At 42.3% G+C, this 72089-nt stretch overlaps 1 long non-coding RNA gene and 1 pseudogene across 3 annotated transcripts; one reads left to right on the forward strand and one right to left on the reverse strand.

Moving 5' to 3' along the window:
• Positions 1-29976: 29976 nt before the first annotated feature.
• LOC135179003 (uncharacterized) lies at positions 29977-40923 on the reverse strand. 3 transcript variants are annotated; one of them, XR_010303845.1, is made up of 2 exons: positions 40764-40923; positions 29977-31328 (listed from the first exon to the last, which is right to left on the reverse strand). It is a non-coding gene; the product is annotated as an uncharacterized LOC135179003 (long non-coding RNA). The 3 variants fall into 3 exon arrangements; XR_010303843.1 differs by having other exon boundaries at positions 40758-40923; XR_010303844.1 differs by having other exon boundaries at positions 40704-40923.
• A 6203-nt stretch (positions 40924-47126) lies between these two features.
• On the forward strand, positions 47127-50426 carry LOC135179079 (fragile X messenger ribonucleoprotein 1-like; annotated as a pseudogene).
• Positions 50427-72089: the final 21663 nt, after the last annotated feature.

The following is a 72089-nucleotide window of genomic DNA, read 5'->3' on the forward strand; positions in this document are numbered from 1 at the left end:
TGTTTGTTAATAGAACCAAACATGGTTTATCTCTGTTTCTATTGAAGTTCTTAACAGAATAGTATTGAATGTTAAATTTTGACAGATGACAAATTTGCTGAATATGATTAACCACTTCCATCATTTGAGCAATGCACTAGAGCTATGTAGAGGGATCCCTAAGAAATTTTGTGACATAGTATTTTATTAATATTTCAGGATTCTTCTGCAGCCCTGATGAAGTGAGCTCCATGCCCAGCCATCTCCTGAGCCTGCAGACAGGAATGGTTTCCCCTCCTGCAATGGGAATGTCCAGCTGAGCACTGCTCAAAGAGATGTATGTTTTCTGAGCATCGTCTGAACCATTTTCTCATTGACCATTAAGTGACCCAACCATTCTCATTTTGAAAACAACAGAGAAACACGTCTAAGCTGCTTGCTTTCATTTATAACTGTGTTGTTTTTTTTCTGGTGACATGCAGACAGAGCTGACACTTTTCTTGTGACCTAGAGGTCTGGACTGATTGACAGCATAACAAGCATCCTCCCGTCTTAATACCAGTACTGTATCTTCTTGTGGTGAGATGCCATTGACAGGTCTCGAGAGCATAAAAATGCTGATCCAGGCAGTCACTGAACAGCCATTGAAAGCTACTGCTGGTGCATGGCTTGGGCAAAGGCCAGAAGGCAGCTAGACTGAAGACAATAACAACCGTTGTGGAGGGGACTGAGACTGGCTCTGGATCCGTGAAACCATGGGAAGATGTGATCACAGATTCAGAAACATCCAAGTTGGAAAAGACCCTCAGGATCACCAAGTCCAACCTATAACCCTACTCTACAAGATTCACCTTAAACCATATCCCTAAGCACCACATCCAAATGACCCTTGAACACATCCAGGGTGAGTGACTCCACCACCTCCCTGGGCAGCTCATTCCAGAACCTGGCCACTCTCTCTGTGACAAACTTTATTCGTAATGTCCCATCTAAACTTTGCCAGCCTCATCTTGAGTCCATTCCCCCTTGCTCTGTCTCAAATTACCTGTGAGAAGAGACAAGCTCCAGCCTCTCCACAGCAGCCCTTCAGGTAACTGTAGACAGCAATGAGGTCCTATCCCTTCCTAGAGTTACATTCCCTTGCTCCTGATGCCAAGAGGATATCAAAACAAGGCAGAAAGGATCTCCAGAGCAGCTCATAGCCTTTGTCTCTCACAGGTTACATTCCTGTATATGCTTGGGTGAATCCAGAGGAGGGCCATGAAAATGACAAAGGGAGTGGAGCATCTCCTTTATGGATACAGACTGAGAGAGTTAGGATTGTTCAATCTGGAGAAGAGAAGGCTTGAGTAGACCTTCGTGTGGCCTTTCAGTATTTCACAGGGGCCTAGAAGAAAGATAGAGTTGGAGCCTTTATCAGAGAGGGCAGTGACAGAAGAGGTAACTTTCAAACTGAAAGAGGGTAGATTTAGATGGTATATTAGAAACAAATCCTTCAACTGCAAGGGTGATAAAGCACTGGAACAGGCTGCCTAGAAAAGTTATGGATGTCCCATTCCCAGAAACTGCTCAAAGCTGTGTTGAATGGGGCTTTGAACAGCCTGATCTAGTGGAAGACAGTCTTCCCCATGGCAGAGAAGTTGGAACTAGATGATCTTTAAGGTCCTTTCCAATCCAAACCATTATATGATCCAGGGAAACCACCAATGGGAAATAAAGTGGAAGAGAACTTGAACAATTCATAATCAAGCAAAGTACTTGAAGGCAAAAAATGAGAGAAGAAAGACAGGAAAAACTCTGTAAAAGCACCTGCCATGTGTCTACAACTACCTGAAGGGAGGTTATAGCCAGGTGGGGGTTGGTCTCTTCTCCCAGACAACCAGCAATAGAACAAGGGGACACAGTCTCAAGTTGCACTGGGGGAAGTATAGGCTGGAGAGAGTGATTTGCCATTGGAATGGGCTGCCCAGGGAGGTGGTGGAGTCACCATCCCTGGGGGTGTTCAAGAAAAGACTGGATGAGGCACTTTGTGCCATGATCTAGTTGACTGTCTAGGGCTGGGTGCTAGGTTGGACTGGCTGATCTTGGAGGTCTTCCAACCTGGTTCATTCTATGATTCTATGATATGATTCTATGCATTTGTGTGGGTAGGAAACAGATATACCCCAATGCCAACCCAAAGGATTTGTGGGAGATAATCCAAATGAAACAAAGAATTGATAGGGAAGTGCATATTAAAGACAAAAAGAAAACACTCCAGAAGTTTTAGCAAGGGTAACCCACTTCTCTGGGGAATGGTATGACAAATTCAAGAACAGATCACAGTACAATAATATCATCTGCAGGCTGGATAGGAACACACACTGAGGTGGCCTTAAAATGAAGGAATTCTCCATAGAATAGGTGTGCTCCCACACTGAACAGTTCTTGGAAAACAATAACAATATCCAAAGATTAAATTCAAAACCACACACATCAGAGAAAGAGAACAACATCTCTCTGCAGAGCCCTGCCGTGAGGAATATTCCTCCTGTGATTGTTTTCCATGTCCTGAGCTCTAGAGAACACTGTGAAAATCTACTCTTTCCCTGAGAAAATGAATGTCCATGTTACAAAACACAGATGATGTTTTCTTCACTACATCCCCAGACCTAACAAGTTCATCCCACAGGGAGATGCCAGGATGGGCAGGAGGCTCTTTACTCGGTCTCCTGATAACAACCATGTCCCCAGGAGTACAGAAAGCTGCTGCTCTGCAGAATGTTTCTGAAAGACATTCCTTCATGGAATGCTGACGGAACCATGCTGAATTCCTCCCTCTACTGATGTCAAGGGCAAAGCAGTACACCTGCACAGGCTACCTTGCTTCTTCCTCCCCAGGTTATGTTCCCTTCTTCTAGAAAGTTCCAGTATTTCCTCACAGTAGTGACACCAAACTATTGCTAAAGGAAATCGCTGAAATGCAAAGGTGATCTCTGATATCAATTCATTGTCTAGACTGAGATAATACTTGGGTCACTTGTATCTGGTATTGGCCACAGTGTATTTTCAACTCATTTACTCAGCTTGAATTTTGGCCTGACAGCTCACTCAGCCATCTCTTGCTCACATCTGACAACTCTTATGAGAACAGGTTAATAATTCAAAGGAAAAGTTGGGTCAGTCTTTCCTTTGAATAAGTGTAAGTAATGTTTAACAAGTCTTTGGCAGCTGTGGGAAATGCTTAGCTTTCCTAACAATTTTAAAGACTGAATATTATTTTTTTTTCAGGCATTCCTTTAGAGGAAGTCCATCCAAGACTGTTCTCCCTTGGCATTTTTGCCTGAAAGTGAGGTGATATTTTCAAAGCTATCAAAAGAAGTTTGAAAGGAAAAGCTTTTTATGACTCCTTTGATAACTGCGTGTTTCATGATGATAGGAATGCAGCACTTTATCCAAGGACAAAAGGAGTAAATGCTCTCAAGAGGCTACCAAAAATGTGGAACGCCTTACTTTCCTCCCAACAAGTTTGGCAATTCGAATGCTGCAGTTACTGCCATGATTTCCATGTGTATAAACATGTAGCTTTATGGGGAAATCAGAGAAGAGCTACGTATCCCCTTCTTTCTTCTCTCCTTAGCTCTGCAACGTAAAGGAACCAGCACTGTGGCTCATTTGGTACAATGTTCTTGAACTATATTGTCACCAGGGTCATGGCTTTTATACAACACAACCACAATTACTACCCACAAATGTATTAATTTACAAGAGAGTACCATATTTTTGTACAGTATTAATACAAGCAGAGCTGTATTGGCCCTCCCTCCTGTAATTTTGTGCTGAATTCATGGGTTGGCTGCACAAGTAAAGCAAAAAATAAAATGGTGATCAAACCTGCTCAGCACAAAACCTGACCATAACAAAAAAGAAAACTGTAGCAATATACAGGGTACATCCTAGAGGGAAAAAAAGAAACTAACATGAAAAATCACCTGGTACACTTCGGCACCATGCAGTAGTCACCAAGGCTCTACCCTACACTCCTACCGGGCATATAGGGATAATGCTGTGGTGCTGATAGACATGAATGGGAAAAGGCCCTTGGTAAGTGCATTACCTTTTTGCAGGTCAGAGGATCCCAGGGTGTTAGAGGTTGGAAGGGACTTCCATAGATCACTGAGTCCAACCTCCCTGCCAGAGAAGGACCATAGACTCTAGCTCAGATTGTATGGGCATGCATCCAGATGGATCTTGAAAGTCTCCAGAGAAGGAGACTCCACAACCTCTCTGGGCAGCCTGTTCCAGTGCTCTGTGACCCTTATAGTAAGTTAGTTCTTCCTCATGTTGAAGTGGAACATTCTGTGCTCTTTCTGCATTTACTCAAAGCTTTGGTCATAATGAAATTGCACCAATAAAGAGAACAAGTGAAATGCTCCATGATGTATATTCATGAACTACTTTTACTACCTATGTCTAACCTTTGTGAGAAGTAGTCCCACCTAAAGGTAGGAGCTTTAAGCAGAGAGAGAATTAGGCAATTCAGTTTTTACAAATACATCTAAAAGATGTTTCGCTCTCCTTCCACAAGCAGTTTTAAAGATCATCATTGTCAAACTGCAGTCTGAAAGGATTCCTTACCCTTCAGGCAATTCTCAAGCCATGTCGGTGGTTAGCATTACAACCTGTTGAAAACACGCAGGAGTAGTGTCCGAGTTTTTCTTTTCACTAATCTCCTCCAAAAAAAAAGTTCCTCTTCAAGTGAATAATTAGACACTTAGATTTTAAAGCTCTGAGGAGCTCTGCATCCTATTTTTCTGCTTCTTGAAAATGAAAACTACAATCAAAGCACTTAAGTAACTTGAGAGCCAGAGTCTTCCTTGGATATAAAGTCTAAAACCTACTGCAGCTGAAGCCTGTTAATCTGCTTGCAAGTTCACATTAGCTTCTTACTGTTACTTTCAATAAGTGAAAGTCACAGTACAGGCTCCATAAAAATCAGATTTATGCAAGTTTAATAAGCCTCATTGCAAGTTATTTTTCAGATTTTCATGGTCTGGTTATCTCAGAAAGGATGTAGGAAGGGAAACAAAAAACTCTCAAACCCTGCATTCGTGCAGCAGCACAGAAAACAAAGGCCAAACAACAATTTCCTCTAGCGTGCTGTAGAGAGAAGTCAAGGTTCTGCCCAGTGAGGTGCTGTGAAAGCTTCCATGATGGGAAACACTTCCTTGGCATTGGTAAGAGATAAGCTTTTAATTAAATTGGACTTCCTGAGAAGCTGCTAAAGACTATCTCACTGCTCTCCTGCTGACGGGGCCATCAATTGTGGCACTGACAGCAAGGGGCCTGTGGCTCAGAGCCACGAGGCTCTTTCTGTTTCCCCAGTGTTCATTTCACAACCAAACTATGAACTCACTCACGTTGTACTTCAACCTGCCACACCATTCCTGAATGAGACCGCAGCATTCACCTCACAAGTCAGCAGTGCTGTTCAACTCAAGTCAGCACTCAGAGAGTGTGCAAGTCAGAGGAGCAGAGTCAGACAATGCACTTTTGCATCATCAGCTTTTGACCACATTCATTACTTAATGGAAAATGGGAATATGCAACTTCAGACCAAAGGAATTATAGTAGCTCTGCCTAGTGATTGCTGCTGCAGAAGGATTGTGAGTCCTGGTGGATAACAAGTTGTCCATGGGACAACAATGTGCCCTTGTGGCCAAAAGGGCCAAGGGGATCCTGGGGGGCATTAAGAAGGGTGTGGGCAGCAGATCAAGGGAGGTTCTCCTCCCCCTCTACTCAGGCCCTGGTGAGGCCCCATCTTGAGTATTGCATTCATTTTTGGGATCCCCAGTTTAAGAGGCACACGGATCGGCTGGAGAGAGTTCAAGGGAGGACTATGATGATGATTAGGGAACTGGAACACTGCCAGATGAGGAGAGGCTGAGAGACCTGGGGCTTTTTAGTCTGGAGAAGAGAGGGGATTTGATAAATGTTTACAAAAATCCAAGGGCTGGGGGTGAAGAGGGGGAGGGACAGGCTCTGCTCACTTGCTCTCTGCGTTAGAACAAGGAGCAATGGATGTAAGCTGCAGCACAGGAGGTTCCACCTCAACACAAGCGGCAACTTCTTAATTGTAAGGGTCCCAGAGCACTGGAACAGGCTGCCTAGAAAGGTTGTGGAGTCTCCTTCTCTGGAGACTTTCAAGGCCTGTCTTGGATGCATTCCTGTGTGACCTGAGCTAGATTGTATGTCCTGCTGTGTCAGGGATGTTGGACTTAATCTCACAGGATCACTGGCTATTAGGGGTTGAAGGGACCCAAGGAGCCTGGACCGGCTGTGCCTGGTTGTGTGGTCTTCCCAGCAAATATCAGGGTGATTAAAGTCACCCATGAGTACCAAGGAGTTAGCTCTAGAGGCAACCTCCAGTTGTGTGTAGAAGGCTTCATCAACACCTTGCTCCTGGTTTGGTGGTCTATAGTAGACGCCCATAACAATTTCATCTCCTTTCCCACATCCCTTAATTTTTATGCACAAGTTTTCAACCTGTTCTGTCTCCCCCCTTGGATAGAAATCAGCACATTTCAGTTGTTCTTGCACATACAGAGCAACTCCCCTACCTCGTCTTGCTGGTCTATCCTTCCTGAATAGTACATAGCCATCCATGACAACATTCCAGTTGTGGGAGCTGTCCCACTATGTCTCAGTGATGGCAATTATATAATAGTTATTCATCCTGATGCAGATCTCCATCTCCTGCTTATTCCCCATGCTCCATGCATTGGTATGTAAGCATCTCAGGGAGGGATTTAATCCATTAATCTATTAATCTCTTTGGGTCCCTTCCAAACCCTAACATCCTGTGACCAAGGTTAGAGGGTAGAAAAGCTTCATTTGCAGCAGCTCATCTTCCCAAGCAACATCCTGAGAAGCCTTGAGACTGGAAATCAATGACCAGTGTGGCACAAAACTAAGCCTGCAAGGAAAAAGATACCAGCTACCCAAACGAAAAACAGCTCTATTGAACTGTTCAGATTGGACTGTGTAGTTCCCTTTGTGTTTCTATCTGTTCTTTTGTTCTCTGTGAGTAAACATCCTGCAGCAGCTGAACATCTCAAGTTTATATGTATTACTTAAAATATTTTGTCAATATGCCTCCTTTATTGATATAAAACTATAGAAAATTACATTAACTGCAGCTAAGAAACATAATAATGCTCATCTAACGTGCAGTATAGGCTGTTTTTCTTCTCAAAGCCTACACACTTCCTTTGTTTCCCTTTGTTTGTTGGTTGCTGCTATTTGCTGCTTCTGGTTTTATTTTGGATTGAAATTTCTAGAGAGAACAGACATCGCTGTCTATGTTTGGTTTTACTCTAACAGAACCAGCACTACAAATATATATATATGTATATATGTAAATGTAAAGTGAGAGGATTTTTGTGCTTATTTTTTTCTTTCTTCTAAGAGAAATCCTTGGTGTTTTAAATACCAAGCTCTAGTATTTGGTAGATTCAGAAACATATTCCAAGGTGCAAAAAGCCCCCACTCCCCAAAGGAGCCTATAGCTCCCCACTGTGCCACCTGAAAGTGGCTGCTTCCAGCATAGATTCCCAGCTGCTCTAGTGGAAGCTGCACAGGGAGAAATGTGCCTTATTCTCAGTCTGCTTTTTTAGTGAGAAAAGCCTCAGGACATGATGTCAATAATTTTCTTTGGTGCACAGAAGCCATTGATGGTTAAATGCCCTGGTAAGATCAAAGTACGCACAACCCATTATTGGTATTTCTGGATTAATCGCATATTCTTTGCTCCACTTATGCCACCTTTTCCCATGACTAGTGTAGAAATGTATTGCCTCTGGTTTCAACCACAATAACCTAACATTATGCTGGCCTCATGCAACTTTCTCCTTAGATAACCTTTGGAAGACACAACTGTTGTTCCCTGTGTTAGAAAAATTGATTCTGTGTGCAGTTCAGGAGCTTCCAACACAAGGAGGACATGGAACTGTTGGAGCAAGTCCAGAGGAGACCACGAAGACCCTTAGAGGGTTGGAGCAGCTATGAGAGTTGGGGCTCTTCAGCCTGAAGAAGAGAAGGCTTTGAGGAGACCTTGGAGTGGCCTTCCAATATTTGAAGGGGGCCTACAGGAGGGTTGGGGAGGGAATATTTACAAGGTCTTGTAATGTCAGGACAACGAGCAATGGGTTTAAACTGGCAGAGGGGAGATTTAAACTGGATGTTAAGAAGTTCTTTCAAGTGAGAATGGTGACATAGTGGCAGAGATTGCCCAGGGAGGTTGTGGCTGCTCCCTCCCTGGAGGTATTCGAGGCCAGGCTGGGTGAGGCTTGAGCGACCTGTTCCAGTGGGAGGTGTCTCTGCCTATGGCAGGGAGTTGGAACTGGAGGATCTTTGAGATCCCTTCCAACTTAAACCATTCTATGATTCTACCATACATTTTACTGGCTGACTCACTGAGCAATGACCACACATGTTGGCAGACGTCCTTCAATCTCTTCTCACTCCTTCGACCTTAGAGGTTGTGGTTCTACCTAGAAAACAACCAGAAAAAAAAGCCAGATAAAATAAATGTTTCTAATGTTCTACAGGAAGGGGTAGAATTACACAGGGTAGGGCTGAGTTTTCCAAAGTCCAGGTTAATGACTCAATCTCCTTGTTCCTTGTTACTAGAAGGTGGCTTAGAAAAGAAATATGACAAAAGACACTTGAAATAGAAGTAGTTGGATTTAGAGCTACTAAATATAACTTTGTCATTGATCTTCTAGCAAATAAAAACATTAAATTTAGGACTGTAAAGAGGTTGTTGTGGTCAGTTGTACTGCTTGTCCACCAGGGGACTCGAGAGGCTCCTTTCTGCTACTAAAGCAGAAGGCACAATAGAATCCAGTTACAGAATTTCTTACAAAGAGACTGTGAATATTTACTCACAAAATAGGATCAGACATTACTCAAACACTTGAAGGGAGTTCTGTCAGAGTCTTGAAAGTTATTGCAGGCCAAGCAGACCGTACTGTGGCAGGGCAGAGCAGGCAAAACAAAAGTGAAAGCCAGAGCAAGCGTGTGGCAAAAGCCCATTTATTGTTTGCCCAAATGCAGCGGTCCCCTTGGCCACAGAGATTCACCAATCAGAATGGCACCTTGCCAAACCTGCCCATATTAGGTGAAGTCAGGAGTTTGCTTTCCCTTATTTGGGAGGAACAACTGTGGGCAAGTCCCAGACCCTCAAAGTGGATGCCTCCAGGCCTTTTGTTTTCTCCCTGTGCTCTGCTTACCCCCCCACCAGAGCAAAGGGAACCATGGGATCACGCCTGAGCAAGCCAGGTCATGTATCTGGTGTAAAGGGGTTTTGTTTGTGTTTGGGGTAACATAAGAGGCTGAATTTAAAAGGGTTTTAAATAATTTAATAATATGTACATAGAGAATTCCCCCCCCCCAACTTATATACAGTTACCCCACACAAGTTCTTTGTATGCGGCTGTGAAATTATTTTACAGAATGCCTGTTTACAGTAGGATTAAGGAATTTGGCAGAGGTTTGGAAAGGTTTGGATAGAGTCTTGTGGCATGAAAGTGCCACGGGTAAAGTCGCTGAAAGTCTTTGCCGCTCAAATCGAGGTTGCTCAGTTACTCGCTAGTTGGAGCCACAGTCTCTGTGTTCCCAAATATGTGTAGCGAAAGCCACGCTGTTGATCCATGTGGACCTGAATAGTTCAGTTCGGATATTGGGGTGCGCTGTCTGCGGAGGCTCCACGGGCACGATCGGGCTGGGAACGGCGAGCTGAAGAGGCGGCTGGGCGGGAGCGCCTCGGGGATCGCTCCTCTGGGCCGGTGCGAAGTGCCGTGGGCTGGAAACAGGCAGCAGCAGTGGCCCCAGGCAACAAAGAGGCTGGGAGCGGTGGGTGGAGGAGGGTGGCAGGAGCACTGAATTGCCCTACTTATGGGATGTGGGCTGAGATTGATGGTCCTTTGGCCACAATACTGTCCAATAAGCGTCTGGCAGCAGGCCAAAACACGCCAAATAAGGTAGAGTCCACAGGTCCTGTGCCCCCAAATATGGAGGGGGCTCAGGTAGGCCCACACGCTAAGCACATGAGCTTATGCAACCTGTTTACATCAACCTTGCACGCAGGGCAGGCCAGACTTGTTGGCGCCAGGCTTGTTGTGCTCCTTTGTCCGCTTAATTTGTTTTCCCCTGGTTTGGAGAGAAAAACACCTTTTGGAGGGAAAACATGTCCGGGCAAGCACAGACTTGCAAACAAGGCTATTTGGGCCTATGTGGCCCTCCACCACAGTATCTTCCATGACAATGTGATACGGTGTTCTTACCTGAAGGCTTCACAGGTTGCAAGTGTTACATACACGGGACAGCAAACACCGCTTGAGCACATGCATCTCTGAGCAATTTCTGCACCAATCAGACAGCATTTTCCTCACTTAAAAACCCTACTGAATTCAAAACTGAGCAGGCAATTTAGAATACAGCATAAGAACAATATAAGCTATAGGAAATACAATGATGTCACTTCACAGTTCCCAGGCAACTGCCACACATTATATGTTTGTAAGTTTTCTTAACAGCTTCATCATCTCTCAATGAGTGTACTATAATTACTGCCATCACTGCCTTGTACAACTACACTGAAAGGAAAGTCAAATGTAATTTTTATGGGAGCTGTTTCTCTGGAGATGGAAAGAATTTAATAGATCTAGGCTCTCGTTTCTTAAGATCATATTCTATCAGTGGAATAGGAGAGAACTGTTTTTGAAAAATGAAGTTTGAAATAGTCTGAAGTGCTTGGATTTGGGTATGAAATCAAGGGATTAGTAGTACACAAGTGTTCTTTTGGAAATATGGACTCCATCTTCAAAACCAAATAATATCACTGTGAATTTCTGAAAAGTACCAAGGAATACTTCAGCCTTCCACAAAGATATTTGATTTTCAAACGAAATTCAAAAGAGATTTTCAAAAGAGAGAGACATTCAATTTGCAGCACAGATGCACTCGGAATTCAGAGAGTCGGAAAGAGGAACTGATTTTAAGCACCTGGTTTGGGATCCTGCTAGCCCAGCTAGGCAATCTCCGTACAATGACAAGGAATCTATATAGGCTCTGCAGATAATGACAAAATTGCCTACAATTTATTAGAACACACAGCATATTCAATCACAGAATCACAGAAACATCCAGGTTGGAAAAGACCCTCAGGATCACCAAGTCCAACCTACAACCCTACTTAACAAGATTCACCTTAAACCATATCCCTAAGCACCACATCCAAATGACCCTTGAACACATCCAGGGTGGGTGACTCCATCTCCCTGGGCAGCGCATCTCAGTTCCTGACCACTCTCTCAGTGAAAAACTTTCCTAATGTCCAATCTAAACCTACCCAGTCTCAGCTTCAACACAGCTATCATTTTGTTTAAACATATAATGCTAAAAAGAAAAGCACCTTTTCTATTGTACTCTCATTAAGCAAACACCAGTTCTCTTGCAGATGACACCAAGCTAGGAGCAGGTGTTGATCTGTTGGAAGGTAGGAGAGCCCTGCAAAGGGACCTGGACAGGCTGGATGGGTGGGCAGAGGCCAATGGGATGAGATTTAACAAGGCCAAGTGCAGGGTTCTGCACTTTGGCCACAACAACCCCAAGCAGCGCTATAGGCTGGGGACTGAGTGGCTGGAGAGCAGCCAGGAGGAAAGGGACCTGGGGGTACTGATAGAGAGTAAGCTGAAGATGAGCCAGCAGTGTGCCCAGGTGGCCAAGAGAGCCAATGGCATCCTGGCCTGCATCGGGAACAGTATGGCCAGTAGGACAAGGGAGGTTATTCTTCCCCTGTACTCAGCATTGGTCAGGCCACACCTTGAGTCCTGTGTCCAGTTCTGGGCTACTCAATTCAAGAAAGATGTTGAGGTGCTGGAACATGTCCAGAGAAGGGCAACAAAGCTGGTGGGGGGCCTGGAGCACAAATCCTATAAGGAGACGTTGAGGGAGCTGGGCCTGTTTAGCCTGGAGAAGAGGAGGCTCAGGGGTGATCTTATTACTGTCTACAACTACCTGAAGGGGCATTGTAGCCAGGTGGGGGGTGGCCTCTTCTCCCAGGCAACCAGCAATAGAACAAGGGGACACAGTCTCAAGTTGTGCCAGGGTAGGTATAGGCTGGATATTAGGAAGAAGTTCTTCACAGAGAGAGTGATTTCCCATTGGAATGGGCTGCCCAGGGAGGTGGTGGAGGCACCGTCCCTGGAGGTCTTCAAGAAAAGCCTGGATGAGGCACTTAGTGCCATGGTCTAGTTGATTGGTTAGGGCTGGGTGCTAGGTTGGACTGGATGATCTTGGAGGTCTCTTCCAACCTGGTTGATTCTATGATTCTTCTATGATTCTATGATTCTTCTTATCAGGCAATAATTTGGCATTGTTACCTTTCTACAAGTTTCAAACAAGGAAGGTTTAAGAAACACCTTTATTTCTTTTATCTGGAAGAGAAACTATTTGTTTACTTCTGACTAATGCTTGTGAATTATTCAGAAGCACAAAAAAATGTGTATTCATTTCAGATTATTTTTTTTTTTTTAGTGGGACTTCATGAACGCTCTCATACTGAAACTCTACCCCTTACATACATTTCTCAGTGCATCCCTTAACTAGAGTTTAACAAATGCACACCTCCATGGTCATCTTAAAATTTATAATACAGAAATTAATGAGATGAAAATGCAAAGCTGAGCCAGCCAGTGGGGATTTTCATCCCTTCTTTCCAGGACAGCAAGAACAACATGAGTATTTGCCTTTGAATAAAGTGATTTGATTTCATCTTACTCATGTCTACGGCACATTGCTATAATTTTTCATAGCCTCTATATCACAGCCATTTTTCTATTACAACAATATAAAGTGGTTTCTACATGTATTTAAGACTTCAACTTCTATTGTATTCTTCTTGGTTTCCAAACATAGTTTTATTTCACAGTACATTACTTTCTATTACACACTTTTGTACTTTATCATTAATACCCTTTCATTATTTCAATAAACAAAACTAAGTGTAGTGTTGGCTGTTTGGCTCCATGCTTCGGTAATCTCACTGTGCATCAGACAGCTGTAGGACAATCAAATAAATGACTGCAACACACCATTGTTTTAATTATATTTATTGATTCAAGGGCATTTCAATCCTTGGTTTTTTTTTTTTTTCTTGAACAGTAATATATTTATGCCTATAATTTGATTAATGGATTGCCATCTTTATTGTGCAATGCCCAAATTCTGCAGCTGATTAAAGTAATGTGTTTCTTGTACAAATTAGCTAAATTATACATGCCAAACACATCACATTTTCCATTTAAAAGAAGAAGTTGCTTGCCAGGAAATCTTTTTATCATTTGCTCTTCTCAAGTGTAATATAGCTGTTAATGAAAGCACAGGGCACTTCAAAGAAGCAACACTGCAAAATGCGTCTGAGCATCCTCCACGAGCATTGTGTGGTCATATACTATGCCCTTCAAATGTTGTGTGGTGTACATTACATTACACTACACCAGTTAGGGGAGTTTATCTCTCCTTTAATTTTTACTAAGTCATCTCTCAACACAATTTGAAATAAGGGAATTTTGCTTTACAGTGTATTAAAAATACATGCATGCTCAATGCCTGCTCCTAGTTAATTCCTTCTCTTGGTCTGAGTAATTTCAGCTCCTATGAGTAACTTCTCACCAACATGAGCAGAAGATGAGAGAAAAACGATCTTGCCACTAAGGCATCTCATTTGAAGAGCTTGAGAACACTTGCTCTGCCCTCAAGAAAACCAAAGCCACCATGTTGCCAAGCACATACATGATCCTTTTCTGCTTTGCAAGAGAATTCTGCACTTTTGTGGTCTCAGATCTGACTCACTGCCTTCTACAGATGGTTACCTGTCAGCCATTACCACATTTCACCCACCCCTTGTAGAGGCAAGAAGCAAATGATTTTTTTTGCCTTGACCATGAGAAAATCAACCATCATTACAGAGGTCACGTAGAATGGGTGATGAGATCCCTAGGGTAATCATCTTATTCAAGGCTTCACCTAACATCCAAATTTCCAGGCTGTTAATGACACATTGTAGTTTTCAAAGCAACCTTTTGGCAGTCTTGAGTAATCTCTGGTGGGATATTGATGGAAATTTCAAGACGTGCATCTCTTAAACCACTTACTGCTGCACATAAATCAGCGGATTCCCAGTTTTGTTGTGCAATGATGCATCCACAACTGGTTACTGAACATGCTTCTTGTGCCCATCAGCCAAACTGCCCATGCCTGAGATGTTTGCTGATCAACATTACAAAGCATGGCTGTTATGGAGGGGTAATTAACTAATGCAACATATTTTCCCCAAATTAATATTGTTTATAAATTCTCAATATCCACAAGTCTCACATCCCCTGACCACTAATTTTAATAATAATTGGTTCTTCTGCAACAGTCATGGAAACCCTACAGGATGGCCAGGAGATCAGGCCCAGCCAGCATGGACAGGTTCTCCCTGACCAACCTGATCTCCTTTTATGATCAAGTTGCCTGCCTGGTGAATGTGGGGAAGGCTGTGGATGAAGTCTACCTGGACTTCAGCAAAGCCTTTGACACTGTCTGCCATGACAAGCTCCTGGCAAAGCTGGCAGCTCATGGCTTGGACAGATTCACTCTGAAATGGGTCAAGAACTGGCTGGAGGAATGGGGCCAGAGAGTGGTGGTGAATGGTGCCACGTCCAGTTGGCAGCCAGTCACTAATGGTGTCCCCCAGGGATCAGTGCTGGGCCTGGTCCTCTTCAATATCTTTATTGATGATCTGGACAAGGGAATTGAGTCCAGCATCAGTAAGTTTGCAGATGACACCAAGCTAGGAGCAGGTGTGGACCTGTTGAAGGGTAGGAGAGTTCTGTAGAGGAACCCTGCTAGGCTGGATGGGTGGGCAGAAGCCAATGGGATGAGATTGAACATGGCCAAGTGCAGGGCTCTACACTTTGGCCACAACAACCCAAAGCAGTTCTGCAGGTTGGGGACAGAGTGGCTGGAAAGCAGCCAGGCAGAAAGGGACCTGGGGGTACCGGTAGATAGTAGCTGACCATGAGCTAGCAGTGTGCCCAGGTGGGCAGAAGAGTAGTCAATGGCACCCTAGCCTGGATCAGGAATAGTGTGGCAGTATGGCCAGTAGGACAAGGGAGGTTACTCTTCCCCTGTACTCAACACTGGTCAGGCCACACCTTGAGTACTGTGTCCAGTTATGGGCTCTTCAGTTCAAGAGAGATGTTGAGGTGCTGGAACATGTCCAGCAAAGGGCAAGGAAGCTGGTGAGAGACCTGGAACATAAGCTCTATGATGAGAGGCTGAGAGAGCTGGAGGTGTTTAGTCTGGAGAAGAGGAGGCTCAGGGATGATCTCATTGCTGTCTACGACTACCTGAAGGGAGGCTGTAGCCAGGTGGGGGGTTGGTCTCTTCTCCCAGGCAATCATGAATAGAACAAGGGGGGACAGTCTCAAATTATGCCAGGGGAGGTCTAGGCTGGATGTTAGAAGAAAGTTGTTGGCAGAGAGAGTGATTGGCATTGGAATGGGCTGCCCAGGGAGGTGGAGTCACCATCCCTGGAGGTGTTCAAGAAAAGCCTGGCTGAGGCACTTAGTGCTGTGATCTAGTTGATTAGACAGGGCTGGATGCTAGGTTGGACTGGATGATCTTGGAGGTTTCCTCCAATGTGGTTGATTCTATGAAACATTATGCAAAGAAATAACTAGATCTAGAAAAAAAAACTAGCAGAAATATATAACATTAATTGAACTGGAAGAAAAGGTTCCTGCAGTCAATATACCGCTTGTGGTTAATTATACCACTTGTCCACTACATGGACTCAAGAAGCCCCTTATTGCTTATGGCAGAAGGCAATTAGCAAATTATAAGAAGATTACATTATTTACTCACAAAAATTATCTCATGAGGCCAGCTACATCTTCAGACAATACCCAAATATTTTCAGGGAATTCTGTTACTGTCTTGACAGCTGCTGAGGCTTCTGAGTCTTTCCAAGATTCACAGGGTGCTGGGGAAAGAAGGAAGACAATCTCTGACCTGGTCCTGGATGCTCTGGTTGATCTGTGTATCTCCAGGGCATCCCACCTTGGCAGGAGACTTTCAGGTGTAGGCAGGGTGTCTTGTGATGTGTAGTCTCAACACGATGTCACACTGGCTATGCAGGCTGATCACATGGAGGCATTCAGAACCTGTTCCTGGTAAACTCAAGGCAGGCAGTTTCCAGGCAGTTCAGTATGCAATAAGTCAGTGATGCAGTATACCAACAGGAGCAGAGAGCAAGAGCAGTGAGCAATGGCAGGCAAGCAAGCACAAATACAATAGCAGAGCACAACGTGTTACTTGCTCATCTTTTATCAATGCAGCCCAAGACTAACGGACCTTTGGACACAAATTTAGCCAATCAGAATGGCAGTTAACTGAGCTTGACCATAGTAGGCGAAGCCACAGGCTTGCTTCACCCAAATTTGGGAAAACCATAGGCCTTGCACAAGGCAGGCACAAGCCAAATGTATGCACCTTGTTCTCCACAGGATGTACACAGGAGCAAAACAAGTCTGGACAAGCCACAGTCCTTAGACTCAGTGGCTCCAGGTCCTTTGTGGTTTTTTCCTATGGTTGCCTCTTCCCATGGCAGAGGGAGGGAAAGCAGAAGAACATGTCTGGGCAAGCCAGGACATGTATGAGCCTGTTTTGGCCTACCACGACAATAGCTTACACCAAAGTGTAATATGCATATATATGCCATATACATATATTTCACATATATAACATATATGATATATATATGACGTGTGTGTGTGTGTATACATACACACATGAGGATGATCAGAGGGCTGGAGCACCTTTCCTATGAAGACAGACTGTTAAGGCTCTTCAATCTGGAGAGGCTCTGAGGAGACCTTATTGTAGCCTTCCAGTATCTGAAGGGGACTATAAGAAAACCGGTGAGGGACTTTTTAGGATGTCAGATAGTTATATGACTGGGGGGGATGGAGCAAAACCAGAAGTGGGTAGATTCAGATTGGATGTTACGAAGAAGCTCTCCACCATGAGGGTGGTGAGGCACTGGAACAGGTTGTCCAGGCAGGTGGTGGAAGCCTCATCCCTGGAGGTTATTAAGGCCAGGCTCTAATTAACCTGTTCTAGTGTGAGGCGTCCCTGCCCATGGCAGGGAGGTTGATATTAGATGATTCTTGGGCTTCCTTCCAGCCCTGACTACTCTATGATGTCTCCTCATGCCACCAGAGGTGTATACAAAGTCATGCCTCTGTAGTTAACTCAAAATGGGTATCTTATACACTTCTTACTGGGGAGGTTATGGACAAATTCAGAAATGCACCGCCCCACAACTATAGTTTGCTTATATTTGACTGCAAAGCTGCAAGAGCAGCAGTATGGGTCAGCATTGATACAGAGGGAATACTTGGAAGCATTTTCTCTCAAGATTGTCTAAGAATATTTTACTCTTATTTAGAATCTTCTCCACATGTTTCTCAGCTGTTGCCATTGTGCCTCACAGAAGTGGCTGTGGCTGGAGGGCACTCGGCTGATTCTACTGGTATAACTCAAAAAGAACTCAAAGAGCATGCTAGATTTCATAACACATTTTTTTCACTAGGCATTGCTCAGAGACATAGAAATATCTGAAGTGGAGGTTTTTGCTTGTTTGGGTTTTTTTTTCTTTCTTTCCTTTTTTTTTTTTTTTTTAAATTATAAAATATTTCTGATAATTCCTCTATAAATCTGGCCTGAAATTAGACAATAAAATCTTTGCATCTACTACTCACAAAATAAAGAGGACACTAGATATTTTTAGCAGACAAACATGAAAGACATTTTCGCTGGCTGATACTGTGGTGCAGAAGGAACAAACAAAAAAGGACAATAGGGTTGCAGAGAGCAGATTGCTCACATCCCAGCGAAAAAGCACCCATTATGTGATGCACTTAAAGAAACAGCTCAAAGGTGGCTTTGAACATGTAGCTCAATCTAAAAAAACAGGGTTAGATATTGTACATTAATCAGAAAAAAAAACAGAAGTTGCTCTACCTTGTCAGTTCATAATGTATTCATTTGTTGCTGAAGAGAGACCTGTAGCAGTCAGGTACTTCTGCAGAGTGCAAAGAATGAAACAGTGACATCTTAAATCTAATACAGAACACACAGTAACTCTTTTTAACCAGTTTTTCACTCTGTAAGTCATGGTGCCCATATCTCATACACCTCATATTCGATAACACAAAAAGCAGGATTTAGAGAAACTGAAGATGTTAGAATTGTATCATTAAGAGTTAGCAGCTACACTTCACATATCCGTACTTTCAGCTATATTATTAACCAGTTCTTCTGCTAATATGACAGTAGCAATGGCAATGTTTAGAAATTATGGGTTGTTTCAGATGTAGTAGAATTATTTTCAACCACAGCAAATGAAGCAAACATCAGAAGCATGTACTTTCATAAGATGTGAGTGAAAAGGGAAATTGAGGCTTAACACTATGGCTATAAAAAGAGCACTAGAGTCTCATCACTGAAAATCAAGATCTGTTTACAAGCAGGATTAACAGTTATAAGATGCAGGGAGAAAATACAATCTGAAGAAAGCATTATCTCAGAACAGCAATTTTCTATAAGGCTGTAGCTTTTCTATAGGTGGGGCTGCATTTTTTAATGAAGAAATGATGTATGAGGAACTCTGCTGAGCAAGGCAGAGGTTAAAATGAACTCTGCCATCAGTACATGCTTCTGCCTTAGCCTTTACTATCAGACACATGAGTACTAGAGCAGGTAAGAACTGACAGTTGTTGTAGGGTGCTGTGCTTGTGTAACAGGAGTGTCTCTCAAATAACACTTTCATTGGCATATAAAAAGAAAATACAACGCAGTTCTTAGCCACTGTGTGGTTCTGACTGTCACAAGGAGTGAACCTGGCACTTACAACTACATAGTTTCCAAAAGCATTGCAGTCCATTCTTACAGGCTGTAAGGTTTGATAGGTTTAGAAAGCTGCAGTGAATCTGAACCGTAGAAAGTGAACAGGCTTGGCTAGTTGAGTCAGATCAAATCACAGCATGGTAACTGCAGCATTTTCCTCACTCACAAAGTGTAATTCTTTAAGCAGCTCCCTCTCGTGATGACACAATAAAAGGTCAGGGATGGGACAATTACAATACAAAGTCTGGTGAGAGCTTTCAGGAAAAGTATAGATGTTACTTTGAAAAATAATTGCTTCAAAATCTGTTTTGTAACACTTGAATGATGAGTCTGTATCTGAGCCATCATTGCTTCAAGTCCTGCCAGCCTGAAACAACAACTGCTGAACTCCATGGGTATTAGTGACAATAGCTTGGACTCAATGATCTCAGAGGTCTTCTCCAAGCTGGTTAATTCTGTGATTCTGTGAACTTCAAGGGGGAAGCTCTGTTTCCCAAAGTTGATTCAAGACAAAGCTTAATAGATATGATTTCCAGATTTGACTCTCAGAAGACCTCTTTGAAAAATATTCCCTACCTGCTCTTTGAGCCAAATGATACTGATCTAGGTGCACAAAGCAGGAGTTGAGCAATTAGTGAATGTAGTTACTCCAGTGATGGGCAAGATTCAGTGAATTATATGAGAGGAGATAGAGAATTCTTTTGTGCTTTATGTCTAAGGTCATTACATCCCCACTATCCCTTAGAAGTTTTACAGAGCCACATGAAAAGGAAATAATACCTACTAATGATACTTAATTGGCTACCCAGTACATATATCAAGTGTCTTTTCTCATTTTCTAGCTAAATTTCACTGGATATTTTCCTGGCTGACTGGTTTTGTGTTTGTGTGTGTCCCATGTACATGTCTGTGTGTTCCACTCCACCCCCTTTTATTTTAGTTATAACACTTAATAGCCAAATTCATTTTTCAAGTGAAACTGCAAACACCAAATCAAATAAACTAACCAGTGAGGTCAGCTGTTGGTTAGTTTCTTCCATTGGTTTCCTCCATTGTCTTCTTAAGGGATCATGCACTATTATGATATGTGAGAAAAGAAGAATGTAATAGCAAGACTCCAGAAAACATTCTTTATTTCACTACCAAACAGCAAGAAATAGTAAAACACACAGCTATGCATTTTCACTTCTATTCAGAGGCACATAGCTGTACCAGCAGCAAGTTTGTCATTGTGGCTTGTAAGCTTTTGAAGTTCTGTGTGTGATTCATAAACAAATAATTCTTCAAGGACAAACAACTGAGTCTTACAGCAGCATTCTTTCACATTTGTTTTAGAAGGCAATAATTCATACTTATTCAAAAGTATCCTGACTGTATCTCTAAAACTCTTCCAGGTAAGTGCCACATACATCCCTCACAGTGACATTTCCTCCTATCTTTGTAGAGCATGCTGCAGTTGTGGTGGGTTGTTGCTGGCCACCACATCACCACTGCCTTCTCCCCAGTGGGACTAAAGAGAGTACAAGAAGGGGGAAAAAAATGAGAAACCTTGGAGGTCAAGATAAGAAACAGTTTAATAAGTGAAGGAAATGGAACTGAATGATGCAAAAGCAATCAGTTACCACCTCTCACAAGCAAACTGATATCTGGCCAAGACCTGAGCACCAACAGCTCCTCCCAGTTGTACTGCTGAGCACAATGCCATCTGCTAAGGAATATCCCTTGGATCAAGTCAGGATAGCTGTCCTGGCAATGTTCCATCCCAGTTTGTTGCCCAACCTAGCTGAGACACTACAGGGGTCAGAAGGACACAATAAGAATTCCTCATGCTGTGCAAGCACTATCCAGGAGCAGCCAAGACACTTGTGTGTCACCAGCAATGTTTTACAAGAACACAAATCACAGCACTATGCAGGCTGCTGTGAAGAAAGTAAGCATCACTCCAGTCAGACCCAGCACAGCAATGCATCTGAAGAACACGGGCTATTATATTTCTTTACCCTGAGACAATTACACCTACCTTATGTTGTATTTTAAATACTGCAATGTATTCTGAAAGGCTTTCTTTTCCCCCTCTCCTCCCCACAGGCTCACTACAAAACTTTAAAAATATTAATTATATTTATACATCAACACAGCATGAAAAAAGCTCTTAAAAAGTTATGAGCCAATGCTCGATTGCTGACTGCAGGTTTCACATTGCACTCTATAGAGCAATTGCTGGATTTCTTCCATTCAGTCCAGATTAAAAAAGGGCAACAGACACCTAAACCCAACAACTTTCCTGAACATTTACTTCCAGTAGGAAGTAAATATTAGATCAAAACAAAGTTAGCAGCAGCAATAGATTGTTGCATTATGTAGTATGGCATATAGAATGTTAGAGCACTTCCCGCCTTTGAACCAGCTGAAGCTGGTACACTTTGGTTTTAATTAGACATGCTATAGAATTCTGCATCTGGTAGTGCTAAATAATCTTTATCATAACCTACTCCTGACTGTAAGCAGAATACAAATATGTTCCCTGCTAGGCACTGAAACAGCACAGAGTTTTCATAATACTTCCCCAAGGAGATACACAAGGTCCCTTTTCTAAGGATAGACAGAGAAAGACAAATAATCATAGAATGCTTTAGGTTGGAGGGGACCTCAAAGATCACCCAGTTCCAATCCCCCCAGCACAAGGAGGAACATCTCCCACTAGAACAGGTCACTAAAGGCCTCATCCAACCTGGCCTTGAATGCTTCCAGGGAGGGAGCAGCCACAACCTCCCTCAGCAACCTGTGCCAGTGTCTCACCACCCTCACTGCAAATAACTTCTTCCTAATATCCAGTTAAAATCTTCTCTCTGCCAGTTTAAACCTGTTACTCCTCATCCTGTCATTACATGACCTTGTCAATAGTCCCTCCCCAGCCTTTCTGTAGCCCCCTTCAGGTACTAGAAGGCCACTCCAAGGTCTCTTCAAAGCCTTCTCTTCTCCAAGGTGCAGAGCCCCAACTCTCATAGCCTGTCCTCATAGCAGAGCTACTGCAGCCCTCTGAGCATCTTATTGGTCTCCTCTGGACTTCGTCTAACAGTTCCATATCCTTCTTGCGTTGGGGACTCCAGAACTGCACACAGTACTCCAGGTGGGGTCTCAGGAGAGCAGAGTAAAAGGGCAGAATCCCCTCCCTTGCCCTGATGACCACTATGCTCTTGCTGCAGGCCAGCACAGGGTTGCTGTCTGGGCTGCACTCACACTGCCAGCTCATCCAGTTCATCACTGAACTTTTCATCCCTCCAGACCCCCAGGTCCTTCTCTTCAGGGCTGCTCTCATCCATTTACCACCCAGCCTAGAGTTGTGCTTGGGATTGTGCCAAACCAGGTGCAGGACCTTACACTTGATCTTGTTGAATTTCATGAGGTTGGCCTGGCCCCACCCCTCCAGCCTGTCCAGATCCTTCTGAATGGATTCCTACCCTCTAGCACATCAAGTTCCTGAAGCAGCAACATGCACCCTGAGACGGTGGTGGCTGCCTGAAAGGTCCCTTTATGCCTACCCCAGGGTATTTGAGCTCTCAGGGTTTGGTTCCTAGACTAGTATGTAGTGAATGTGCCAGTTGTTTCTGACTTGTGTAGAATGGGAACAGTCTGATTGATCCATAGATTGAGTCCTGTCAATTCTCAGAGCATCTTTGCTTTTGATAGAAGAAATACTGCCAACAATTTTCATCTACATTTCATTTGCTGGGTCATCTAGATGTCTATAGTTTGGAATACAGATGGTGTTTTCCACCTCTTGTTTTTCTTAGAAATGCATTCTATCTGTCTGTATTTGAGCAGACCGAGTTTACTTACCCAGTGTGAAGGGCAGGTGCCAGATAAAGAGGAATGTCACATCTAGTGACTGTTACATTTATATAGAAACATTTAAATTGAAGAGCTTGGCAAACATGGACAGCATCTACCTACTATACTCAACCAGTTTAAACCTACAGCAGTAGTAGCATCCAGCATTTCCATCATGTCATGTCTCTAGTATAAAGGAAGGGAAATGATAAGTGTAGGCTGATGTGTCCCAGCCTGCTCTTCCTATTTCTTCTCCTTTTTTTTTTTTTTACCTTTTGAATGAGATAGCTTTGTTCTGACTGATTCTTTTGGAGATTTTAGCATTTCTGCACCTCTTTTTATACAAGAGTGAATTCAGCTTGACAATAAAACAGACCCAGAAAAGAAAAGGTCGGATCGCAAGGCGTATAGATTTAATTTAGATTTTAATTTAGATAAGATACTGATTATTTTCTCAGACATGGGGCTTCATGATCCTCAATCTGGAGCAAAATGCAAGAACACTTATGGAAGTCCTAAACAAACAAATTTCACAGATTGCCAGAGAGGTCTGACAAACTTCTCGGTGCTGTTATTCTCTCTTTCATGGCAACGTTGTTAAAAACAGCCCTGCTGACTAGGAAATGTGCTATGAAGGAACAGAAGGATCTCTGCTCTGCCACTCAAAAGAGGCGCCCTTCAGGCACTTCTGATTACAGAGGTTATAGCAAAGAAGCCACATAATTTCTTAGTAACATGACAATGACAATATAAAATACTCATTATGAAAGAAAAATAACACCCATCATATGAAAACATGAAATTCTCATATCTTGCACCTCCTCATCAGTGTACATTCATTTTTATTTGGAGCTTGCTGCCAGTTAGTTAACCTCTCAGGAGAGTTTACAGATTGTGTCATTAATTCTCACAGTTACAGCCTATTTTGTTGTGAGAGAGAATATGACTCTACTTTTGCATCACAAAGGAATACTTTTGTTTTACAAGCTCCTGAAGCCTCTAGAAGAGCTAGTCCCCAATGTGTAGCTAATGGAGAAGGTGAGCAGATGAGGTCTTCTCCTTCCCAGCTACACCAGTGGCCTCTGAACACCTTTGTAAGGAGCTATTAATCTGCAGTCACAGAACCAGTGTGAAGTAAGGACTGCAATACAGATACAGGCATGCCGCATCCTTTCCCTCAGTAAGATAAGAAACAAAGTCATGTTAAATGCATAAAATGCTCAAGCATTGTGGTGCTAACTTTGACATCTTTTCCTGTCCTAGCTGCTCCAAGTTCTACAAAGTCATTTATGTTCTCAGAAGGTTGGTAATGATTCCCATAACCTCCAGCTGCATATCAGTTACCCAATACCTTAACAACATCTTGTTCCCTTTTGCACCCCTCCATAGCTTGATCTGGCACTGGACTGAAATCCTCCACCTGCCCTGGAGCCCAACAGTCCGTTTGAATCACTCTCCTCTTGAAAAGGTTTAAAGAAACTGATGAAAATAACTGGGAACAAATTCATGCTGCACTTAATAATACCACAAAGAAACCTCTCTGAAAAAAAACAGATGACAGAAACAATGAGACCAGAAATCACCTCTTAGGTTCCACAATGTGCCAAAGCAAGAGGTAAGCAAGAAAAGACAGGCATCAACATAGCTCTTGCCCATAGCTCTGCCTACTTGAGAAGTGCGTAACAATGTTCTAGACTGCACCAAGGCTGTGTCCTTTGTACATCCAGAGAGGCTTTGCTGCCTTTTCAGCTACTGCCTCAGATATGACAAAAAACCAAACTCCACTTTCAACAGCTAAGCAAGACAAATGCTTTTATAAATTGCTCGCAGAGATCTCAACAACATTCATTGTTTGCCTGAGAAGGATTCTTTATTTCCAGACTAACCACATACAGGCTTTTAACAATTATTATCTTTGTATATATGACTGCAAACAGGATATTTCTGCACCAATCATAGGTGAATAAATGTCACTGAATGGCTGATACAGAATATGTTGCTGATTGTTTAAGGTTGGATGTGCCTTCATTAATAACTACAGTACAGTAATTACATTTAGAAAGCTAAAACACATCACAGGGAATTAACAAGATGCACAAACTTATTCTAATAATCTCAGCCTCTGTATGCAGCATCCCTTTCTCTCAGCTACTCCATGAAGCTGTCCTGGAGTCCTGTATACCCCTAAATTCCTCTCCTGCCGTGACTTCGGGGGAGGGGGAAAGCCGCTTAGTTCCCCCCACCCTCGCCTGCCCTGCAGGCACGAAGGGGGTGAGTAAAGGGGTCCTGCCTGCACGAGGAGTGCCCCGTGCAGTGCCCGCGCTGGAATCGGGCTGGGATTGGCTGTGCCTTTCACGCCTAAGGTGTGGTAATTCTGCCCTTTGTCTAGCGAGGGTATAAATATTAGGGGGCTTCCCGCCTTTGGGGGTACCTACCTTGGAGTTAGTTACTGCCTGAACCTTCATGCTCCCCCACCTCTCTCGCCTCACCTTGGATGCAGAGAGATCTTCAAAGACTGCTTCACCTATTGACACATTTTGTAAGAGCTGAATACCTCTTAACAACTCTTCGACAGCTTCTGAAAAGGAACAGAGGGACAGACCTCACGAGCAAGTCAGCCTGATCATGAGTTATTTTGGCTCAACTTTATTTGTGAGAAAACGCTATTAATTAATAGCTAAAGCCTTTTCCAACTTCTGACTTCCAAAATAGTCAGATTATCGATGGTATCCTTATAGATAATTCTCAGGCAACTGAATCTGCCAAATAAACTACATTAATCTTTGTATATATAGTTTTGGGGGCGGGTTTTTGGGAAAATAAAATAACTCTATTTTTGTATAAAATTCCCGACTCGGCCACACTAATTCCTGCCTCCACAACAGAAGCCACTTGGAAAACAGGAGACAGCAAAAAAAGCAGAGCACACCGATTCTGAGTTCAGTACAGACACAAACATTGGTATAAGACAAAACTGACTAAAAGGAGTTTGGATTTGTGATTAGGAGTAACTGAACATCTTGCTCTATTGATACTGCTAGTGCAATCACAAGAGCAGGATTGGCACCAGCACAGTCTTAGGGAGAGGTAAAATCTTTTACCACAGTGCTGGGTAGAGGTGAAAAAGATGGAATTCTAGGATAAATGTTTCCTGTGTCTGAAGTAGAAGCCGTAAAATAAACGCAAGGCTGAGAACAAAGCTAAGTCAATTATGTGAAATGAGCAAATCAAAGTGTGCTGCTGCATCTTGACATCTCATACATTTATTTGTTATTTTTGGCAAGCAGGGTACAAGTACTGTGCCTTAGACATTTTAAATTAACATCTGAACTCATTTATATTTATTAATCTCAGATGCTTCCACTTTTAATTGTTTTTTGAATAAGTTATCATTTTTAACTTTATGGCATTTACTGTGGAATATTAATATAGCTATCATTTAGGAGTGGTAATAAAGCTATAGAAGGTTCTAAAGATGCAAGCACTCAGCCAGTTAGCTGCACAATAGTAACTACTTGATTTTTTTGAAAGTCAATACTGGAATACACAGAACAGGTTTAGTATTATTTTTCCTAACATGAAAAAAAGAAAACCACTCGGGGGGGGGGGAAGAAAAATTATTTTTTATGATTGAACTCTGTGAAATGCAAACAGATAGAAGACAGCTGAAATGACAGCTCTTTATGCAGTATCTGAGGCACTTGGTGTTTAGCTCTGGTTAGCTCCTGATAGCTGACATTTCAAGGTAAGCAGTCAATAGCTAGGATTTCCCTCCACTCTGTGGGGAAATACCCTTTCACATTTACACAAACAGGAAGCCTTCTGTACGTCAATCAAAATGCACAGCTTCACTGGTGTGAGCAGTGGCTTCTGCGTGCATGGAGTTAGACTCTGGCTCTCTTTTGTCCTTTTCCAAATACATAGAAAGTGCCATAAACAATGCTAAAAATTGATTACTTTTAAATATAGCCTTGGCAAATCATAGGATGTTAGGGGTTGGAAGGGACCCAAACAGATCATCAAGTCCAACCTCCCTGATGGAGTAGGACAATACTATCCACACAAACCACAGAGGAACACATCCAGACAGGCCTTGAAAGGCTCCAGAGAAGGAGACTCCACGACATCCCTAGTGAGCCTGTTCCAGTGCTCTGTGACCCTTAAAGTATAGAAGTTCCCCCTTGTGTTGAGGCAGAACCGCTTTTGCTGCAACTTACACCTATTGCTCCTTGTCCTATCACAGGGAGCAAGTGAGCAGAGCCTGTCCCCTCCACGTTCTGAACCACTGTATTTAAGATAGATGAATAAAGAACTGATCAAGGTTATGAGTTTGATTCTTTTTTTTTTTCTAGGAATAAGCATATACATAGTTGTACATTAAAATAAATCATAAGGAACAGCCTTGCCAATGCTTGCTTGAATTTGGGCTTATGCCACTTGCAAACTAACACAGAAAAATATATAGCAGTTATAATATTAACATTAAACATCTAGTTAAAAATATATAGCAGTTAAAATGAATGGTTTAGATTAGGATTTGAGGAGGGAGAAGAAAATACACATAAATCTCAAGCTACAAATACTTATGTATTGAAGTAAGAGTAGAAGAAAGCTTTTGCTCCCTTACATTTGTCTTTCATGGCATTGTATATCTTACTTTTGGAGGATTCTTGGATTGACAGCTATAGATGAAGGGTTCTAAGTATACTTGGCATAAATTCTTAGAAAAAAATCTTATCCTGTAAACATGAACCTAAATCTATAATGCTAGGTAAATCTCCCACTATCATTTTATCTCCTGTAATAATCAAGTCACTACATGAAGGACTGAAGCCATGTGAAGGGGACACTGTTGTAAACACCTACTATGGTGCTGTGGAGAAGATTGTTCATTGCAAGGTCAACATGGTGTTATTTTGTGAGTTTTTTTCTTTCTGTTGAGGCCAGAGGGAACTGAAGTACCTCAAGGAGCGAAAGATCAAGTACTATGAGCAAGTTCTCAGTTAACCTGAGATATGAAGTTGAGATCCTGTCTGTTTATGCACAGATATAAATTTTCTTTCAGTTTACAGCATCTGAATTTCATGCTTCACACAGCAGCTACTGCTGAGAGAGGCTGAACCATGGCATTTGAATCAGTTTAGAAATTGCTCCAACAGTGGGCACCAGTGTAGAGTTGGCATGCCAGTCTGAGGCCACCTCTTGTGTGCTAGTTTGAAGCTAGCTAGAATGTTTTGGTGAGAAGAACTAGATTACAGGCTGTGAAAGGGAAACAATAGTGATGTCTACTTCACTCCTAGGGTTGCTGAGATGTATAAGAGCAAGAATCCAAACATAGATAAGGTAGTCTGGGCTTTGAGCTGCATTTCTCTCTCTAACCTAACCTGATCAATCCACTTGCATCCTAACCCCCCTGGCTGACCCTCCATTCCTTCTTTGGGTACAAGGCAATGTCTGGGGTAAGGTAGATAGGGGAAGGAGAAGGTGGAAGGGTGGTTGGGAGCCCCTCCTGGGGACTCAGGTTTCTGGGAGGGCTGTTGTGTTTCTGTATTACCTTTTACTTTGTATATTTCTGTATGTAGCTGTATATATATTGTAAATATCTGCTTGTATACTGTGCTAAGCTGTGAATATAAGCTTCAATCAGTTTCCAGAGCCAGCTGAGTCTAGTCTGGGTGATTTCCAAAGTGTGTGTGGGGGTGAGTAACACGCAAACCACCACATCTTGCTTCAGGTGATTTGGAACCATAGAAACAGTTCCCACTGAGGGAAGTAAAATAGAGCAAGATAGAGATATGTAGAACAGAGGACCTGCAAAATTAAGTGTTGGGTGGTATAAGAATTAATCAATGGTGGGTCTCACAGAGCTGAACTGAGAAGGTAGTACCACCTCCAACATACAGCATCCTGCACTTGGCTTGCACAAGTGGCATCTAAACAAGACCAACACTGGAGGGACCGAAGCCATCTAAAAGGAGAGTGAGAGATAATCGTTAGGAATTCCACCCCCCTTTTTTTTTATAAAATTATTCAATATTATTATATACAGAAAAGAAAAGCAAAACAAACCAACCAACCTCCAAAACCACAAATCAAACAATGAAATAAACAAAACCTCCCAGTCTGTCTTTGGGAAATCCTACTCTGAGTTAACAAATCTTTGTTTTTCTTCCCAAGTTTAGGATTTAAATGGCATATATGTTCAGAAAAGGTGACTGAAAGAACAAAAGTGAAAGATCAGCAATCCTATTCACTGTTCACTTTACACTGCTCTTAGCTGAAGAAAGTTATTATCACCCTGGCAATATGTGAGATTAGTGCTAGGAAACATTTTAGGGTTGTAACCTCAATTCAGCTAGACCAAAGATGTTTGTTTTTTTGGTTGTGGTTTTTTGTTTGGTTAGTCTGGGGTTTTTTTGTTTGTTTTTAAAGCAAAGTGTGTGTTTTCAAAGAATTTGTGGGAAACACAAGTTCATCCTATAAACCAAAACTGGATCTTCCCTCTCCCATTAGAGGTAACACACATCACACTTCTACCAGGTTTTAACTTTCTTTTGTAAGTAAATATCTCCTGCCTATGGGTTTATATAAAGCAATGTTTGCTCATAAAGGGTAGGTGTTTACCTTATCCTACTTATGCAGTAAAGTAGAAAACAAAATGCCCTGAAGTTGTCTCTGAAGCTCCTCATGATGTCTAGCCTGGGGTTTTGCAATCTGTTCTTGTGTTTAATATTTCAGTAAATATCACTTTGTTTCACCTAAAGCAAGACAAATTCCAGCCTCCACTGCAATTGATGGTTGCCAGGGGGTGCGTACAAAACATCAGGTGTGAGAGAGTGCTAAATCATGAGCCTATGGAATTAATGTCAACATGTAACTTCCCAGCAGCTGGAAAATGCCACAATAAGGCTCTGTGCACAGTCTCCTCTCTTAAAGGTTCAGTCTAGTAATGGGACAATATGCTACTGAAGTACTTCCAGATCAAGTATGTAGAGCTATAACTGTGTCATCTTCACCATTAGTCCCCTCAATTTCACACCCAATGCTTCTTGATGCATTTCTGCAGCACACAACCCCCTTCTGACCATCAACACATCTCTGAGAGACAGAACAACTAGAAAAGTGCTGTCATAAATATTACCCTGATTTAACACCACCAAGAGCTGTGACAAACTCTAAGAGCTTTATTGATTTCAATGCTAATCTACACAAGCACAGGGTCTAACATATTGACTTCTGTGGTGACCAAGTATTTCTAATTTCTCCCAGGAGCACTCTAATTTCTAGGACCTGTTCTGTTGGAACTGATCTTCTTAATTCTGATCAATGTCCTGTGATATTTTTAGTTCCCAACTCGCTCCTTCAATATCTCCTACCATATGCATGTGAATGATAACTGCAGGCTGATTTCTAGGAAGAGTCACATCTATCTCTCTGATACATGCTTTCTAAAACCAGTTCCAACAAGTGCAATTTGATCAATGTGTGTTTATGAAAGCTACACTCTATAACCAAGACAACATCTTAAACACAAGACAAAATCCTTGTGTTTTTAGTCTAAGTGTGTTAAACTTTTCTGAGGCTCTCCAGCATTCAAAGCAGATCAGCTATGACATTTGCTTTAATTTTACTAAGTCTATTGCCAACCAGAGACTTCTGGTCAGGCTTGTATCAGACTTTGTCCAAATCTCAAAGACAGAACTTGGAACCTGAGTTTTCCTCCAGAGAAACTTTTAATTGACCTCTCACTCCTTAATAATTTTATAATTATCATTTATATAGAAATACAGTTAACAGGACAGACTCAGCCTATTCCCAGAGATTTCATTAATTTTCAAATTACTTTTTTTCCATAGTCCCTACACAGTCTGAGATCTTCAAATCTCGCTCTGCCCACACTAAGTTGTTCAAAGTCAGTCCAAAGCTTTTTCTCACATGGAATTAACTCCCACCAAACCAGGAAGTTCTTCCACTTTGTTCTGGGTCAGAGAGGATGTACCATAGACGTGGAGGCAAGAGCCTGCTGGTTGTCCAGTTTATGCTTTAGCAGGCTGATCAAAAGGCAGAAGCAATAATTAGTAGTTCAGTTACAATACCACAAACACCTCTCCCTAACTGGTAAAGAAAAGCCTTGTAATTGACAATGGAAATTGTTATACGAGAAACAATTCCAATAGCTACCACTTTTGTTTGATGTCAAGCTCACCTTCCCAATGTCCCAAGGTTGACACCATCAGCCTTCCTTTCTTCAGAAGAATATGGGTGGAAGGGTTAAAGCAAACCAGCACTATCCTGAGGGCTTATCCAGATGCATACAGTGTTGTGGTGGGTCCTTGCTCCTTCCTTGCAGGTTTGAGCAGGCTTAGCTGTGTGTGTTTCCTCCTTTCAGTGTCCAGGCTTGGTCTGCAACCTGTACCAGCATCTTTACAGCATCTGCACACCCACTAGGTTGCTCCTGCCTGAAGAGAAGACTGCAGGAATTGGTACTCATATGCAGCACTGCTGGAAACAACCACCTGCAGGAGAGGACATGGTTATGCACCATGTAAAACTCACCCTTGGTGTAATCCAAAGCCTGTGTCTTTTTGCTAGACAATTGCACCAGTTCTTATTTATTGAATGATGGTGTTCACTACCAGAGTCTCATTTTTTCACTTCATTTGGCCACATGTCCACTGTCTTTTTTAAACCAGTTGTGTTCTATCTGCTCTGTGTTCCTTTCACCTCTACTAGTCAGAAAAACATCTTGAATCTCATTCTCTACCTAGGTCTTCATGGGCTATTTAAAACATTTAAACCAAGTAAACAGAGAGCTGGGAAATAATAGCTTCGTTTTCCATGCCAAAGCAGGAGTGGGCGGAGGTGGGAAGACAATCTCATTCAGAGACACAATAAGAGTGAGCTGATGGGGACCTGTGTGGTCCAGACAAGGGACAGCAGAGTTATTTATTCCTCTGCCAGGTTTAACTCTCTTCTCTTCCACCATACTGCAAGTGTGCACATTGTTTACCCTGGGATGAATAAATTACCAAACTCACAGTATATTACAATTGAAAAGGGAGCACCTAATTGCTGGAAAGCAGATGGCCTTACCCTTTGGAGTATGCCTGACAAGAACAACAAAAATTACTGGCCTGCAGCCATATTCCCACAGGCTGCGATCTTGTCAGATCCCATCAGCCAGGAAGATTTAGATACATTGACTGGTCAGTAATGGAATTTTTCAAGGCCAAAAAAAACCCCCACGTCAAAACACCACCCTTTATTTTTTGTATTTGCATCCCATGAAAGGGAAGAAAAATTTGCTCCCTGCCAATCTCTCTTGTTCATCATACCAGTTTATCCAACTGTGCTGATTGTTACCGTGACTGCAACCTTCCTTCTTCCCTCTTTGTAGCAAATAATTATATTTTTATTGCCAAGCAATTTATTGGCAAAATAAGAAACTATGAGAACCTATTAGAGAGAAACTGGGCTCAAGCTAAAGTGTGGAAATATGCAAACTCTTTTAGTAGGTTTCTCAGGGCTATATTGATATATTAACTTCTTTGAAACCAACATCTCTAAACAAAATAGCTTTAGAATATGCTAGACTTTTTATAGTTGCATTAAATCTTGGCAATGACATTGTATAGTACATCAAATAGCCAAATACTACAGAGGTGAATGATGGCAAATCAAATAATTGAATTTGTAATGGGGAACATAAATGGCTCAAAGTTATAACCACAAAAAAACCTGTCGAAACAGAAAGAGCTGACACAATCTTTTTACAAGAAATTCACTTCAGAAAACAAGATGCTATCAGCATAGGAACACCTTGGATAGGAGGGAGTCAGCAAAATAGCTTTGAACCAAGCAGAGCCATTTCAAAACACTTGGTAATTTATACAACATCTGACATAAAGAAGATTTTCTAACTGCTAAGTGCCTACAGAAAGAGTATTGCAGTTGTAGTTAACATGTATGGATTGAATTCAAAATAAAGCCTATTTCATGGTATAGGTTACTACTTCACAGCATAACAAATGTTCCCATGGAATACACAGCTTACAGCTGACCCTCCTGGCTGCTCTGCATACACATCTGCACATGCTGCGGGAGAGTCTAAACTAATGGGAAAAGTTACATATGCTTCAGATGAGTTTGTGGCATAGCTGTGATCTCCAGAAGGAGAAAGCAGCACATCAAGAGGCAGCCATTATTTCTTTTTGCATCAAGTCTTAAAACTAATTAAGTCCTATGTTTAAGTGCTTCATGCTCCACATCACAAGATCCTAACATACGCAACTCCTTTCTCTTCCCTGTTCTGCATACTTCCACAAAGTCCCTACCTTTGGTGAAAACATCCCTTTCCTTCACACATTACAGGACCTGTCAGCAGAGATGAAGGCTCTGTTATCCAGCAGACCTTTTCCCCTCCTGACTGTGGCACAGATAATTCAGCAATACTATCAGTTTGGTATATCAGGTCAGCATTAGTGGTCCATGAGCTTTCTCCTAAGGCCTCGGGTATGATTAAAGGCAAGGAAGAGGGGAGAGACAGAGATCCTTGCCAGTACTCTTCAAGGGAAGGACTTGTTAATGCTTCTGACTCCTTGAAATTAATCTGACAGGAAGAACTGGAAATAGCCCAGACAGATCTATCCCTGTACAGTCTCAGGAAGCACAGGAACACACCAGAGCCTTCACTGTCAAACAGAGTTTATTTAAACAGGACCACTTGTGTGAAGCAACATTCCTTCAAACTAATAATCCTGCTCAAGTGAAATATTCCCCTTCTGGGGGAAAAAAAATATCTAGATTAATAACAGTGGCAAAATGAAGCCTAAAATGCTTCCAGAAGGTATATCATCTCCAACATAATCTCAGTGACATTTCAGCCCTAATTACGATGTCTCCAGAGAGGTGTTCAGAGTTTCTCCCAAGTCATGGAGAGGGGCATGGAGGTGGCAGCTCTTCTGGTTTCAACCCACCCTCAGCACTGAAACCTCTCCCTGGCTGTCATGAGCCCCTTCCCCAGCATCCAGCACATCCCCTGTCCTATGCCAGATTCTTTTTGTGCCCATGGTCAGCAGAAAGCTGTCCCAACACAGCAATAATGAGAAGCATTTTGTACTTGTGAAATGGGACAACCTTGTGCAGACTGATGATGTGCAAGACAAAGACAGGAAAACAAATGAAAACCAGGGAGAAAAAATAAGTTTTCTGGTTCAGCATCTGCTTCCCCATAGAACACTGTGATATTTACTCTGTATTATTTTCCTGAGGTTGAATCACATACTGCAGTCAACAGTGATGTCCCCTAGGCATCAATGCTGGTCCCGATCCTGTTCAGTATCTTTATTGATGATCTGGACCAGAGGATTGAGTCCATCAGTAAATTTGCAGATGATACCAAGCTGGTCCACTGTGTTGGAGGGTAGGTGAGCCCTGCAGAGGGAGCTTGGCAGGCTGGATGGGTGGACAGAGGCCAATGGGATGAGATTCAGCAAGGCTAAATGCAGGGTTCTACAGTTTGGCCACAGCCACCCCAAGCAGCTCTGCAGGTTGGGGACAAAGTGGCTGGAGAGCAGCCAGGCAGAAAGGGACCTGGAGGTACTGGTAGATAGTAACCGAACATGAGCCAGTAGTGTGTGCAGGAAACCCAGTGGCATCCTGGCTTGGATCAGGAGCAGTGTGGCCAGCAGGGCAATGGAGGTTATTCTTCCCTTGTATTCAGCCACACCTTGAGTATTGCATCCTGGTTTGGGCTCCACAATTCAAGAGAGATGTTGAGGTACTGGAATGTGTTCAGAGAATGGATGGTGAAATGGATGGAGCACAGCCCTGTGAGGAGAGGCTGAGGGAGCTGGGGGTGCTTAGCCTGGAGAAGAGAAGGCTCAGGGGAGACCTCATTGCTGTCTACAACTACCTGAAGGGAATGTGTAGTCAGGTGGGGTTGGTCTCTCCTGCCAGGCAACCAGCAACAGAACAAGAGGATACAGTCTCATGTTGTGCCCAGGGAGGTATAGTCTGGGTATTAGGGGGAAATTCTTCACAGAGAGAATGATTTGCCATTGGAATGGGCTGCCCAGGGAGGTGGTGGAGTCATCGTCCCTGGAGGTGTTCAAGAAAAGCCTGGCTGAGGCACTTAGTGCCATGGTCTACTTGATTGGATAGGGCTGGGTGATCTTGCAGGTCTCTTCCAACCTGGTTGATTCTATAATATAGAAGGGAGTTATGTAGCAAATCAGCAAGGTGAATTAAATGCTGCACTGTAGTAAGCATTCTATCCCTACATATTTGGCAATAAGTAAGCAAAATCTACTATTTAACACTTTCAAAGTGTCTTTGGTCCTCAGAATAATACAATTCATGTTTTAATGTGATCCTCCTTATTATATTTAATAGTTTTTTTCTCTTCCTATTTAAAACATATTAGTACATACAGAGCGTGAAGAGAGTTACACATTTCTAGAGCAATCTTTCTTTTTCTTGTTCTCTGAAGCCAGCTCACCTACATAACTCTCCTTGAATCCAGCTAAGAGGAAGTTCTCTAGTTCTAGCATTAGCTGATAGGTTTTGTAACATTAGATTCCAGCATAGCATCCTGATATGTCAGAAGAGATGACATTAATGGGCCATGATGTCCTTCAAATTCATTTCACAAATATTTTTAATAGCACTGAGGCAATTCTGCTGAACCTTGACTAATAAAATATTTCATTATTTCAGGATGTTACTGGTATTTTATTAGCTATCCAAGTAAATAACTTCAACTTTAAAAATGTTGATCAGGAGCTCTTTCACCTGGTGCTATTTTTTATTCATGTCCACCCAGCATAGTGACTGCTCTTTAAAGAGTACAGGACTAGCCAGAGCCTTTTTTTAAGCACTGGAGCTTGAATTCCAGCAAGTGCTACACACATATTTTAAAGCATCTTTCAAGGGCTCAGTCAGCAGCTCAAGCAATACAAAATTCATCTTCCTTTCTTTCATGAATGTATTTTCTTGGATCTCTTTTCACAGAATCACAGAATTAACCAGGTTGGAATAGACCTGCAAGATCATCCAGTCCAACCTATCACCTAACCCCTCTAATTAACTAAACCATGGCACTAAGTGCCTCAGCCAGCCTCCTCTTAAACACCTCCAGGGATGGTGACTCCACCACCTCCCTGGGCAGCCCATTCCAATGCCAATCACTCTCTCTGTCAAGAGCTTCCTCCTAACATCCAGACTATACCTCCCCTGGCACAACTTGAGACGGTGTCTCCTTGATCTGTTGCTGGTTGCCTGGGAGAAGAGACCAACCCCATCTGGCTACAACCCCCCTTCAGGTAGTTGTAGACAGCAATGATGTCTTGAGCCTCCTCTTCTCCAGGCTGAACACTTTCAGCTCCCTCAGCTGCTCCTCATAGGGCTGTCACCAGCCTTGGTGCCCTTCTCTGGACACATTCAAGCACCTCATCTTGCACACTGGAAGCAGTGCCAGATCCCCCCCTCTAAACAGTGGAACTGGTCAAGCTATGCTCTTCCAACAGCAAAGCCTTGCCAGACCAAATACAAACACCAAGACAGTTGTCATGTCTTTAAGGAAAAAGTGATGAAATTCTGAGTGAGAATCAAGCATTAACTCTTGTTGTTTGTTTGTTTTTGTTTTTTGTTTTTTTTTTTATTTTATTTTAATCAAGGTGCATGACATGGATTGTAGCTTAATTAAAAAGACTCCAGATACTAAAAATTAACGTGGACTTTGATGTGGATATACAACCCTATTTCTAATTTTCAAGTCAACCACTTGATACTGAAGAGCCATTGATGGCATTTACATACAAGTATAAAGGCAGAGTGAAGTCTAGAGAGGAAAACTCAAGACACATTTATCAGATTTATCTTCTCTGTGTTTTTTATACAGAGAAGAGCCATCACAGCCTCACCCACAAGGAGATAACACTGCACTCAAACACATCTAGCAATGTGAACACATCTGGCATCACCTTGTTTCAGGTTGTGTTTTAACTCATCATAAATGCTGGCAGAGACTTCTAATAAGCTGTTTATGCTGAGCACAATACAAATTATTTGTGAGGAAATGATAGTCTGCAAATTCCAGCTAGGTTTCAGACAAATATCTAACATTCCAGAAAATCATGTTTTACTTTGAGTAATGATCAGTTATGGTTGCAAATCATCACAGCATTTCAATCATTCACATCTCTATAATAGCTACTGCAGATTAAAAAGTTCCTTTTTGAGCTCTCTGAATTGCAAGATGGTAAATATTATATATATGTATTAATAAATATTCATTCAAGAGCAATGTATTTAAAAAGCAACGCGTCCGCTCCAGAGAAATATCTAATCTGGTCAGAGAATTCATAAAATAGATTAGATTGGAAAGAATATTAAAAATCAACTAGTTCCAACCCCTCCTGGCATGGGCAGGGACACCTTCCACTAGCTCAGGTTGCTCAAGGCCTCAATCATCTTGGCCTTAATACCTCTGGGTAGGTAATTTTCATTACCTTCCTGGGCAACCTGTTCCAGCACCTCACCACCCTCACTATAAACTCATTCAATGGTCTACTGATTTCCTCTGAGTAATCAGGTTAGCAAAATTTGGTCTTGTGATAAACTTGAAAGAAATCAAATCACACCAAGAGTTGAATTTAAAAAAAAAAAAATGAATCTAGAAAATTAATCTTTAGACTTTTGTGGATTTGAGTAGGATTCTACTTGGGAAAGTTGATAGCACCATAGTGCTTTTACAGGATGCAAAAGACAGTCTCCACCTGGCTTTTGACATATTAACTCTTCTGTCTGAACCTGCACATTTCCCAGCTAAGTCATTCTGCTTCTAATACCTCTTGCTGACCTTTCCAGATCACCTTGCACATAAGGTGACTTTGAGATAAGGGAGGGGGTGAAAAGGTGGTTGGGAGCCCCTCCTGGGCACTCTGGCTTCTGGAAGGAATCTTGTATTTCTGTATTACTTTTAACTTGTATATTACTGTATATAGTTGTAAATATTGGTATATATGCTTGCAAATTGTGCTAAGCTGCAAAAACATAAAGCTTCACTCCTTAATTTCCAGACAGCTGAGTTTAATCTGGGTGGATGTTTATTGGGGGGGGCAACACCCCTAACCACCACAGGAGTTAAATCTGTGCAAGGTGAGCAGATCTGCTTTTGGTTCAATCCTTGTGGAATAGGTCATTGAGAGGGTCACTTTGCTGGTGTGAATCACAGTTATACTCTATGGTGCTCCTCAATCAACATAATGTTCCACGTTTCTGTATCTCTGTCAGTACAAGATTTGTGGAGAAATGGTGTCATGAATCTACATCTAACAGACATGCAGTTACAGCAGGGAGAAGTGTTCTTCTAATGCTGAAGTATTATCTTTGCAGCTTTCTAGGCATATGGAAACTCCATTCACTAGTAAATTCACTATCTTCTAGCATGAGATGAACAGCTGCTCCACACATACAAGTGTTTTAGAACAAGAAGCTCAAGAATGACACAAAACCATGCCTACAGAGGTGAGTGTCATGGAGGGCCCATTGGCACAAAAGAGGCTTATACATGCTTACCTATCAAAGGGACACAAAGGGCCTGGTGCAGTAAAGTTTGGCCTGCCCAGGTTGTGTAACGCAGTTGTGTAAGCCCCCATGCCTAGCTTATGGCCTACCGGGTGCAAGGCCTGTGCTCTTCCCATATTTGGGGGAACCAGGCCTGTGGACCCTGCCTAATATGGTCTGGTTTGGCTAACTGCCATCCTCATTGGCCATTCTTGTGTCCAAAGGGCAATTAATCTTGGCCCACATTGATAAAAGGAGATAGGCAGGTGAACAACCTGCTTTGGCTTCCCTGCTTTCCTTCCCTGCTCTTTGCCTGCTCTCTCTGCTGTGCCCAGCCCTGCTGCTCTTGCACACTGCCTTATTGCTGCCTGCTAAACTCCACTGCTGCCAGTTACCAGGAGCAGACCCTGGATGTCTGCATGCAATGGGCCTGTGTGGCCAACGTGACACCGTGCTGAGACTGCACAGCATCTGCCTCTGCACCTGAAGGTCCTGCATAGAATTCCTGGACATATACACAGATCATCCAGAAGCAGCCAGGAGAACAAGGCCAGAGATTGTCTGCATCCTTTCCCCGGAAGCCAGGAAGATTCAAGCCTCAACATCCAACAAGACAGAGTCCTCTGAAAGTATTTGGGCACTGTCTGGACTGTGGCTAGCCCCTGCAAGGGTAATAATCTGAGAGTAAATGCTTCAATGCCTCTTTGTAATTCTCTACTGCCTTCTGCCATAGAGCAGGAAGAGCTTGGGCCCAGCTACTGGGCAAATGGCATATTTGACTGCAAGTGGCACTGACCGCAGGAATAGCCTCTTCCAGTTCAATTAATGTTTATATATTTCACTGGTTATATTAGACATAGATTATACCCATAGAATGTTTCCATAACCGTGTAAGAACCAAAATATTATTTAAATTAGTGATCAGGGATCGTGAGAGTTCTGAACAGCAACAGTAATAAACAACAGTAAGTTTGAAAAATATCACCTCACATCAATTAATTTCCCCTCTGCAACAGTAAGCCTAAGTACAAGCTGCTGCAGTTAATTGGACTTGTCCAGGGCACAGAAAGATGTACTTCCAAGACTTCAGTCCAGCAAATTGAGTTAATCAACATATTCTTGAAGAATATGCTCAGCAGAAGCAATGTAAGCATCAGAGGTTGAAGCAGCAGAACACAAACATATCGTTGCATAGTTGCTGCTCACAAAAGCCTCAGTGACAACAAAGTAGTAATGGATTATTTGAGATCAGAATCGTGTTGGAAAGGCAGATTTCTCAAAATGGAAGCACAAGAAGCCACGTTACTAAGGTTTTTTTCAGGCAGAAACAAAGAAGAAGGATTATCTCCGTTGTAAGTTCCAGCAGTGAGCCATGCAAATGAAAAGTTCAGCGAAATATTTCCAAGTCAAGGTCATACATTTCTTTCAGAGGACAAAGCAGGATGCTGAAATCCCACGAGTCAGTTGACCACTGAGTGTAAAGGATTTAATAGCTGAACTCTGCTTCAGTGTCACACCTTTCAAAAGGCTATTAACCTTGTTTCACACAATTGTATTTCATCACCAATGCTCGCCATGCCATTTAGCAACTCTGATCATAGCATAAGGACTGACAATGATACAGCATTTTTAAGCATATGCTAACACCAGAGACATTTGTTTTAATAGAGGAATTAGGTCATTTGAAGGAGATTATCTAAACTTATACATTGAAATAACTGATGCTGACAGTTGTCTAAAACAGGCAATGAGTTACCTAAATCCATCTGCAGATTATGTTAAACTAGCAGCCAGTGTTTTAATTTTTCCTGAAGCTTGCTGAGCACTCAGGGTTCCCATCTCCTTAGAAAATGTTTTCACATTTTCATGCTTATTTTCCACTACTATCTTTGGAATATATTAGTCTGAAAGCCGTCTCTGCATATTATTAAATGAAGGACAGGTAAGTAAGATATATTACCTTATTATAGATATAACTCACCAAGTACTTTAATGGTTTGATATTCCTAATCCATATATAAACTAAACAAAGAGGTCAAAACCTGTAGAACAAGTTTATTAACTTGAATTAGAAGAATTAAGCAGGGTAGCATTACAGACAGAATGAAAGGCAATGAAGTCCTTACAAGTTTGTTACACTTACTTAACACAGAAGAATTTCAGTCAAGGAATAAGATGCAGAAGAAAATCCTTTACAGTAATTTAGGCTATCAAATATGAAGTAAAATATTAGCTTTCTAAAAAGCTTTCTGCCATATTAAATAAGCAAACACCACATTCACTCACTTAAGCATACCCTGCAGTCATGATGAAGGGCAGCTTACCTAATGGATTGAAGTAACCCCCTTTCTCCTAGAAATCTCAGTAATGAGGATTACCTGTACCTTCGCTGGGAGAAAGCCTCATCTGCATCAAGAAACCCTTGCCACGAAGAGCTTTTGAATCACAAAGGCAGGCTGCAGCTCAGCAGACATTATGCCAATGAAAAGACAAGGACAGAGAGAGCTACTGGAGCCACCAAAAAGGTAGTAGGTGGGTCTCTGAGGTCCAAACCTCAAAAGGAGCTCAGCCACCAATGAGAAGGCATTAAAAGAGCAAGCACAGCTGATGCTTATTCTCGGTAACCAGCTCCAGCTGAAATCTGTGGCAATAAGCACCTGACTCTTTTACTCTGCCTTGGCATTTTGTTTGAATTACAGGTGCAAAAATGCCTTCAAAAATCGAATCCTAAATTAATAAATACAATCCTCTGTTATTTTAACTGTATGACATTCTACTTCCCTTTAAGATACTTTGCAACAAACTTTCTTCCTTTTCCTTGAGGAGCTCAAACCTCCCAGATTCCCCAAGCACAAAGAATACAGAAGTACTTCTGGGCCCCCTGAAGCTTAAATACACACTGAAACTCCACATAACCCTACCCTGGGAACGTAGTAACCAACTAAGAGTAAGGGAGAATGGTTTTGTGGTTGAAAGGTTTGGAAGGGAAACAAGAAAAACTCTCAAGGTATGCATTGATGTTCTTACAGTGGAATACCTCACATCAGTAGAAGACAATTATTCTGGAGACAAAAACAACCTATTTTCACCTAATTGTTGAGCAAGCTACTTTATGCAGGCACATTGCGAGCATGAGACCAAGACTGGCCACCTGCTGCCTCTATCTCCTAGTTCATGTGGTAAACTCTCAAACTCTGCCATTTGTCTCTGGGTATTCCTATCAAATTGCTCTGCATTTTACATCACTTTGCTCTCTTTGTCAATGAAGTAGTCATACTCTTTCAATATAAACTATCATTTCTCTTGTATGCTTAGCAGCTTCACTGAACCAGCTTTAACATTTCCTACAACCTAGGAGAGCTGCTTGATTCAGGCTCTCTTACAACATTATGAGGAGAGCCTGAAGGATTTGGGGCTGTTCAATCTGGAGAGGAGAAGGCTCCAAGGTGATCTTATTGTGACCTTTCAGTATTTTATGGGGACTACAAGAAAGTTGGGGAGGGACTTTTTAGGTTGTCAGGCAGTGATAGGACCAGGAGGAATGGAACAAAGCTAGAAATGGGTAGATTCAGATTGGATGTTAGAAAGAAGTTCTTCAGCATGAAGGTGCTGAGACCCTGGAACAGGTTGCCCAGGGAGGTAGTGGAAGCCCCATCCCTGGAGGTGTTTAAGGCCAGGCTGGGTGAGGCTCTCACAGCCTGATCTAGTGTGAGGTGTCCCTGCCCATGACAGGGGGGTCAAGCCACACCTTGAGTACTGTGTCCTCTTCTGGGCTCCTCAATTCAAGAGAGATGGTGAGATACTAGAACGTGTCCAGAGAAAGGCAACAAAGCAGGCAAGGGGCCTCGAAGAGGAGGTTCAGGGGTGACCTCAATGCTGTCTATGACTATCTGAACGGACATTGTAGCCAGGTGGAGATCAGTCTCTCCTGCTAGGCAACCAGCAACAGAACGAGGGCATACAATCTCAAGTTGTGCTGGAGGAGGTGTAGGATGGACATTAAGAGGAAGTTCTTCACAGGGAGAGTGATTTGCCATTGGATTGGGCTGCCCAGAGAGGTGGTGGAGTTGCTGTCCCTGGAGGTGTGTGCTAGTTTGAAGCAAGCTGGAATGTTTTGGTAAAAGAACTAGATAATGGGCAGTGAAATGAAAACAATTGTGTCTCTTCGCTCACAGTCATGCTGAGAACTCTGGGAAGAAGAAGTAAAACATTCTCCATTTTGTCACTCACTTTGCTTCTGGGCTTTAACGAAGCTGCATCTCATTAGCCTTGCTGCCACTAACCTTGCTCCCTAACCTCTTGGCTGCACCTCTCTTCTTTCTGAGAACTGGGGTAAGGTTGAGAGGGCAAGGGGAGGTGTTGGGGTGGTTTGAGAGCCCCTCCTAGGGACTCAGGTTTCTGGGAGGGGAGTTGTGCTTCTGTATTGTTTATCCTTTGTATATTTCTGTATATAACTGTATATATTGTAAATAGCTGCTTGTATATTTGCTGCTGTAAAATAAATTGCTTCATTTATATTCCCAGAGGCCGTCAGAGTTAGCTGGGGCAAATACAAAGTGTGGGGGGGTGGGTAAGAGCCCAAACCATCACAAGGTGTTCAAGAAAAGATTGGATGAAGCATTTAGTGTCATGGTCTAGCTGACTGGATAGGGCTGGGTGCTAGGTTGGACTGGATGATCTTGCAGATCTCTTCCCACCTGGTTGACTCTATGATTTTTGTGGTCTCTTACAACCCTGACTGATTATATGATTACATTTAAGATTAGTTGGACCAAAAGCCTTGTTTTAGTTTCATTTTGCTTGCAAAGAAGTGGAATCATAGGGAGAGACTTAGCAGCAAATTATCTTCCAATGCAGCCAATAACAATCTGGGAAAAAACAACAAACAAAAATTCTATAATCCCTTCAGAGTGATATATAGCATCTAAGCAAAGCATGGTTTGGGTCATCATTTAATATACGCTAAACCAGAATATACCTAGATATGTGTTCTGGAGTCTTGGGTGTTTGTTCTTAGATTACTTTGTGATCAGCTTGGTATTTTTGATGCAAATGACTTTTCACCAACATTTACCCTTTCCAGCCTTAAACAAAACAGCAGGACTCATGAGAACAGAAACAAAAACTTTGCAAATGTTAAAGGAATAAAGCATCTGGCATAGACTTTTAACATGCTTGCAAAGAACATATCCCTCTGGACATCACCATTTTGTTGTTGGGGAAAAAAAGTATTAATATGATTAATTCTGATTCTAAGACATTTGACAGATTGTAGACACATTGTTCCAGTATACAGTTGCCTATTATATCATTTAATAAGAGGTGATGCCATGACAACCCAGATTACTTTATCTGTATCCATTTACAGACAACAACCTCCAAGGGAAGGAGGTGCACATTACACAGCATGTTTGCTTTTGTCCAGGTTTAGCAAATCATGACGTCTCACAGCAAGAGAAAATGAATTATAAATACCTTAGTTCTTGTTTACACATCCACAAAGCAAGCCAAAGTTTTCCTTTCCTGTCTTCCAGGAGGCTATGATAGTTTAAGGCTTACTAGATTAATCTAATAAGAGAAATTGGTACACAATCTGAATGAGCAGGGCATTGGTTGTGAAAGAATAATAATGATAAAGTCTGTATCATTCATTGGTTGCTAATAGTTATAAAAAAACAATGTATAAACAATTTGTTCTTAGCTCTTGGGCACTGGATCCCTTTGCTTCTCTCTCTAATCTCCTCCACTAACCCTGGCTGATCAGGTAACAGGTAGGTTCTGCTGGTTGTTTTCTGTCTGGGGAGAGATAAAGTGATGTTGGCCTCTTCTGGGCTTGCTTTGTTTGGGAGAAGATGATTTGATTTCTGTGTTATTTCTCAATTCTATCTAATTGTAAATACCTGTAAATATATATTGTATATATGCCTGTAAATTTAGCTTTGCTGTAAATAGAGCTTTAGCTTACTTCCAATCCTTCTGGGCTGTTAAATTCCAACTGGGGTAGGGAGAGGAAGTTTCCAACCCACCAGAGAGGCTAGAAACCAAAATACTTAGTCCTTTTGGGTCAAAGACTAATAGTATGTAAGATACAACATCTTGGGTTGTTTCAGAGAAGAGTCCAGCTCTATGCATATCTGTGTCCAGCTCTGGGCTCCCCAGTTCAGGAAGGTGAAGTTATTGCTTGAAAGGGTACAACAAAGGGCTAGGGAGGTGATTAGTGGACCAGAACACGTGCCTTGTGATGAAGGACTGAGGAACTTGGTGCTTTTCAGTCTGGAGAAGAGAAGACAAAGGGAAGATATCATAAACACTTATAAATATTTAAAGGGTAGATGTCAGGACAATGAGGCAAATCTTTTTTCACTGGTGCCCAGTGACAGAACAAGAGGTAATGGGTACAAACTTGAGCATAGGAAATTCCATCCAAACATGAGGAGGAACTTCCTTATGTTGAGGGTGGTGGAGTACTGGAGTAGTCTGCCCAGAGAGGTGGTGGAGTCTCCGTCTCTGGAGTCGTTCAAAGCCCATCTGGATGCCATCCTGTGCAACCTGCTCTAGGTGAACCTCCTTTAGCAGAGGGTTGGACTAGATGATCTCCAGAGGTCCCTTCCAACCTCTATCATTCCGTGACTCCATGATTCTGTGTGAATCACAGAAATGGATGGACTGGAGAGGAAAGAGGACAGTTCACAGAGTGTTGATTTGAGCCTGTACTCAAGGTAACAGAGATGTGATGGGCAGGTTTGGCTTCCCCTCAAGCACTACACACTTGACACCCATACCCAGGACACAGGCACACAGCACTGAATTCAGGTGACACATTGCTGCTCTTTGGAGGATGGAATCATACATCTGAAGCACTATACTGTTGTTGGCAGGCAAGCTTCTGACTTTTCCTGAAATGCAAAGGACAAAATACAGGATGAATGTACTGGGTTTTGGAGAAAATCCAGCTGCACTTGGAGCTAGCTACAAATTATTTTATATTCTACCTTTCTAAAACAAAGAAATATTTTTAATTCAGGCACCACAAAAACTTGATACTTGCTTTTCATTCTGAGATGTCAAAGTGCTGCTGTTATTACCATGATAACACTGGTGAAAGACTTCAGTACCTGTGGCTTGAGTTTGTCCACAGTGCTACAGACCACATAGAACCAGAATCGTGTAAATGACTTCATGCACATCAACAGAGGTGTGAATACTGCTCCTGAGAGCATGTGTATGGAAAGGTTGTAAGAGGAAAGATTAAATGACAGCATGGCATGCAGAGCTGCAAAGTTACAAGAGGGGCAGAACACAATATTTTTTTGGTAAGCTCTGCTTTTAATTGGTTCACATGAACAAGTAATACTAACTACTAGCAGATCATTTGCCACATCATAGTCTTTACCTATCTTCCACGAAGATGATCACAGGGCTGGAGAACCTCTCCTATGAGGACATCCTGGAGGCATCCTGGAGAAGAGAAGTCTTCGAAGAGACCTTGGAATGGACTTACAGTATCTGAAGGGGGCTACAGGAGGGCTGGGGAGGGACTATTTATAAGGTCTTGCAATGACAGAATGAGGAGTAATGGGTTTAAAGTGGCAGAGGGGAGATTTAAACTGGATGTTAGGAAGAAGTTCTTTCCAGTGAGGGTGGTGAGACAGAAGTACAGGCTGCCCAGGGAGATTGTGACTGCTCCCTCTCTGGAGGTGTTCAAGGCCAGGCTGGATGAGGTCTTGAGCAGCCTGTTCTAGTGGGAGGTGTCCTTGACTGTGGCAGGGGTTTAGAACTGGATGATCTTTGAGGTTTCTTACAGCCTAAACCATTCTATGATTCCATGGAAATTGTGTCCCAGATGATTCTTCAACATGATTTAAGGACTAAGTAGCACTTTTAGAAAGCCATTTGGAGAAATTTTGCTTTTAAGCTGCTTTAGAATTGCTAAGTCTGTGTGTTTCTGTATGCCAAAGGACTCCAAAACTCCACTTCATAATGCTGGGCAGAAAAGGTAGTTGAAGGCCATCCAGGAATTAGAAGCTCAGTAATCAGCACACAATCAGCAGGTTCAGACTTCATTGCCTTTTAATTAGTGAGAGAACAGGTTTGTGAACAGATATGCCTGGGAAGCAGGAGAAATGGCAGAAACCCATGGAATGAAGCTGCCTGTCTATAATTTAAATAGTGTGAAGGACTAATTTCAGCTGTGTCAAGCTGTTACTATTCCTTTACTTTATACATTAAAATTATAGGTACATGTATTGGGGGGAGTGGGATAAAAAAATAGAAAGCAAATATATTTTGCTTGCATAATTCATAATAAGGTCCTAAATCTGCAATCATTCATGGATGTAAAGATTACTCATCATAGGACTGGGACTAGATTTGGCTAAAATGCTTAAGTATATTTTAATCATTATTTGGGACGAAGAGAATAGTGGGAAAGATAGCTGCTTGAAGGCTCTATTTCAAAGAGAAAAACAGGAATTTTATAATGTTTTTCACTAAAACTGCTATTGAGACATCTATCAAAGTAATTACTGACTTTTATCTTTCCCAAGAGTAACTGCAAGTGCGATTAAGTACAGTAAAATTATGGTTAACTTTGGATCTTACCATATTTCAACAGAAATTGAGAATTAAGTTTTTGCATTTCAGAGGTTCTAGAGGTAGTAATTCCTGTAACCAGAATGTTTATTATTTATAAGTTTTTTCAAGGTAAGAACCAAAAATTGAAATCAGTGGGAAAAAACGAGGCCCCTATGGTAAGCCAGAAAGGTAAGAAAGTGAAAAGCTGTGTTTCCTTCTTGTGAAATAAGCCATTTTTATACTGCTGAAAGCATTACTGATGATAATTTCATTCTTAGTTTTCAATGATTGCCTTACATGTTGTGAAAAAAAAATTGGTCACCATGGGTTGAAGAAGCAACTTGTGAGCATACTCAACGTGCTGCAAAGTTACAATACTGAATTAATGTGTCAAACTAGCATCACTTCTGATAGAATATTCGTGGAAAAAATAATATCTGATTTCAGGTAAAAAAAAAAATCACAGAGTTACAGAATGTCAGGGGCTGGAAGAGACCTTGAAAGCTCATCCAGTCCAACCCCTTTGCCAGAGCAGGATCACCTATACCAGATCACACAGGAATGCATCCAGGAGGGATTTGACTATCTGCAGACAGGGAAACTCCACAACATCCCTGGGCAGCCTGTTCCAGGGTTCTGTCACCCTCACAGGGAAAATAATCCTCCTCATGTTTCCATGGAATTTCCTATGCCTCAGTTTCCACCCATTGCCCCTTGTCCTGTCACTGAGCATGACTGAGCAGAGCCTGGCTCTAGCCTCCTGGCACTCACATTTTACATATTTATAAACACTAATGAGGTCACCTCTCAGGCTCCTCTTCTCCAAGCTAAAGAGTCCCAGCTCCCTCAGGCTAAATCTTTTAGACAGTCGTGTTCAAGAGATCTGAAGGTGGAAAGAGTAAAGAGCTCAGTTCAGTTTTTGAGAATGATCACATTTTAATGCTCAGATGAAATTCCCCTAATGAAGAAAGGAGGAGGTTGGTATCACACCAAGTCTCTGGTGACAACTCAGCTGAAACTATTGGTGCTGACTCTTCTGACTGGAGAAAATCAGGATCATTCCCAGAGGCCAAATCTGCCCAGAACGAGCACAGAGGGTTGGCATTTGGCACCTGTGCTTATTGTGAAGTGTCAGAACTGTACAGCACATGCTGATAGTGGCCATCTGCTACACACATTGATATCCCAGTGAAGGTCGTCGTGGGGAGCAGCCCTGGTTCTCAGCCCTGTGATCTGAGTGACAAAACCAGACTCCTCTTTCCTGCCTCTCCCATGTGTGAGCAGTTTTTATGCTGTAAAACTGGATGAAATTTCTGTTTACTTCCTCTTCTGCTCTGTCTGTGGAATGTTCTGGTCTGTTTACATCAAGCAAGAAAAACAGTGTTTGAGTATGCATTAAGAACAGAAATTTTCTGTACTGTTAAATCCATATTCAGTGCTTTGCTTGGTATCAGTCACGTTAGTGTTGAATGAGATGTTTGTAATAGAAGCAACATTTCACTTTTTTTTTCCTCCCCATTTGTAGAGGGATACTTTAAACCTCTGCAATTATTAGTTTTGATTTCCATTCAGGGCCCTCATCTATCTTTACGCTTAACAGCATTGAATGATGTGATGAAGATGAACCATTTTTAAATTTGATTTCTGTTTCATAATTTCTGTCATTCTACCCTTCCAGCAAAAAATATTGGTTGCTTTAATCTTCTTTTTTTTTTTTTTTTTTTTCTTAACACAACAAGAGGATCAAGGAAAATATGATGGGGGGCTTTTATTATTTAAAAGTATTACTTTTACTTCATCCTATGTTCTGTGACTTTAAATATAACAAAAAGAAAAATGAAGAAATTTGGTGGAGTGAAGTAATAATCATAAATCTCTAATTCTAGGTTAAATGCAAACTTCTGGGTGTGGCTTTGGACATGATTTTACTGTTTTCCCATCTGTGAAAGAGGCTTAATATTGGGTACATAGTATCAAACTTCTAACGTTCAACATCCTGTCTTGTTCAGAAGGAAATATATCAAATGTATAGAGACAAGAATTCATTGCTAGTCAGGTTTGTGTTTAAAGTAGTAATAGTCCTCAATGAAAATAAAAGTCTCATTAATAATCTAAATTAACTCATTGTATGAGAAAATCTTTTCATAGCTGCCACTTCTGGCTGTTCTCACAGTCATGCCCAGGTGACCACCTGGCCCAAGGTCAACAGCATCAGCCTTCCTGCAAGGTAGGGAGTTACAACAAACTGTCACCCCCCCCCAGAGTCATCTCCAGACAGGTATGTCTGATGCAGGTCCCTCTCTCCTCATTATTGGGTTTGCTGGAGCTTCTCTGCTCAGAAGTATCACTTAGGCATGTGTGAATTACAGGGTGAAAGAAAATCTCCCTTATGTGAAGTGGAAGACAAGTTGAGCGCTGGAACAGAGAAAATTAAAGATGTCTTTATCAAGTGAAATAAATAAACCACATATTGTCACAAAGCCTAGAGGTTGCTGTGACCCTGTGGTAAAGCTACTCTAATGAGACATGGCTTTGCATCTTTGTCTAGATACAAGTTAAAAGCAAGCTTTCAGACCCTGACTTTGTGTTTATTCCTTCAGGTCTTCCATTCTCCTGATTCTCTTAATAATCATGAATGTCTGTGGCTGAATTCATATTTAGGACAAGTCGCATCACAATTTCATGAACAGTTTGTTGTACGTGAAGACTTAATGGGTTTGGCCATTGGCACTCATGGTGCTAATATCCAGCAAGCCATAAAGGTCTCTGGAGTGACTGCTATTGATCTGGATGAAGATACTTGCACATTCCATAATCACAAAGAGGATCAAGATGCAGTGAAAAAGGCAAGAACTTACCTTGAATTTGCTGAAGATGTCATACAAGTCCCAAGAAATATAGTAGTAAAAGTAATAGGGAAAAATGGAAAACTGATTCAGGACATCATGCACAAATCTGGTATTGTAAGAGTGAGAATTGAGGCTGAAAATGACAACAATATTCCACAGGAGGAGGGAATGGTACCATTTGTGTTTGTGGGAACCAAGGATAGCATCACGAATGCAACTGTTCTTCTGGATTACCATCTTAATTATTTAAAGGAAGTGGACCAGCTGCATTTGGAAAGATTGCAGATTGATGAACAGTTTCGGCAGATTGGAGCTACTTCTAGGCCACCACCAAATCGTACAGATAAAGAAAAAGGGTACGTGATTGATGATGGTCCAAGACTTGGACGCGGAAGTTGACCTTGCAGAAACAGAGGGCATAGCGGACGTGGTCCTGGCTATGCTTTGGGAACTAATTGTGAAGCATCAAATGCTTCTGAAACAGAATCTGATCACAGAGATGAACTTAGCGATTGGTCAGCGGCCCCAGCAGAAGAGGAGCGAGACAACTACCTTCGTAGAGGTGTTGGGTGAAGGTGTGGAGGTGGAGAAAGAGGGCGCAGGAACAGAAAGACACACACATAAAAATAACTACTTCAGTGTTTCAGGAGGCTCACCTTGGAGAGAAGTCACATCCAGAAAAAAAGAACCTTTACCTTGAATAATAAAAATTGTGTCATCTTTAATTAAGGACTTTCTCCTTACAAAAATGAAGCAAAATATATCTTGCACTTTGCAAGACTGACAAAATAATGATCACCCTATGGCATATTATCAAATAGTCATCACAAGTGTTCCCACCGTGTTAGCGCTGGGGTAAAATGGATTTCTAACAGATTCTTCAATTTAACAGGTCTGATTAATTTAGCAGAATAAGTATTTCATGGCTTTCAGTATCCTTGTAGGAACTTTCTGCTTTTATTAATTGCTGCATTAATTGCTGAATGGAAAAGACTCATTCTCAAATAGGCTCTTTTGCATTATCAAAAATACTCATTACCATTAATTTTCATAGCAAGTGAATTTCAGAAGTTCCCTTTCTGAGAAATGAAATTTTAAATTCCCATGTCTATTTGCTGCTGATGTTCTTGAGGGCATCAATCCAGGAGGGAAATTGAAAAGAGGCTACCGCTGACTTACATTACCAATCTAAGTGAGCAACACGGAATGCATGCTGAATTTTAAGTGCTATCATAGATAATCATTGAATGGTTTGGGTTGGAAGGCACCACAAAAGCTCATCTTGTCCAGCCTCTCTGCAGCCAGCATAGGCATCCTCCACTAGAGCAGGTTGCCTGAAGCCGTGTCCTGCTGCAGAACTTGTTCCTCACATCCAGTCTCAATCTGCTATCCTCTATAACCTAACAGGTTAAAGTTAATCTAGAAGTGATTCTAGAGAGTGCTGTTCAGCTTCTAAATATTAACTCAGTCATCAACAAATGGTTGCTTTCCCCTAGAGCATGAACACAACTTTCAGCTTATTTACCACCACAGAAAATGTGGGTTTGTTAATTTTCAACAGAGACACTAATATATTTCTAGTGTGAACTAAGAACTTAGTATTCCTGGGTGAGGAAGAGCACTTTATCCAATCAAAAGTTAATCTAATTGGTGTCTTGTCATCAACAGCTACTCATGGCTACTTAGCAAAAAAATGCAAGGATACAAAGCCATCAAATATTCTTTTATCCCTTGAAAAGCTACATTTCAGACAACTTCCCCGAGGTACTGGACACAGTTTCTACTGTTTTCAGTGACCCTCAGATGAGGTTTTTTCCTTCATCCAATTGCCAGGCTGGATTCAAACCTATGTTGGCTCTTAATGCTCACAGCGTTCTGGGTATAAAAAACTTCTACTGCTTAATTGCTCATTATGTGAAGAATAAGGTCCTTGTATTGAACATGTTCTCAGCTAGTTTCTTTTGATGAATCCTAGTCATATCTCCTAAAGCTATGCAAAATATTCACATAGATTAAGACTTAACAAGCCACATTTCACTCAAATATTTTAGTGAAGGTGCTGCTTTCTCAATTAGGAAAAAAATAGACAGTTTCTGACTTAAAGAATCATAGAATCATAGAATGGTTTAGGTTGGATGGGACCTCAAAGATCATCCAGTTCCAACTCCCTGCCATAGGCAGGGACACCTCCCACTAGAACAAGTCGCTCAAGGCCTCATCCAACCTGGCCTTTAACACCTCCAAGGGCAATCTGTGCCAGTGTCTCACCACCCTCACTGCAAAGAACTGCTTTGTAACATCCAGTTTAAATCTCCCCTCTGCCAGTTTAAACCCATTACTCCTCTTCCTGTCATTACAAGACCTTGTCAGTAGTCCCTCCCCAGCCCTCCTGTAACCCACTTCAGATGCTGGAAGTCTACTCCAAGGTCTCCTTGAAGACTTCTCTTCTCCAGGCCACAGAGTCCCAACTCGTATAGCCTGTCCTCATAGGAGAGGTGCTCCAGCCCTCTGAGCATCTTCATGGCCCTGTCATACTTATCTGAGTACCAGCTTGTAAATATTAAATAAAAAGAAGTCTGGCATGTCTCTAGAGTTTCAAGTCCTCAAATACTTTGACCAGAAGCGCTAAATATTATGTGTATACACATAGAATATAAAAGTCATCATCATTTGCTTATAACTTCGACAACATCTTTACACAAATTCCACTTCAGAACATTACAGAGGGTCCCAATACATTGTCCTATCTGCCTTTGAGTCTGTGGGGAGTTTAACTTTTGATTTCAGAGAATCACAGAATGACACAATGTCAGGGGCTGGAAGGAGCCTTGAAAGCTCATCCAGTCCAACCCCCCTGCAGAGCAGAATCATCTATAGCAGATCACACAGAAATGCACTCAGGCGACTATCTCCAGAGAGGGAGACTCCACAATCCCCCAGGGCAGCCAGTTCCAGGGTTCTGTCACCCTCACAGGGGAAAAAAAATCCTCCTTGTGTTTAAATGAAACTCCCTGTGCCTCAGCTTCCACCTATTGCCCCTTGCCCTGGCACTGGGCATCACTGAGCAGAGCCTGGCTCCATTCTCCTGGCTCCTTCTCCTCACCTTTCCATGAAACTTTCACGAAAGCTATATGCTAAGTCATGCCTTTAAAATAATGTTATATGGGACAGATAAAATGTCAAAAAAATTAGGAGGAAAATGGTGACAAAATCCCCACAGGAACTTGTGATGCATTTTTATTTTGCTGTAAAGAATATAAATGTATTTTCAATGAAATACTGTGGGTAAAATGTCAAAATAAATGACAATGAAAAGCAGACTACTATGGGTAGTGATAAAAAAAACAGGCACATTCCAGATGTTCTAATGCTTTACTCTCCAAATATGATCATGGCATTCATAGCAATTTCTGTTTTCAACAGTGATTTTGATATTCATTGGCCAAGCATATCTCACATTTCTCATCCGCAACATCATATGAATTTGCTCAGTGTTTCTACTGAGAATCATCTTTAGTCATTTCTCCAACAAGAACCACCTGACATAAATTCCCAATTCCAGCTTTTTCTTTTCCTCATGTGTTGTGGGGGCAGGGAATTAATGTGGCCAAGTCAGGAATTTACATAAAAATAGAGTTATTTTATTTTCCTGAAAACCACCCCCAAAACTACATACAGAAATTAATTTAGTTTTAATTAGCAGGTTCAGTTCTGTTGAGATGATCTACAAGGATACCATAGGTGATTTGACTGTTTTGGAAGCCAGAAGTTGGAAAAGGCTGAGCTATTAAACATAGAATTCCCCACTATTAATCAGGCTGAGCCATTAATGTTTCCTCACAGGTGAGTAAGTCTGGCTGAAAGGAGGGCAGTCCAGATGCTTGTCCCCTTGCTCTCTTTCAGAAGCCGTCCAAGGATCATTAAGGACTATCGAGCCTGCATAAAGGGTGCTTATGCAGGAAGCCATCCAAAGCAGAGATGGCCCTGTCCCTCAGGAGCTTGTCCTTCAGAGCACCAGGGGACTCCTTCTTGCAGAATCTATCCAGGTTGGGGGGGGAGAACTCTAAGGCGGGGACCCCAAGGTGGGAAGTCCCCTGATATTTATACCCTTCCTAGACAAAGAGCAGAGTTACCACTGCCTAGGCGTGAAGACCACAGCCAATTACAGCCCGATTCCAGCGCGGGCACTGCACGGGCACCCCTCATGCCAGAAGGGCCCTTTGCTCCCCTCCTTCACACCTGCAGGGCAGGGGGGGGAAACAGGTCTTTTTGCACCTTTCCTCTCCCATTCAAACCACAGAGGGAGAGGAATTTTGGGGTGTACAGGACTCCAGGACATCGTGCATCACACACACAGTATCACACACACAGTATCACCAAGGTTGGAAGAGACCTCACAGATCATCAAGTCCAACCCCATCGTATCTGAGCAGTTGGGTTTTTTTTCCACAGTAATATTCTGTCCTTAACATCAGCTGCATCTAACTCAGTTCCTTCTGTAAAAAGCAGCAATCAAAACCAGGCACATCACAAAAGTAATTGCAGGAGTTTGGCCAGAATATTGCCTGCTGATCACTACCTTCTCTTTTTCTTTTTCTTTTCTTTTTTTTTTATTTTTGGTGGGTTGGTTTGTTTGTTTGTTTGCTTGTTGCTGGGTTGCTCTTTTTTTTTAAATTGGTTTATTTCTTTCTTTGTGGTTTTTGGATGTTTGTTTAAACTTTTGTTGTTTGCTTGTTGAGGGTTTTTTGTTATTGTTTTTCCCCCTTCCAATTCTTGTGTACCTATGTAAAATCACATTTGTGCAGTTTTTACTTAAATGTAAGCATTCTAATTTTGGATACAATGTTCAAATTTGTTCTGCTTAACTTTAGTGACATCACATATTGAACTAATTTTCCTTCTTTTAATCTCTATCTAAATAACTTCCTTCTCTCTTAACCAAAAGCTTTGGTGTTACTTTCCATGTGGAAAATGCATTTTGCAAGAGCTCTAAGGAACTGTAAAGAAACAGGAATTCACTCTGCTTACACTCTAAATAATAGCTGAACACTCAAACTCAATTGAAAATCAGAATCTTAATCACAGAATCACAGTCACAAAATGTCATGGCCTGGAAGGGACCTCAAAAGCTCATCTGGTCCAACCCCTTTGCCAGAGTAGGATCTCTTAGAGCAGATTACACAGGAATGCATCCAGGCAGGTGTTGAACATCTCCAGAGAGGGAGACTCCACAATCCCCCTGGGCAGCCAGTTCCAGGGTTCTGTCACCCTCACAGGGGAAAAAAAATCCTCCTTGTGTTTAAATGAAACTCCCTGTGCCTCAGCTTCCACCTATTGCCCCTTGCCCTGGCTTTGGGCATCACTGAACAGAGCCTGGCTCCATCCTCCTGGCACTCACCTTTACATATTGATAAATATTGAGTGGCCCAGAACTGGACACAAGGTGTGGCCTAACCAGTGCTGTGCACAGGGCAGAAGGATTGTCCTGATGGTACTGCTGGCCACATTATTCCTTCTTAGCCACCTGGGCACACTGCTGTCTCACGTTCAGTTGATGACCAGCTCCCCAAGGTCCCTCTGTGCCTGGCTGCTCTTCAGCCACTCTGTCCCCAGCCTGCAGCACTGAATGGTTTTTTTGTGGCCCAGTGCAGAACCTCGCACTTGGATTTGTTAAAACCCATGGCGTTGGACTGCAACTATCTGTCCAGCCTGTCTAGGTCCTTCTGCAGAGCCCTCCTACCCTCTAACAGATACGCACTTGCTCCCAACTTGCTGTTGTCTGCAAACTTACTGATGCTGGATTCACTCCCCTCATCCAGATCATCAATGAAGATAATGTAGACATTGAACAGGACGGGGCCCAGCACTGATCCCTGGGGCACACCACTAGTGACTGGCTGCCAACTGGATGTGGTACCATTCACCACCACTCTCTGGGCCTGGATAATAGTTAAAAACAAAATATTTGAACCCAAAAGTTTCCCATATAATAATAGATAGATGGACGGAGGATAGAAAATTGCTCTCCCTCCTTTTTTCTTTCTGTATTTGCTAATCTATTTCATGCACCATTTAATAAAATTCCCCTCATTTTTCCTCTCCATTTTTAATTTCTGTATTCAGAGTGTGGAAGATCAGCTAATGCTGCTAAACAATCAACTTTCTTTTAATCTCCTCATACACAATTCTTTCTAAAGTATGCATCGCCTTGATTCTTTGCATCATTAGAAAAGACATTCTGTTGTGTTTTCCTTTTATTTTACTCCCACTAGGACTTCAAATTTTGGAGAAACATATTGTAAACAATTGGATGGAGCTAAACAGAGGTTTAAATTAAACACGTTTGTCTAAAGTATTTAAGAGATGTCTAATAATGCTGTACAGATGCCTAAGAGATTTCATGGGCCGTGGTTTAATGATAATTTCCGTCACTTTCAATGAGGCCAGTCATAACACTTAATAACAAGGTAACAGGCACCGTTAATATCATAGAATCACAGAAACATTCAGGTTGAGAAAGCTCCTCAGGATCACCAACTCAACTGAGTTGAGAGGAGAAGGCTCTGAGATGACCTTATTGTGACTTCTCAGTATCTTAAGCTGGCCTACAAGAAAGCTGAGGAGGGACTTTTTAGGATGTCAGGTAGTGATAGGACCAGGGAGAATGGAACAAATCTAGAAATGAGTAGATTTAGATTGGATATTAGAAAGAAGTTCTTCAGCATGAGGGTGGTGAGACCCTAGAAGAGGTTGCCCAGGGAGGTGGTGGAAGCCCCATCCCGGAAGGTGTTTAAGGCCAGGCTGGATGAGGCTCTGGACAGCCTGATCTACTGTGAGGTGTCCCAGCTCATGGCAGGGGGGTTGGAACCGGATGATCCTTGTGGTCACTTTCAACCCTGACTGATTCTATGATTTCCTGATATCCCTACTCTGCAAGGTGCATTCAAATTCAAAACCATAGCCCCAAGCATCAGATCCAAACGACCCTTAAACACATCCAGGGTTGGTGACTCCACCACCTCTCTGAGCAGCCCATTCCAATGCCTGACCAATCTTACTGGGAAAAAATCCTTCCTAATATCCAGTCTAAACCTATGCAGAGGCAGCTTGAGGTCATTCCCTCTTGTTCTATCACTATTTACCTGTGAGAAGAGACCAGCATCAAGCTTTCTACAATGTCCTTTCAGGCAGCTGTAGACAGCCATGAGGACTCCACTCAGCCTCCTCTTTTTCAAATTGACCATCCCCAGTTCCTTCAGTTGCTCCTCACAGGAATTTCCTGCTCCTCCTTTTGTTTTTTAATGAATTTGTAGAAAGATTTCTTATGATCCTTAATGGCTGTAGCTAGGCGTAGGCTCTAGCTGTGCCTTGGCTCTCCTAACTTTCTCCCTGTGTAGTTTCACTGCATCTTTACAGTCCTCATGAGAGGAATCTTCCAAAAGCCATGGACTCCCCTTTTTTCTCTTGAGGTCCAGCCAAAGGTCCCTATTCAGCCAGGCCAGACACCTTCCCTGCTGGCTCATTTTTTGGAGCTTTCATCTCTCACATTTCCCCCTTTTTGTGGAGTGACCACAATAGCTCCTTATAGAACTATAGAATGATTTGGGTAGGAAGGAACCTTAAAGGTCATCCAGTTCCAAGCTGTCTGCCATGGGCATGGACACTCACCACTAGACCAGACTGCTCAAGGCCTCAGCCAGTCTGGCCTTGAACTCCTCCAGGGAAGAGGGTAGTGCTTCATCCAGTCCTGTGTCCAGTTCTGAGCCTCTATTACAAGAAGGATATGGACATGCTGGAGCGTGTTCAGAGAAGGGCCACAAGGATCATCAGAGGGCTGGAGCTGCTCTCCCATGAGGAGAGACTGAGGGAGTTGGGGCTGTTCAGTTTGGAGAAGAGAAGGCTCAGAGGCAGCCTGATAGAATCATAGAATTATAGAATGGTCTGGGCCAGAAGGGATCTCTAGAGGTCATCTAGTCTACCCCTCTGCAGTCAGCAGGGACATCCCCAGTAGCCCAGGTCACCCATGGCCCCATCAAGCCTTGCCTTGATGTCTCCAGTGAAGGGGCCACAATCACCTCCCTGAGCAACCTGTTCCAGCGCTCCACCACCCGTATAGTAAAGAACTTATCTTATTGTGGCCTTCCACTGTCTGAAAAGGGGTACAGGAAAGCTGGAGAGGGATGTTTTAGGATGTTAGGTAGTGATAGGACTGAGGGGAATGAAACAAAACTAGAAGTGGGTAGATTCCAATTTGAGTTAGGAAGAAGTTCTTCAGCATGAGGGTGGTGAGACACTGGAACAGGTTACTCAAGGAGGTGGTGGAAGCGTCATCCCCGGAGGTGTTTAAGGCCAGGGGATCTGGGCAACATGATCTAGTGTGAGCTGTCTCTGCCCATAGCAGGGGGATTTGAGCTAGATGATCCTTGAAGTCTCTTCCAACCTTGACAATTCTACAACTCTGTGAGTCTACTTCTAAGGGGCCTCCACAACCTAATTGGGCAAAGTGTTCCAGTGTCTCACCACCCTTAAGGTAAAGAATTTTTTTCCAATATCCATTCTAAACTACCTTTCTCAAGTTTCAATCTCATTCTATCACAACAAGCCCTTGTAGCTAATCCCTTCCCTGGTTTCTGATAGGCCTCCTTCAGGTACTGGAGTGCTGTTATAAGGTCTCACTTCTCTCCAGGAGTGCAGGTATAATTACATATGCATACAAACAATGACAAATCCATGCTAATCTCCTGCCTCATTAATCATAAATCTGAGGGGGAAATGCCACCGCTAATATGGCTTAAAACCTGATCTGATTTTTGTCAAGTTTTAGTCATATTACTTCAAGTGGTTATTAATTAACATTGTATGTAGCAATAAGTCTTGCATAAATAAATAAAATGCAGCTCTGTGTGACCCTCTGCAACACATCAACTCTCCTCGATTATGTTCTCTATTATTATGTATGCTATTAATTTTGATTTTTCTTGTTAAATTACTCATTGTAATTTATTTTACTACACTGCCAGGCCGCCAGTCATCATGAGATGATCACAGAAACACAAAATCACAGAATGTCATGGGCTGGAAGGGACATCCAAACTCATCCAGCCCAAAACCCCAGCCACAGCATGATTTCCTAGAGCAGGTCACACAGGAATGCATTCAGGCAGGTTTTGAATATCTCCAGAGAGGGAGACTCCACAACCCCCATGGGCAGCCTGTTCCGGGGTTCTGTCACTCTCGTATGGAAAAAATTCCTCCTCATGTTTAGGTGAAAATTCCTATGTCTCAGCTTCCACGCATTGCCCCTTGTCCTGTCATTGAGCTTTATCCAGCCTGGCTCCAGCCTCCTGACACTCATCCTTTACATATTGATAAACACTGATGAGGTCACCTCTCAGTTTCTTCTTCTCCAAGCAGCACAACCCCTGCTCCCCCAGACTCTCCTCCTAAAAGAGATGTTCCATTCCCTTCATCACCTTTGTGGCTCTGCACTGGACTCTCTCAAACACTTCTATGTCCTTCTTGAACTAGAGGACCCAGAACTGGACACATTACTCCAAATGTGGCCTCATCAGGGCAGAGTAGAGGGGAAGGAAAATCTCTGTCGACCTACTAACCACAGCCCTTCTAATGCATCCCAGAATGGCATTGGCCCTCCTGGCCACCAGAGCACACTGCTGGCTCATGGTCTACCTCCCATCAACTAGGACCCCCAGATCTTTTTCCCCTCTGCTGCCTTCCAACAGGTCAGTCCATGATGCCATGGTACTTCTCATAGAAAGCAATTATGGCAGTGATTCTTCTGAACATTATTTAATATTTGGATAACAATTGTCCCTTTAGGCTGTTACTCCAATCAATATCCAAGCCTGTACAAGGACATACAAAGAAAACTTTGTCCTCAACAGTCTACATTATCACAGAATCACAGAAACATCCAGGTTGGAAAAGACCCTCAAGATCACCAAGTCCGACCTAGAGCCTTCCTCAACAAGATTCACCTTCAACCATATCCCTAAGCACCACATCCAAATCACACTTAAACACATCCAGGTTGGGTGACTCCACCACCTCCCTGGGCACCTCATTCCAGTCCCTGATCACTCTCTCTGTCAAAAACATTTTCCTAATGTCCAATCTAAACCTCCCCAGCCTCACCTTTAGGCCATTCCCTCTTATTCTGTCTCCAATTACCTGAGCAGTTGAATGTAGGGAAAAGTAATCATTAAGGGAAAAGTAATCATTAATAGTCTCCTTTATCAAATCAGGCTGAAGTTACACTGACCAAGCCTTGTTCAAGACCTCAGCATCATTCAAATCTTTAACAAGAAACTTTTCCTTTTTGCTTTTTGTTTGGTTTTTTTTTAGTTTGTTTGGGGGTTTTTGTTTGTTTTGATTTTTTTTTTGTTTGGTTGGGTTTTTTTTTCTTTTTCCCGTGACATCCTAAGAAACTGTTCACCCATTTTTTGTCATCTCAGACCAATATTTCTCTCTGGGGTGACTGACATCCCAGATGGAGCATTTCACCAAATAAAGAAAATATCTCCTTGGGAACTGGAAAGAGAGAAAGGCGCAGCACTTAGCACATTTTTCTCTGTACACCGTTTCCTCGTGTGAATTCACCAGGTTTTCACAAATGCTGACACATTAACTGTGTTAGTTTGAAGCTAGCTAGAATGTTTTGGTGAGAAGGATTAGATCACAGGCTGTGAAAGAGAAACAATGGTAAAGTCTACTTCACTCATGGGCTTGCTGAGATGTAGAAGAACAAGAATCCAAACATAGATAAGGGAGTCACTGTCTGGGCTCTGGGCTGCATTTCTCTCTGACCTCACTCTCCATCTCTCTGATCAATCCACCTGCTTCCTAATCCACCTGGCCGACCTCCATTCTTCCTTGGGGCACAAGGTAATCTCTGGGGTAGGTTAGAGGGGTGGGAGAAGGTGGAAGGGTGGGTGGGAGACCCTCCTGGGGACTCAAGTTTCTGGGAGGGCTGTTGTGTTTCTGTATTACCTTTTACCTTGTATATTTCTGTTCAGAACTGTATATACTGTAGATATCTGCTTGTATATTGTGCTAAGCTGTAAATATAAGCTTCATTCAATTTCTAGAGCTGGCTGAGTCTAGTCTGGGTGATTTTCAAAGTGTGAGGGGGTGGGTAACGTCCAAACTACCACATTAACAAAGCTGTGACTTCATGAGCACTGTGTTCACCTTCTTTGTCACCCTGCCACTGTTTAAATTCTTGCACACTCTTCCCATTTGCAAACCCAGATGAAACCATCAGGTTCCTTTATGAATCCAAGCTGGACTCCTGTTTCAAAACTGGCACTGACGTCCTCTGTTTTGTGTCACAAGATCACATGAATAATAGTGGTAAAAATGATGACCAAATTATGAGAAAACACTGCATGTATATTATCTATGCATTTTTTCTTACTGTGTTTCAGTAGTACTGATTCTGTACTAGAAATAAGAAACTACAGCTGCAAGACTATGATGTAAAACCCTCATATTTTGATTAGAGACTGTGATTAATATATTCAGGTTAAGCTTTCCTGAGCTCTAATTTACATTAATGACATTATTCTCTGCATTTCATTGTTCTGGATGTGACTTGAATATAGAAGGTGACTAACAAATAGTTCTGGGTGTGCTTCTGTGAATCAGATGGAAATATATGATTTAGTGTTGCAAAAAATATTTATATTAACCATTATTATAAAAATGATTTACATTAACAATTATTATATTCACTATCAACATGGAAGGTGACTCAAATTAGAGGCTAAAGGATTAGAACATTGTTTTAAAGTATTATGTAAGTGACTATGCCAAATAAAAAACCCAACATCCACATTGCTTGAAATTTACATCTGAAATGCTGGCACTGGGGTGTATTACCTCAACATTAGTACAGATTTGTAGCACAAATGTAAAATGTTTTTTTGTTTGTTTGAATATTAACTGCATTTTTTTTTACACTAGGTTTCACAGAGAGTGGAGAAAGACAGGCTTATGAGCAAGCTTAGAAAGGCAAATCTTTTCCAGTCTAACACTGCATGAAAATGTCACTGCGATATAGTGTGTTAAGTGGAAAATTATCATGCAAAGAAATTTCCAGTGAGGTTCTTCTCCCCCTCTACTCTGACCTGGTGAGATCACACCTGCAATACTGTGTCCAGTTTTGGCCTCCCTAGTTCAGGAGAGACAGGGACCTGCTGGAGAGTGTCCAACAGAGAGCCATGAGGATGATTGGGGGATTTGAGCATCTCCCTTACAAAGAGAGGCTGAGAAACCTGAGGCTGTTTAATCTGAAGAAGAGAAGCCTGAGAGGAGATCTGATCAATGTGTACAAATATCTGAGGGGTGGGTTTCAAGCAGATGGGGCCAGGCCCTTTATAGAAGTCAGCAATAATAAGACAAGAAGCAACAGCTACAAACTGGAACATAGAAAGTTTCAGCTCAACATGAAGAGAAATTTCTTTACAGTGAGGATGACAGAACCCTGGAACAGGCTGCTCAGAGAGGTTGTAGAGTCTCCTTCTCTGGAGACTTTAAAAACCCACGTGGATGCATTCCTGTATGAACTACCTTGGGTGATCCTACTTGGCAGAGGGGTTGGACTCAATGATCTCTGGAGGCCCCTTCCAACCTCTAAGGTTCTGTGATTCTGTGATAGCCTTGTGCACCTGCCTTTCCATATGTCTGCTGACAAGTGAGAATTCAGGTTGTGCATCCATCCATCAGCCCACAGCCGACCATAATTCCCCATCTATATGTAAAGGAGTTCAAATAGTAAATCTAAGATATTAGTCAGAAGTCTGTAATTGCAAAATTAATAGCATTCAAAACAGTGTCAGATAGCAATCTATTTTATTAGTCTTATGCACCAGGTGGGTAACAGCACTGGGAACAACAGAGATACCAAAATCCCAGTGCCAATTTATCTGAGCTCCTTATCTGCTGTGCAGCCTTACAGTGTTATCGCTCCAGTTGCCATGGCCAGTGCTTTGAAAGGTTTCAGAAGGAATCTCAGCAAAACTGGCCTAGGAAGATAATTTATCGATAGGTTCCAGACTCAGATATAGATCTTTTTGTATCATTGGCAAGTCAAGAGAGAAACCACTTCTCAGTGGTATAAGTACATGGAGATTTAAAGAAGAAACACTCTGTTAGGGTGCTGCAGTGAGTTTATTTCATCTGGCAGATTCTAATTACACTCACAGCTTCTCTGAAATATGAGAGCCTGATTCATTAAAAAATAAATTATTTAACTTTGTCTGATATCACAGTAATATGCCATTATGACAAAAAAATCTAATGAACCGAGTAATCATCATAAGGCATTTAAGTATGGCATGTAGGTACGTAAATACTGGCTAAGCAACAAAAAGCTGACTGCTGAGAGAACTAAGCTGGACTTGTTCAACAACTCTGACATATGCTAGAGCAGCCAGACAAAATGCTGGCACTGCTCAACCCAATGTACCAATATGCAATGCTAAGTCTAGAAACATAGCAAGAGGTTTCGCTACCCCAAGAGCATGAGGACATTCTTCTTTAGGAAGAAGTTCTTTCCTGTGAGGGTAGTGAAACACTGGCATGGGCTGCCGTGGAAGGTTATGGATGCTCCCTCCCTGGAGGTGCTCAAGGCCAGCTTGGACAAGGCCTTGAGGGACCTGTTCTAATGAGAGGTGTCCCTGCCTATGGCGGGGGTTGGAACTGGATGGTCTTTGAGGTTCCTTCCAACTTAAAACATTCTATGATTCTATGAGTCTATGTCTGCAGAGTAGTGAATTTCGGCTAACAATTTACTTACATTTTTGATAGAAATCTACAGAGGTAATGCCTTTAAGAAAGGCATCCAATATTCAAAGCACTCTTAAAATCCCCATCTTGCAGTTCTCTGGTGATGAGGATAATGGATAGTCTCAAACCAGCCTTTGCAGAGAGCAGGGGTGGGGGAATCCATTTTAATTTTTTAATGGTGGAACCAAACTTGTAGAAGAATGCTAAGCAAGAATAATTTCTTTATATCTACACTGTCTTCAGGAGTACACTCTCACAAATAATGAGAAGTTAAGAAAGCCTCTTTATGTGTCCATTGTATAGCAGAAAATCTGAGCCAGAAATGTGCACAGTTCTAACACCAGTTACCTTCTTTTCACCTTTCCTGCCCTGGAGGCTGTGTCTAAAACAACTTAAAGCTTCTGTCAGCAAAAGCAGGAGGTCAAAGGAAACTGTTAGGTGGTAGGAGAGGCATTTTTGCCAGCAGGACTCAGCAGCATTAGACAAAAGAGTGACAGACTACAGGAAAAGAGGGTGAGTTGGAGAAGAAGATGGATGCAGAATTTTGTGACACATTTTACATCCTATATATCAACTACTTAATGTCAAACTATTACAAATATTATTTTAAATAATAAAACATTGTTTTATCGAATTTGTTCAGACTTAGACTGCACACTCATACCCCAACCATACTCATACCTTTCCACATGTAGATACCTTTTATGTCACTGTCATGGAAGATACATGTCCTGGCTTGCCCAGGCATGATCCCATGGTCCCCTTCCCTCTCATGGGGGTGGGGGGGAAGCAGAGCACAGGAAGAAGACAGAAGGCCTGGAGACACCCACTTTGAGGGTCCAAGACTTTCTTGCCCAGACTCGTTCTTTCCCAAAGAGGGCAAAGGAGTCTCCTGACTTCACCTAACATGGTCAGGTTGGGCAAAGTGTCATTTTATTTGGTGAATCTCTGTGGCCAAAGGGGCCATTGCATTTGGGAAAACAATAAATAGACTTTTGCCACATGCCTGCTTTGGCTTTGGCTTTCGCCTGCTCTGCCCTGCCACATTATCCTCTGCTTTGCCTGCAATGACTTTAAAGACACTGACAGAACTCCTTTCAAGTGATTGAGTACTCTTTTTATCAAAGGTAGGTGTGTTTTTTTTAAGTTTTTGGATTGCTGGCAGTCTTGAGACACAGCAGTATTTTCAATATGTAATCAAGTCTAATCATGTTAATATTTTTTCCTGTAAATTTCCAGTAAACTGTAAGTTTCCATGCTTGGGCTGTTTCAGTGATGCTCCTCTGCAGTTTTCAGGTATGGAGCATCCAATTCCCTCAAAAAAGTGTCAGCCTCTCCATAGTCCTTGCACCAGTGTTTTGGAGGGGGGGGAAATTAATTGATACGAGGTGATATGCCCGGGGAGGTGGTGGAGTCCCCGTCCCTAGAGCTGTTCAAGGCAAGACTGGATGTGGCACTTGGTGCCATGGTCTAGCCTTGAGCTCTGTGGTAAAGGGTTGGACTTGATGATCTATGAGGTCTCTTCTAACCTTGATGATACTGTGAAACTGTGATATTTCCCAAAATTGATATTGTTTATTAATTTTACTATTCAGAACTCTCACCACCCCCAACCACTGATTTTAATAATATTTTGGTTCTTACACGGTTATGGAAACATTCTATGGATAATATCTACATATAATACAACCTGCAAAATATATAAACATTAATTGAACTGGATAAGAAGGTTCCCACTGTCAAATTCCGCTTGCCCAGTAGCTGGGCTCAAGATCTCTCTGCTCTGTGGCAGAAGGCAGTAGAGAATTACAAAGAGGCATTGAGCATTTACTCACAGATTATTATTATTACCCTTGCAGGGGCTAGCCACAGTCCAGACAGTGCCCAAATGCTTTCAGGGGACTCTGTCTTGTTGGACGTTGAGGCCTGAATCTTCCTGGCTTCTGGAGAAAGGATGCAGACAATCTCTGACCTTGTTCTCCTGGCTTCTTCTGGACGATCTCTATATATGTCCAGGAATTCTAGGCAGGACCTTCAGGTGCAGAGGCAGATGCTGTGCAGTTTCAGCACCATGTCACGCTGGCCACACAGGCCCATTGCATGCAGACATCCAGGGTCTGCTCCTGGTAACTGGCGGCAGTGGAGTTTAGCAGGCAGCAATAAGGCAGTGTGCAAGAGCAGCAGGGCTGGGCACAGCAGAGAGAGCAGAGGAGCAAAGAGCAGGGAAGCAAAGCAGGGAAGCCAAAGCAGGTTGTTCACCTGCCTATCTCCTTTTATCAATGTGGGCTGAGATTAATTGCCCTTTGGACACACGAATGGCCAATCAGGATGGCAGTTAGCCAAACCAGACCATATTAGGCAAAGCCTCAGGCTCACTTTTCCCTAATTTGGGCAAAGCACAGGCCTTGCACTAGGCAGGCACAAGCTAAGTGTGTGTACCTTACACCACAGGACCCTGTGCAGGCCAGACTCTCTGGCTCCATGTTTTGTGTCCGGTTCCTATGCTTGCCTCTCTGGTGGAGCAGGAAAACATGCCTAGACAAGGCAAGAATGTATAAGCCTATTTTGGGCCTATCAGGCCTACCACAACACCAGGCCATTATGGTACTGCCAGAGTCCTCCAGTAAGGACTGAAAATCAGGCAAAAGTTCAGACCTTGTCTCTGAATTTAGGGAATATTTGTCAAATGTCAGTCTGTTTGCTTGCATGGAAAGATTATGGTATTGAGCCAGCTACAGAGGTGGCTTCTGGGAGAAGCTGACAGAGGCTTCCCCCATGTCCAATAGATCTACTGCCAGTTGGCTACAAGGTGGACCCACCACTGGCCAAAACCAAGCCATCAGCTATACTAACAGCGCCTTTCTCCCAATCAATTTACAAAGAGGAAAGATTTTGTGAGTAAATATTCCAAGCCTCTTTGTAAGAAATTCTGTAACTATATTCTAAACTAAGAACCTCTTTCCAGCTTTAAGTTTAATGTTTGGATTTGCTAGTTATTTCTTAAGTGTTCTACTTTTCCTGTTCCCTGTGTGTATAAATATCCAAACTGTGAATTTTGAACATTGTAAATAATTTTTTCTGGTGAGATTTAATGTCTATTAACAATTTTCATAGTTATTAACAATCTTCACCTGGATATCAAAATTAATATTATTAATTTGCATAATTTGTAATAGTCACTCAGGCAAGAAGCTCAAACCCAGAGTGGTGCTTTTCCTGTGAACCAGAAGAATATACAATTTCTTGAACAGAAGTGTCCAACACAAGGAACCATAGTGCCCTATGGAGCCCTTACAGGCAGGAAGTTGAACTAGAATGACAGAGCTCAATAGAATCTTTCAATTATTAAAATACTGTCTCAATTTAAATTGTAAATTTGATTTGACAGTTGCATTAGATGATTCTTAATAGATTAGTGCAATGTACAGCCATTCAGCCTTACCAATATCATTGTGGTGTCTTCTGTTTGTTACTAATGTCAGTAAAGCTCATAAAAGTAATAGAGCCTCCATTGTATTTTTAAGCCAACAATATAAAAATTACCTCAAAAAGGTAGATAGTTGACATGATTTACTCGAGAACCTATCAAATGCCTCTAAAATTGGGTCTTTGATGCTCAATCAAGAAGCTTTCTGGCCTGATGAGAGTACCACATAGAGGTGAGGACTGAAGCCTTTACCATTCTTTTCATTCCCTCATCAGTAAATCAGAGACAACAATTCTGTCAGGCTCTGCAGCATTCTCAGAATGAAAATGCCTCAGGAGTAGTAATGGTTCTGAATTTTGTATTTACATAGCAAATAGCCATTTGCCTGTCATGTTAAGCAACAATAATATTACAACAAGAAATCTGCAGATGGTTCAGTACCCATGCAGCACACACCCGCTATGTAGAACAAGATGTGAAGGTGAACACCAGTTTTTGATGTCTGTTTAGAAAAGACATTACAATACCATACATGTGTTACTACACATTTAATAATTGCTTTATGTTGTGGGGCTTTTTTTGTATTTTCACTCACTTGATAGCAAAACCAATCGTGTCTATGGAATTTTCATCTGCATACTTACAAGAATGTCTACCAAAAAATTGTGAATTAGTGAACCAGAGTTTATTTAGGTGTTAAGCCCATCATTTGCTTATGCATCTGTATGCATCTCGCTCTGTTTATACTACCTGATTTAAAAGGTCTACGACTCTGCAAATTCATCCCTAGGTATTCATATGGCAAAGTGCAACTTCTATTTGCACCTGAATAAATGTGAGGCAGTGAGCTGATTATTTCTGACAGTCAGTAAAGTGAGGAGCAAACGTACTGACAGAAATCTATGTGCATCTCTGAGAAATGAAGAGGAGCCAAAGGTAGCCTGCTTGACTCAGTTCCACAGAGATAGCCAGCCAAGGTACTTTTACCAAATGATCATCAAAGGATGCTAAATTAAAAATTTACTGTCTAATAACTGCACGACCAAATATGTCAAATATACCAAATGCAAACAGAAATCATCTTAGGACCCAGTACTTTTAAAGCAAACGTGCAACTCCTTCATGAAGTGACAGTGAAAAATAACAATTATTTAAACCAGGCTGTGTATTAGTACGGGAATACTCTTTCATATTCCATTTATGTTTTTATAAATGGATAAAAATTTAGTATCCTTCTGCTTTTCTGTGTATATTTCTCTGTTTACAATTGCTCATTTAAAAGTCTCTGACTCTGTAAATGCAAAGTTGACTCTCTTGTCACAATCACATGCTTTGTGTTCATGATAAATCCTTACCCTCCCTGCAGTATTACCAGATATGGCAATTTTGAAGCACAGAGAAAATGTAGCTAAAAAGCAGAATCTCTGCTTGGACTTAGAAAAAAACAGTTAAATAAACACACACACCCCCACCCCCCACCAAAAAAAAAGTGAAAGTCATGCTGTGTTTGTTTCCAACTCTGATAGCTTCTAATGCATTTTAACCACAGGGGTCTTCCCATCATGTTTTAATTATAGTCCGCGGATACAATCATTATCATTATGTAATGAAAAATGTAAGTAAATTACTTTTAATACCATGTGCAGGATAAATTCAACAAAACCCATGCAATTCTTATACTGGCATTTCTTATTGTCAGATTTGCTCCTGCCCTCTGTGGACATTATTTGGCATTTCTTTTTCCTTCACGACAAACAAACAGAGATTTACAGAAAGGTCTCTTGAAATGGTCATGCATAGCTCTTGTGTATATTAAAGAGCACCATGTGAGCTCTCCACATATGATCTCTTACTGCCTCGGCTGTCCTTTCCCTTGTAAGAGCCTTGGAATTTCGATTTGTGTTCAATTGCTCTACTTGAGTGGATAAAACACCTTGGCCAGAACAGGCTCAGTTAAGCATTTCTACACCTTTTGCTAGATAAAACTCCCTTTCCTCAGGGACTCTGCAAAAAGATGAGTGCAGCTCTTTTGGCCAATATATTCTAAGTGTGTGTTGATGCATCTATGTATGAATTTTTTTAAACCCCTTGCTTAAAAATTTGCCTTGATTTTACAGCTGTAAAAATCACAGAAGATTCCCTGATTGTAAAGGGCTCAATACATTTAACATGAGATGGAGAACTCAGCTTTGATGTTGCTGAACATTTCCCAGCAGAAGCAGGAATAAAGTGGATTCCAGAACAAATATTGGTCCAATATCAGAGAATCATAGAACCATAGAGAGGTTGAAAGGGACCTCCAGAGATCATCCAGTTCACACCCCCCCCTGCCAAGGCAGGATTCCCTAAGGTAGTTGACACAACAATGTATCCAGGTGGGTTTGGAAAGCCTCTAGAGATGGAGATTCCACAGTCTCTCTGGGCAGCCTTTTCCAGGGCTCTGTCACCCTTACTGTAAAGGTGTTTCTCTTCATGTTGAGATGAAACCTTCTCTGTTCCAGTTTCTATCCATTGTTCCTTGTGACTAAGTGATATCTCTGTGAAAGAATCCATAACTGACTACTGCCACAAAAGAGACTACGGGGAGCTGGCAGCACAAAATCAATATGCAGGAGGGGGCATCTCTAATAGTAAGGACTCATTCACAGGGGATTCAAGGGAGCACTTTTTTTAGTCTGTACATGCCAGGAGTGTGGCTGGGCCCATAAGCAATTGGTCCACAAGCAAAATAAGACTTTTTTCCACAAGTATGAGCTATTATAAAAGATAAAGATGAAAAATAATATGGAAAGGACTTAGAGTGGATGGGACTGGATAATTCAGAACATACTGCACTCCTATGCTACTCTGAACTAGATAAAAAGCAGCTATTTGCTGCAGCAAATAGTCAGTATTGCCATGCGGCAGATGCCTCATGGTGTACTTTCTTACATATTGCCTAAGGATATAAAGTGATCATGAAACATTGTCTTAGATTTTTTGCTTCTCTAAGAGGATCTCCTGAATCACATTCTTTAAACTTCTTTAAAAAATCTCTTCATTCCATATTCTGATGTGTTCTTTTACACATGTGCATGGATACACTGCATGATGAAGGAAGGTACTCAAGAGAAAGTACAAAAGATCATCAAGACTCACAAGTGTAAAATCAAGGCTCTGCATGACCAAAAAAGGTGAAATTTTAAATAAAGAAGTTTTGAAAAAAATCCAGACAAAGAATGTCTAAGTAACATCTAAAAATTCTAAGGACTTCCTCTCCTGTACACCTCTCTAGTTACCTCTCTTCCAGCTGCTTCATTGCTAAAGGATAAAGATGATGAAGCTGGTGAAGAGCCACAGAATAAATCCTACAAGGAGAGACTGAAGGAGCTGGGAGTGGTTGGTTTGGAGCAGAGGAGGCTGAGGGGCTGAGACCTCATTGCTGTCTACAGCTACCTGAAAGGACATTGAAGAGAGGTTGGTGGTGGTCTCTTCTCACAGGTAAATAGTGATAGAACAAGAGGGAATGTCCTTGAGCTGTGACTGGGTTGGTTTAGACTAGATATTAGGTAAAAAAATTTCCCAGCAGAAGTGGTCAGGCATTGGAATGAGTTGCTCAGGGAGAGGGAGGTGGCAGAGTCACCTATCCTGGATGTGTTTAAAAGTCATCTGGATGTGGTGCTTGCGGATATGGTTTAGGGTGGACTTTATAGAGTAGGGATGTCAGTTGGAGTTGGTGACCCTGAGGAGCTTTTCCAACCTGAATGTTTCTGTGATCTCTGTGACATTAACAAAGCACTCCATTTCCTAAAAACAGACCAAAGTGCTCCTGCATCAGTACAAACATGGGCCAAACTCTCAGCCAAAACTCAGCTCCAATGCCGCCAGCCATGGGTGATGCAAAAGATTTCTGCATGGCAGAAAAAAATGCTTAGTTGTTTTTTGGCCACACTGGAATCCAGGAGGGGATTTGCCGTTGTGGTGGAAGGTCCAAATCATGCCTAGAACACACATCCATCACATGCCCTACATGCCTGCCCAAATACCCATTTTGCCTCCCCCTTCCCGCTTCTGCTTCCCGGGTGGAAGAAGCAGGAAAGCAGACAAAGCTTTGGCGCCTCTCAGTCTGTCACAGACCCCACGTTTGGCCTTGTTCTGCTGCTTGCTTTGTTTCGTGACCAGCACAGCTCAGGATCCTAGGCCTGTGCCTCTGCTGGAGAAATAACTCAGGATTGGCTCTAGGTGTGTTTTCACCTGTTGCTACTGCTCAAAGACGCTGGCCAAAATGCTCCAAACCCTAGCAACTGCTTGTTTGCTGCTGCTGCTTTTGCTCTGTTCGCTGCCTGTGTGCCTTGCGTGCCTCTGTGTGCCGCCACACTGCGCCGCGCCTAAGCGGGGACTTGCCTACGACCGGCAGCCGGACCCTGCCTGACCGAGCCCCAGTGCCGCTAACGACCCAGCAACGAGTCTCGACACTGGGACTTGCCGCCCGCCGCTCCAGCCCGCCGTGCCCGCCCGGGGGCCGGCTCCTTGCTGTACGCAGCACTCAGTCGGACTGCTCCAGCCCGCAAACCTGGAGCCTGCTGTGCCCGGGTGGCTGCTGACCGCCCGATGGCTCCCCGAGAGCCACGGCAGAGCTCTCTCGTGTCCGTGGGCCTGCTCAGGCGGCGTGCTCAGGTTGGACTGAACCAGCAGCACAGCCCCACCGCATCATTACCGCCTGAAGTCCACCGCCTGGCTTTCACTACGGATATTTTCCTGTCTATGCTTTTGGAGCGCAAATACTGAGACTTTCGAGCAGTGAGTGCCCTAACTCTCTTTACTCAAGCTTGTAAAGGTTTATGCTTAACCTTTCAGCGGCAGCTTGTGCTGCAAGGCTCTCCAGTTACAAACCCTCCTAAAGATTTTTCCTAAATCATTTGACTGTATATAGACATCCTGCAAAACAGTTCCACCAACCACATCATAGAATCTGCCTCTGTTCAGTGTAAATAAGTATGGAGAAGTTTTCTTTGTAGAATTAATAAACTGTTTAATAATTTTATATATCAGCCTCATTACAATTCACTCCT

Source organism: Pogoniulus pusillus, chromosome 10 (genome assembly GCF_015220805.1).
Source record: "Pogoniulus pusillus isolate bPogPus1 chromosome 10, bPogPus1.pri, whole genome shotgun sequence".
In the NCBI taxonomy this organism is placed as follows: domain Eukaryota; kingdom Metazoa; phylum Chordata; class Aves; order Piciformes; family Lybiidae; genus Pogoniulus; species Pogoniulus pusillus.